A 72,089-nucleotide genomic window follows, 5' to 3' on the forward strand; every position below is an offset into this window, starting at 1 on the left:
TAAATTTAAAATCATAATTAAATGATAAGAAATGAATATAATACGCTACGCGCATTGGTGAAGTTTTCCGTCCATTTTTTTCTTTGATTCATCGATCAAAGAAAAAATATCTACAGTCATTTCTAATTCTAATAAAATATTCAAACATAGAGCAGACTTTGTGTCTTTTAATTTGAGTTCAAAGGATTAAGTCAAACCAATTAGGAATAAAGAATGAAAACAAGCATTCCTTATACGGGTATATAAAACGCTAAACTACAGTAAACTCTATGAGATACACATCGCAACAGGACCAGTGTAACGTAACTGCAAGGTTGACAAATTAACACGACTTCTTTGACTAAACTGTATTATTAATTAACCACCTAACAGAACTTTAACAGAGAAACAACCTGCAAAATGAATAATGATTTAATCATTTTAAAAACCACCTCAGCTAAGGTTTTGATTTGGAAGGAAAATATCTTTTTTAACATACACTGTATGAATTTATGCTTAGAGTGTCTTCACTTCTCTTCAGGTGAACTTCAGCTACTTTCCTCTTTGTATTAATGTCGTATTTCTCCGTGCCACATCGCGACACTGGGGATGTGAAGGTGGATAGAGGACAGTATCTACAACAAGTCACTTTATCCAGGTATTTTGTCAGAAAAGGAAACGAATACAATGTCTGGTCACTCTCTGATGAAGAATCCGGTACCGCTATCCATCGCTTTATCCCTCTCTCGCACTCCGTACCTAAAATTGTTAATTCAAACTGTACCTTTTTACACCTGGTTCTTACAGACCTCACGCCTCTTTTGTTTTTCACCTATTCTATGAAGTTTCATTTATTTAATTTGACATTTCTCTTTTTTTGCGTTTCGATATGCAAAATTGACATTGCGTTATAAGAAAGATTTTTTTTCTGATAAGAGTATTCTGAATTTCGTTTGGTTTTCTTTCATGCATAATCTTATTCCATCTTTAAAGATACGAGGGGCGTTCAATAAATAATGTCAATGGGGCTCAGAAAGAGAGCAAAAGACGCTTTTCAATGATTTAGTCTTCATCATTTTACTTATTAATCTATTTTAATTCAAACACATGTCCGTTACATTTTTTATCCAATTTCCGATTGTTTTGAGAACTCATTTTTGGATATGACCCTTAGTATACTGGAAAATGGCAGATCCAATGATTTCCTGGACTTGTTTTTTTCCTTCTGAAAGGTGTTTTTTTCAAGTTTGGAAATAGAAACAAGTCGAAAGGTCAAAGATCTGGCAAATATTGTTAATGTGAAAAAACATTAACTTTCTGTTTATCCCGAAAACCCCTTTGCTCTTTAGGGCATGCAGGTTTTAACGCTGTCATGAAGAAATTCAATGTAGTGGATTCCTGATTCTGGGTCCTTTCTCTGATAAACCTTTCGATTTCTTTGCAAATAAACTGCTTTCTAGACACCTCCAGATATTAAACTGTCTCCCTGAATACGAATTTGAACAACAGTACCACTAATATTTAAGAAAATTGCATATAAATCTGTCTTTGTGCTCTTGCAAACCTTTGCTCTTGACAGACCTTCGCCGTTTTTATCAAGTACATCTTATGATAAATTTTGTTTTAATGGTTTTAAGCAATAGATTCATGTTCCAATATCTGTTTGAATATAAAACAAACGTGGATTACTACAATTACTGCTATTTTAAAATAATTGTTAAGACTTTTGTACATGCTGTCGTTTTCACTCAATTTTCAAAATACAGGGTGACCTTAGAGTACCAAGCTTAATTACTGTCAAACGTTTCTTAAAAACAGTGTAAACTACTCCCGATATGATGTCTATCAAATTTGCTATGTGTCTTAAAGTCAATCATACAACATCAAATATTATTTGTTGAAATTTGGCATACAGTACATTAGTTGTTATAATTTTTGTTGGCAAGGAGGGTACCCATTTTTGATGCCCATTATATAATTTTTTATCATTGAAATCCACCTGCTCAGTTGTCTATAAAACAGGCATCGGTTGCTGTAAATGTCACATATTTCAGTGAATATTTTTTGGGGATTTTTATCAAGTTTTACAGCAACTTTAATGTAGTTTTTATTTTCACTCTAGTTTAATGATTCTTTACCATTCATTTATAATGCAGTGTCTCGAATAGCCCTTGTTTCCCACGATAAAACTATGTGATGAAAAGTAGTCACATAAACTGTTATAAATTCACTAAATATTCAATAATGACAGAAAGTCAAGCTTTATGTCATATGACTACTATATTGTATGTCATCGAGCTAATGACATTATTTATTGAACATCCCTCGTATTACTAATGTAGGGAGGCATAATAACAGCATCTATTATAAATCATATAGTGATGTATATCTGAAATAACGTTAAAAAAAGCTCTAACTGACCTGGAATCATGTTATCTAAAAGAAACCCAATAAACCCTCCTGTAAAAGAAGCAGTTCCGAACAGGACTTTAATCACCTGATCTAGGTCTTGGGAACCTGAAAGGTAGGCAACAGGAAATTTATTAAATTTATTTACCAATTTTATCGTTAAAAACAGATATACACACCTTTAACCTTTTAGAACTCTCTATATCATTTATATTTCTCAAAATTCTTTTAAAAACCTCCTGTTCTTATGATGTCTTGTAAGTAGTTTGAATATCTTTGAATTCATTTCTCATTCTCAAAATAAAAAAAAACTGTGTACAGTTGAATTCCTGTAGGATATGATTAGGGGGAAAACACGCACCTGTTTTGACTTTGTTGCTGTGTTGGGTTAACCACTGTGGAATCATAAGACCCATCAGGAAGGAAACGCCCAGTATCGCTAAATTTCTTGTTGAGAACATTTCACAAAACTGTAACACTGGGTGAAAGATAAATCAAAATTAGAGTCTTTTCAAAAGACAAATAAAAAAACCAAAAGAATCCTGTTTTAAAAGTATATTCACATGAAAGGTGCATAGACACAGATTTGAAGTATCAAGAATTATATATTGCTATTGCATTTCACACGAAAATAAATTAAAAATCTTATTTCATCTAAAAGTTGTTGAAAATTTTTGGATGGATTTGATTGGCACGTACGTCCTTGCACTTTCACAAATTTTTATTTTATTCTTAATTCTTATGAAAAGTGGCAATCTTGTTGTGTATTAATGAAAAATGAAAAATATTAAAACTATAAAGTAAACTAAAACTTCCAATAAAGGAAAATGTATATTTAGATCAAGCATACTTTTTAAAATACTAGTGTGTTGAAAAGAAGTTGTTTAATTCTTCTGATGTAAATCAGGATATGAAAGCATCCCATAGCTGAAGTATAAATTCAGATTTGCTTCATTCAGCAAATCTGAATTTATACTTCAGCTATGGGATGCTAGGAAATATATTGAGATAACAAACAGTAATCCAGCTCAAAAGGTCATCAAACAATGTATTTAAAAGCAGAGCAAAACATCATAGAAGTGGGGACAGACAATAAAACAACCTTGATTCCAGTTATCTTACCTCAATCAAGAGAAACTTACCAGAAATCCCTACGGAGGCCACCATACCTAACCCCAGTAAGAGGGTTCCCCCGATAATAGGGTCCGGTATAAGGGCTAGTATGGCTCCCACTTTTCCAACAATCCCACACAATAAAAGGATCAGTCCAGCTGTTACAAAAACCGCCCTGCTGGCTATCTTATTGAAAAGAATAAAGAATTTATTAAAATTCATACTGACCCTAGGATTTTTTTTATTGTTTTAAGACACTACATGAAACAGTTCATCAAGAAATTCCCTGCTCTCGGATTGATTCATTGATAATTGATTTATAATTACAGTAGTTTTTTTTATCAGAGAGATCCACAGAGATCACTTGTTTTCATTGTAGTTTTATTGATCGAGAAATAATATTACATCATAAATATTTCAAAAAGACACATTTCTGATTTGAGCAGTATACCTTTGTTATTCCAATAATTCCAATATTACTGCTGTATGACGTAGTGGCGTGCCCCGCCCCCATAATACCGGAAACAATGCTCGACACGCCCTCTATTGAGATGCCTCTGTTGATGGCGTGCACTGGTGGAGGAGCTGCCTCTGACATCCGGGCAGCCGCAAAATAATCCCCCACTGATTCAAAAATGGATGATATTGTGGCAGCCAGCATTCCCATGTACCCAGCAATGCTGAATGTTGGCATTCCAAAGGGAACTACGAAAAAATGAGTAATGATTCAAGAGAGAAAACCAAAAAGACTTAATCTTTTATACTAGCTTTACCTACCAAACACAAAATGTAAATTTGTAGTCTGATGGAGATATCTTGTTCCATTGTTGAATCTTTTATTTATGTTTTCTCTTAAAATCTATTTAGAATATTTTTACGAAAATACCCGTACTTCATAGAAGTACTTCATAGAAGTACTCTTTCAAGTTCAGTGATATTTAAAAAAATAGAGTTCCTCATTAACGGTATCTATATAGTCTTTGTAGACTTCGACCTCTCTAGTTCTCTTTCTATCTAAATAAATTAAGAAAATTACATGGAAGAGGGAAAGTAAACCAAGGAGTCTCGTTTATAATGCCGACTTTGGAATCTGTTCTGGCCTTGAATGCTGGCTCAGTGCTGTTCCTAGAAAACACGTCTGTCTCCGTCAAAATAAAGGAAAATAACCACACCACGGCAATAGTCAGGACCACCGGAAATAGCTGGAAGATCGGAAGTTTGGTCGCGTGACATTTCTCTTTTCTGGAAAAAGCTGGAACCGGAAGTTGGACTTTGTTTATACATGTTGAAAACAGGAACAGCAATGCCAGCGTTCTAAAAAAAGAAAGAATACAATATTGGTGTACGTTGTACCTGTGTTTTGAGTTAAAAATTGCATCAGTAATACTTTTTAATATATTCGATCAGTGCATACTATTAGTTCAAGATATATTACTGTAGTCAGCGGCGACTCACACAAATTGTTATGACGAAAATAGTTCCATCATTAATAAGTAGATACAACATAATTGTTCACGATAAGAATAATGTTGTGTATGTCATACGCAAAAGAAACCAAAATTATTGTTAATTTTTCCTCCAAAGATCACTTTCCCCCCTAAATGCAAATACAAAAAGTTAATATTCCTACGCTCGCTCCATCCTCAGCTTTTTTTAACATGTTTGATAACAGAGAATATCTAGGTCATTCTTCGGTTGATATCTTTTCACTGATGAATTGATTATACTATATCAACAACTGTAGTAAAATCATGTTAATTGTTCGTTACTTATCATAAAGTTTCCTCTAAGAGAAAAAAATAATGATTCTGTGTGTGTAGCATACTAAATGAGGGAATTTTCAATCCCTGAGCAGATTCCTGCACGTATGTAGACAAACTACACATGGGGAGAGAATGTATAAAATGTGTAACAAAACCCGAACTGGCCGGGGGATTTCTAAAACAGACAATCGTTTAGTTTTTATAAATCAGAATTTGTATTCATGTGATCTAATTAGGAAAAAAGTTCTGTCTGCCATCGTAACTTCTCTGTTCGCGGGAGTTCGTTTGACAACTCCATCGCACGTGTGTGGGGCTAACTGGTCTTGCTGACATAGGTATTTGTACTGTTTGTTAGCATGGTTAGGAGACTGGGTGAACGTAATGCTACGGACTCAGAAAATTTACACACAAGTTATGTAACTACACAGTGCAGTTTTATTTTTTATAAACGTCATTAAACACTGTTAAACATATTAAATCTAAAAGTCGAATATCTTTGGATATGGGGTAACCCATATCCATTCTTGTTATTGTTAACAGGGATCCAGGGTTGGTTTTGGGTCATGTTTACGATTCATATTTCATACAGACTTTACAATATCGATCATATTTATTATCTTCTCTCTAACATAAACTTTATGATAATTAACGAACAATTAACATGATTTTACTACAGTTGTTGATATAGTATAATCAATTCATCAGTGAAAAGATATCAACCGAAGAATGACCTAGATATTCTCTGTTATCAAACGTGTTTAAAAAAAGCTGAGGAGGGAGCGAGCGTAGGAATATTAACATTTCTTATTTGCATTTAGGGGGGAAGTGATCTTTGGAGGAAAAATTAACAATAATTTTGGTTTCTTTTGCGTATGACATACACAACATCATTCTTATCGTGAACAATTATGTTGTATCTACTTATTAATGATGGAACTAATTTGTGTGAGTCGCCGCTGACTACAGTAATATATCTTGAACTAATAGTATGCACTGATCGAATATATTAAAAAGAAATATTTGTGATATCTTGGATGAATTGTACATGAGGACTTACAGTAGGGATATCCCCATTGTTTCTCACAGAAACTGGCCACTACACCGGTCAATGAGAGTCCGATGAGGGAGAGATAGTGGGTGCGATCGTCAAAGGTCCGACAAATCTCAAAATCAAACCAATCAGACCTAGACCCCCAACAAAGACCTGCGTCAGCGAGGCTAGGATCAGGTTACCCTGCACCTACAAGTAAAATATCCTAAAATTAATTCTAAAACGGGTTGATGATACAAGGGTAAAAATTTCTGAACGAATAAAATCTAGGGAATAAGCCTTTTGAAACAGATTTCTGGCGATCTGTTTTTGGTAACTGGACTTTGGAAAACTTTTTCCGTTTAAAACAACATTTTACTGGACTAATAATCTAATCGAACCATCGCAAACAAGTCTTGGGAAAGATTATATTGGAACAACTTCATCCTCACAACGTCATGGATCCTGAATCAACGACAACGTATTGACTCGGGACCTCTTACGTTGACGTTGTGTGGATGGAGCAACTGAATTAGAAAATAACAGCTGAATAATTGAAGGCAACACTACTTAGGCAACATTAGGTGGTGCTAAAGGATTGGTAAAGTATAATTACAAAAACATTTCAATAATATTACAGAGAAAGGAAAACCATGTTTTAAAATATTTTCTCCCTGAATACAGCCTATAGGTTTCCACGGGTCATACTGGTAGTTTGTAAACATACAGATTGTAAGCATATATTGTTGTCTAGACAATGTTCATCCGAAGTCAGTTAAGGAATGTTTTTAAGTTTTGTGTGAATTATTGGTGTGTGGATCTCACAGACTTATAGTAGGCATATTTCTAATCTCAGCGAGATGTCGTAGGGACTAAAATATTTGGTCGGACGTCCACAACGACATCTCAGTCCACTTCCACACAACCTAATTAGTGATTTTTTGCTCAGATTTCGACCGCTTGTTTCAATCAATATGGGCTGAAATGAATTATCTGCTCGCTTCAACTTTTTCCTTTGAACATCCCTTTAAGTCTCTATCACAATAAAACTTTCCTTTCTTACCTTTAAAATGTTTAAATCCAACAAAATATAAAGTTGTTTATTTTTCCTCTGTAATGTCCCATTCATTTAAATCTCCGATGTTGAAGAATTCCAAAATAGTCTGCTTTGAATAATTCGTACTATAGTTCATTCCTATAGGAAATAGTAGTAGAACGAATAATTCAGAGCAGACTATTGTGGAACTCTTCAACATCGGAGGTTTAAATGAATGGGACATTAGGCCTACAGAGGAAAAATGAACAACTTTATATTTTGTTGGATTTAAACATTTTAAAGGTAAGAAAGGAAAGTTTTTTATATATTCATTCTTTGATTTTTTTTTTCAAGAATATCAGAGGAAATCCTGACTTACACAAGGACGCAGCTTCTTGTCTTCAGTAAAGAAAAACATACGGCTTTAAAATCAGTAAACCTGATTAATGGTCCTTTTCTCTAATAAATCAAAAACATATTTATAAAGTATTTCCCTCGCAAGCTGGATACAAGCAGCGCCGTCATCACATTTTTGTTTTGATGCAGTTGTGACGTCATCGATCACCGTTAGGACCTGACGAAAATCAATAATTTAATACTATGATGAAAAATGAGAATGCTTTTATAATGATTAATACTCCAGAATGCTTTTTTGTAATTTTTTTTAGTTTTTCTATTTATTTTTAATAGCTGAAATTATTCTTGAAATAGATATATACTAATTAAAGAAATTTTCTCTCTGAATGTTATTACCCAAGTGTGAAGAGTTATCGTTCTTTCTTCAAATATGCATGATACAAAAAATAAAAATATGGCAGTTCTCTACAATTTTTAAAAAGTTTTATTATACAATTAAATACATTAAATACATACAAAGTTAAATTTTTAAAGATATAAATCAGCAATTTTAATTATTCTGAATATCCTTTTTTTCAAAGATATTATTAAAAACTTATTTTTATTCCTCTTATGAAACATTTCATATATATACTTCTCGACACTCCAAACAACTGTAGTAGAGATTGGTCTACACGAGTGTGAAAGAGCAATTATCCTGCCTCTGATAAAAATCGTGAAATTTCATTGGCCGAGAGCAATACTGCATGAAACGATGTTATGCTGTCTACCCACCTCACATTGCTAATGTACCCTCCACGTGACCTACCCACCATATATTAAAAATTTACCAACCGCACATCATCAATATACTGCTTTCACGTAACCCACATGGAGCTTCATAACTTACGTCACAATGTGTCTGTCGACAACGTACATGTACAATGGATGTAGAACGTCTTGCTTGGACGTTCAGTGAAAGCGGTTTATTGATACTATCAATATCTAATCTTTTAGTGAATCATCGGCAGGATAAATTCGTTATGTAGACACTTAGAGGGGTAATACGGAAATATGTGGGGTCCTTGAAAAAATACATATTGGACTCGGCTTACGCCTCGCCCAATATGGATTTTTTTCAAGGACCCACATATTTGGTGTACCCCTCTAAGTGTCTACATAACTAATATTGTACTCATAGTAGAAGAATTTGCGTCTATAGTCCTATGAACGCAGTTGATGACTACATGTTCATAGTGGGAGAGAGAAGTGGATATGCAAATATACAAAAACGACTTTCAAATCAATTTCACTGTTGGCTTAGTAGAAAAACACAGCGAATTTGAATATTATACAATTATAGCCTTTTGATGAGGTCAATCCCTCGATATATAGACCTTAGAGAAAGCATATCGACCGAGCACAAAGTGCGAGGTCGATATGCTTCTCTAAGGTCTATTTATAGAGGGATTGTACCAATCAAAAGGCCACAATTGTTTTATTATTTTTTACCAGTTTTTAAAAAGAAATGTCTTAAAATCCTTCTTTTTAATACTCAGTACCTTCTTATACAAGGCATTGTTATGTCATTGCATTATGACGTCACAGTAATGAAAACCAGCTGCAGTTGTTATGGGTCAGAATTACCCGAAATGCCAGCAAAGATCAATAACACAATTTAAACTTAACAATAATTTATTTACAGTAATATATAATAAGTATATGAAACATAAAGTACAAACTTAGCAAGAATCTAAAAATACATACATCAGAGTGTCCGTTGCTGTACACAATGTCCCAATGAAATTATATCCCAGTTATATCTCAATAGTGCTTATACGACAAAGTATTCACAATTATTGTATATCTATGCATTGAATTGACAGGGTATTTATACAGTATTATAAATCTAGAATATTCTAGAAAATGTTAAAACATGATATTACTGGAACAATCTGGACATACACAAAACTTAAGAATGTTCTAGATAAAATGACCAAACATGTTGACCACTCTGGAATGTTCAAGAAACTTAATGTTACTAATTATATACATAATAAAACAATACACATCTCACAACACCTCCCCCCTTAAAAAAAAGTTTGAATGTCAATGAAAACTTATATTATTAAAATATTATTAAAATAAAAGTTTTGTACATTAATACAAAATCTAGTATGTTTACGATACTCTTGACAAAGCGTCTGCAATAACATTGTCTTTGCCTTTGATATGCTTAATTGTTATGTTGTATTCTTGTAACAACAAACTCCATCTAGTCAGTCTTTGATTCTTGTTTGACAATTTATGCAAAAAGTTCAGGGGGTTGTGATCCGTATATACAAGAATTGGATGCAATGTAACATTCAGATAAACATCAAAATGCTGTAAAGCTAACAACAAAGCAAGGCATTCCTTTTCAATGGTGGAATACTTTAGTTTACATTTTGTAAGTTTCTTTGAAAAATAAGAAACAACTCTGTCTACCTTATCACTATGTTCTTGAAACAAAGCTGCCCCGATTCCAACATCACTAGCGTCAACAGTAAGCTTAAATTGCTTAGAAAAATCTGGAGTTGACAGAACTGGGTTACTCATAAGGACAGATTTGATTTTATGAAAGGATTTTTCACAGTCTTTTGTCCATTCAAATTTAACCCTCTTTTGTAAAAGATTTGTAAGTGGACTAACAACTGAGGAAAAATTTGGACAAAATGTTCTGTAAAACCCAGCCATGCCCAAAAACCTCATTAATTCTTTCTTGTTTGTAGGAATCGGGAACTTTGCAATAGCTTCCACTTTAGCCATTATGGGTATAACATAACCTTGACCTACTTTATGACCTAAATACTCTACATAAGCATGACAAAATTCGCTCTTCTTAAGATTCACAGTTAAGTTTGCTTTAGCTAAAATGTCAAATAAAGCACGCATGATTCGGAGATGTTCGTCCCATGTGTTGCTGTATATGACGACATCATCAATGTAGGCCTCGCATCCCTCAAGGTCTTGAAGAAGGGAGTGAATCATCCTTTGGAATGTTGCCGGTGCGTTTTTCATGCCAAAAGGCATTACTTTATACTGGTAAAGTCCATCTGGTGTAGCAAAAGCAGATATTTCTTTTGCTCTTTCTGTTAACGGTACTTGCCAGTAGCCTTTCAACAGGTCAAATTTACTGACAAATTTCGCGTTTCCAAAGTTGTCAATACAGTCATCGATTCTAGGTATTGGATATGAATCAGTTTTGGTAACAGAATTCACCTTTCTAAAGTCTGTACATAATCGGTACGAACCGTCCTGTTTTGGTACAAGAATACACGGTGAGCTCCAATCACTTTTACTAGGTTCAACAATGTCATTGTCCAACATGTACTGCACTTCCCTTCTTAGGTACTGCAATTTTATTGGATTCAGACGGTATGGATGTTGTTTGATAGGCAGAACGTCACTCACTATGACATCATGACAAGCTGCATTAGTTTTCTTTGGAACATCCGAAAAGATTTGATGATACTCATTCATCAAGTTTTTAACTTGTTCTCTTTGGTGAATGTTCAAATATCCAAGTTTGGCATCAAAGTCAGCCAAAATTTCGGAGTTTTTCAAACGAACACTCTGATTACAATCTTTCTCATTCATTTCTACACTCGTATCACTTTCAATACAATTTTGAATAGTCTTAGCATTGGCTAAAGTGGAAACTGGTTTTACAGAATTTCGGTCACACCTTTCAAAATACTCTTTTAACATGTTAATGTGACAAACCCGTTTCTCTTTACGTCGACCTGGTGTCTTAACTACATAGTTTACATCACTGATCTTGCTTTCAATTTCATAAGGGCCATAAAATCTGGCCTGTAAAGGATGACCAGGAATAGGTAAAAATACAAGAACCTTATCACCTGGTTTAAACACCCTATTTCTGGCATCTTTGTCATACCACATTTTCATTTTCATCTGAGAACTCTTCAAATTTTCTTGTGCTAATTTACAAGCATTGTAAAGTTTTTCTTTGAAATCAGACACATAATCTAAAAGATTAAGATCACTAGTCTCAGTCAGCCACTTTTCTTTCAACAATTTCAAAGGACCTCTAACTGTATGTCCGAACACCAATTCAAAAGGACTAAACCCAAGAGACTCCTGGACTGCCTCTCGTGCAGCAAATAGTACAAGATGAACCCCTTCATCCCAGTCTTTCTCATACTGGTAACAATAGGTCTTCAGCATTGTTTTTAGGGTTTGATGAAAACGTTCTAGCGCTCCCTGGGACTCAGGATGATAAGCAGTTGATCTATATTGCCTTATACCCAACTCATGCATGACTTGCTGGAACAACCCCGACATAAAATTTGAGCCTTGATCCGACTGAATTGCCTTGGGTGCTCCTACAAAACTGAAAAACTTGGTTAGGGCCTTAACTATGCTCTTTGCCTTTATATTCCTAAGAGGTATGGCTTCAGGAAATCGAGTGGATGTACACATAATGGTAAGTAAATACTGGTTTCCTGACCTAGTCCTAGGCAAAGGTCCTACACAATCCACCAATACTCGACTAAACGGTTCTTCAAAAGCTGGAATGGGTTGGAGAGGAGCAGATGGTATCTTCTGATTAGGTTTACCTACCATCTGACAGACATGGCACGACTTGCAAAACTTTGAAACATCCTTTCTTAGCTTAGGCCAATAAAAATGACTCAAAAATCCTATTATAAGTCTTATTGATACCTAAATGACCAGCCATAGGTGTATCGTGAGATAAACTCATGACATCTCGACGATAAGCAGCTGGGACCACTATCTGGTGAACAACACGCCACACTTCATCTGGAGAAGCATCAGGTGGTCGCCATTTTCGCATAAGGATGCCATCTTTCATATAGAAGCATTCTCCAACTTTAGTAGCCTCTTCTGGTGGAAGTGCTCTCTTACTAAGTTGAATTATATCTGGGTCTTTATGTTGTTCAGAGAGTAAACGCTCTCGGCTGAGGATGTCCTTGCCTTGGCTAACTAGTGGATTCAACTCATCATCCTCACCACCAAATTTTGGTAAAAGTTCTTTCTTCTCTTGCTTCTTGATATTGTGTGGTTCCATGCTTGTTTGAGTGCCATCAAGGTCAGATAAGAAAGTGTCATTCAAATCAATATCAACAGAGGAATTCGTCTCGTCAAAGGCTTGAGTATGGTCTGCCTCCATTTCTCGTCTTCTGGCCATCGCTCTAGTAACAGCACAGGCTGGATAAATGTCATCATCTTCATCATTATACATGACATCTGGATTGATCTTCTCACAAACTATAGGATCTGGTACAACTTTTCCACCAGCTAAATCGTTGCCTAGCAACAAAGAAATGCCTGGAACGGGAAGAGTAGGTCGAACACCTACGATAACAGGTCCAGTAACTAAATCTGACTTCAAACTAATTCTATGCAGGGGAACATCAATGACGCCTAGCTCCACACCCTGTAATAAAACTGACCCACCAGTAGAAGTCTGCTCAGACAAAGGAAGCACGCCCTCTAACAATAACGTCTGTGCAGCACCAGTATCTCTCAAAATCTGGACAGGTTTTATTTCGCTAGAGTCACCGAGTGAAACAAATCCCTGAGACATAAAGGGCTTATAATCCTCCATAGAATCAATAGAACTGGACTGTGAACCCTGGACATCAGGAGTGTCAGAACAAATCGAAACTAAGGTTTCTCTATCACCTCTAACTGCCGCACAAGCATGTGGTTGAGTTTTGTCAAAATCATTTTTTCTCTTAAGTTTAAAGCATTCACTGATCAGATGACCCTTTTTCTTACAATAACTACAAGTAGGAAGCGACCCTATTCCAGACGATCCTTCAACACGTCCTGGACCGGACTTAAAACCACCTTGGGATGGAGACTGGGAACTTGTGAAAGACTGAGACCCTGAACCACTCTTTTTATATGTGTCTGAATTGGTAGAATTACTGCTAGTCTGAGATCTTGAAACAAAATTCTTTTTATGAGACAGAGCATAAGTATCAGATATGACTGCTGCCTCTTCAAGAGTTTTCACATTCTTATCTTCTAAATGTGTTTTCAAATCTTGAGGAACACACTCCTTAAACTCTTCTACCAGGATGACTTGGCGCAAATTAGCAAAAGTTTTATCAAGTTTCTTGGATCTAAACCAGTGATCAAATAAATCTTCTTTCTCTCGTGAAAATTCAACAAATGTTTGATTATCAAACTTCCTATACTTTCTGAATTTTTGTCTATATGCTTCAGGTACTAATTCATATGCTTTTAATATTGCTGCTTTGACCTTCTCATAGTCTGAACTTTCAGCTACCCCTAGTGCAGAGTATACCTCAGCTGCTTTGCCAACCAGTACACTTTGTAACATTGTTGACCAAACGTGTTGTGGCCATTTAAGATTTCCTGCGACTTTTTCGAATTGGGGAAAATACTTGTCTACAGATTTTTCTTGAAATTTCGGAACTAACCTAATATTTTTTGCTGCGTCAAATTCAGTTTTGACAACTGACGGTTCTGGTTGGTTTTGTAATTTTAATTTCTCTAATTCAAAGTTCATTGCACGCTCTTCTCTTTCTGCTGCTAATTTGTCTAATTCAAATTTTCGTTCACGCTCTCGTTCTTCTCTTTCTCTTTCTCGCTCTTCTCTTTCTTTTTCTCGATCTTCTCTTTCTAATTTTTCTCTTTCTAATCGCATTTTCTCTAACTCTAATTGAAACTGATATTCTGCCATTTTGTAAGAGCCTAACTCTGATTTAACTGTATATTCTGGAAGATCGTATTTTTCAAAGATGTTTTCTTCTACTAGTTTGTTTGCAACCTTAATTCTAATGTCTTGCTTTCTCTGAGAGGATTTAACATCTAACCCAAAATGCAAACCTAATGCGATCAAGTCATCCTTTTTTAACGTATCAAAAACCTGAACACTTGGTGAACTAAGAAAGTCTGTGACCGAAAACACCATGTTGATTTCTGCTGGCTTATAATTTAATTTAACAAAAAATTAATGAGCAAAATTATGACAATAAACTGCAAAAGTGCAAAAATTCTTGATCCCGGACGAGCCCCCAATTCTGTTATGGGTCAGAATTACCCGAAATGCCAGCAAAGATCAATAACACAATTTAAACTTAACAATAATTTATTTACAGTAATATATAATAAGTATATGAAACATAAAGTACAAACTTAGCAAGAATCTAAGAATACATACATCAGAGTGTCCGTTGCTGTACACAATGTCCCAATGAAAAATATCCCAGTTATATCTCAATAGTGCTTATACGACAAAGTATTCACAATTATTGTATATCTATGCATTGAATTGACAGGGTATTTATACAGTATTATAAATCTAGAATATTCTAGAAAATGTTAAAACATGATATTACTGGAACAATCTGGACATACACAAAACTTAAGAATGTTCTAGATAAAATGACCAAACATGTTGACCACTCTGGAATGTTCAAGAAACTTAATGTTACTAATTATATACATAATAAAACAATACACATCTCACAACACAGTATCTGTTTTTAGAAACATCCAGTCTATAAAGACTATTGTGACGTCAGCACTATTGTTGCTTCACAAAGGAACGTTTCCAAATTTAGAAACATCAGGTTTATAAATTTTTAGAATAGAAACATCGAGTCTGTAACACTTTTTATACTTGATCTTGTGAACCAGTTTGAGCCAATCAGATAGTTGGAACAATACAGAAAAATAATAATTAAAATTATATAGCGATTGTTGTTAGAGGTCTTATGCACCAGCAGGTCAAGTTACAAGACTATTTCCATCATTTTTTAACGACTAAATGGGGCGGTCCTTCGGATGAGGCCGTATAAACCGAGACCATATGTCGCAGCAGGTGTGGCACGATAAAGATCCCTCTCTGCTCAAAGGCCATAAGTGCCGAGCATAGACCTAAACTTGCAGCCCTTAAACGGCAATGGTGACGTCTCCATATCACAGGTGCTTGAGGACAGGACCCCCCCCCCCCCCCCGATATAGACCCCCGGCCCTGTTAGACTTATTTCACATAAATTATATATGGATGACACATTTGTGATATAATCTATCCTATCAATTCAGAAAATTTGCTTAAACTTACATTTTATAAAAATATCGACCCTCCCTATATATTAATTAACAAGGTTGCCAACTTCGTCTGCAAACCGAGAGGCGCTGCCGAGAATTTCGGTTGAATCGTCTCATAAATCTAAACAAATCCCTAAAATCAACAACTCATATTGTAGATTGAATATTCTTTTCATTAACCACCAACTCTCATGAAGGTTAAAGGTACTTGGACACAGATTTGAAATTAATATTTTCTCTATAATATTACGACTTATATATTTTAATAGCATTTCACACAAAACTTAATTCAAAATTTTATTTCATTTAAAAGTTATTAAAACTTTAAATTTTTTGGCGGGTTTGATTGACAGATCCTTGCATTTTCACAAATCTAAACTTTATTCCTAATCTTTAGGAAAAGTGGCAATCCTGATGTGTATTAATGAAAAATATTGACACCATAATCCAGAAAATTCAGAGTAGAAATGTTCTAAAGCTAAACAAACACACAATATATTGTCAGTCCGTGCAGTTGTGGTGAGCAGACTTTGGCGATTTAACGCACCCGATGAATCGTAAATATCCAACAATAACATGTTTACAAAAACCTGTGTACATAACACGAGTGTGATCGATTCGCAAAACTCTGTACACAACGGAATGGCGATACTTGTAAAGTAGTTCTGTTATCTAACATTTCAACTCTGAATAAAATTATTCTTCTTGATGTAAGTTTTAATATTTCTCATTAATACACATCAGGATTGCCTCTTTTCCTAAGGATTAAGAATAAAGTTAAGATTTGTGAAAGTGCACGGATGTGTCAATAAAACCCACCAAAAAATTTAAAGTTTTAATAACTTTTAAATGAAATAAGATTTTTAATTAATTTTTGTGTGAAATGCTGTCAAAATATATAATTCGTGATATTATACAGAAATATACAGAAAATATTAACTTCAAAATTTGTGTCCAAGTACCTTTAAGGCACTTTAACAGTCGTTATTAGTCAGCCCCCGGGCTGACTAGTTACGTTAGGATGAAACTGCAAGTGCGCTTGCGTTAATCGGAATTCTGGGAAAAATGTTTGCACAATTTTCTCCAACCAGAGGGCGTGCTTCTTCACACACACTCACGAGCTCGATCTATTTATAGACTGCATTGTTCTTCGTCGTTCTCGACGAAAATTAATGACATAGACTGTTCAGCTTCTAGGTGGCGGCCGGGATATTTGTCAGTTTTTAAATGATACTATGAAAATATTTCATTGCTTCTAATAGAAGATAAGTACATTTATTCCCTCAATCGCCATTGCAAGCCGAAGATTTAAATTGTATATTCCTTTGGATGCCTGATGCAAGACTCCCTCGATCAATATTCAATACCTTGCATAAGACATGTTCGGGTTATATTTCACACATTCAACAATCCACTTGCCACAAAGGGCCTAAAATAGTGAAAAAAAAGAAGTTGAACGATCTATTTCTTTTCACTCTAATGATGGAAGTTATGAAAACATCAGAAGACCACTGTAAGACAGTATAAATTCTTATAATTTACATGATGATAGACGCGTAAGTTCCGCTTGTGCACGTGAACCGCGCCCACGTGTGAGAAATTGACCACAGTGGAAATGCAATAGCTGAGGGAACTGTGCTGATTTATAGACAGGGTCAACCCCCCCGCCCCCATGAAAGGAGAGAGAGAGAGGGGGAGGATGGATTCCAGTATTTTAATCTATACTTTTGCTATGATGGTAGACATCATCGAAAGATATTTTATGTATACGTACTGCATGTATAAACATATTTTGAATTTCCATTTTAAATTGTTTTCCGTGTCGTTCATTACTTTTTTGGAAGCAATTCTTTTCTTTCATAATAACACTAAAATGGATGCTCAAACTTAGAAATTGAATTAAATATACATGCAGTATGCCCCCCCCCCCACCCTTCCACATCATGCATTGCCTCGAAATGCACAACTAAAAATATGTTATTCAATAATATTTAAAAACAATCTAACACAAAGTCTACCTTCCTTTTATTCATCATAATCTATATCATTTTCATAAAATTTAACATGATCTTAGTTGCCATGGTGGCTTTTGTTCATTTACCGGTATGAGATGAACTTTCTCTGATATCTGCGCCGAAGAGAATTTATTGGAGATCATTGTAATAATCATGATGCAGAATAACTAAGATTTATTCTATGCTTTATGATTTATTATGTACAGCATTATGTTACAAATAAGAAAACGATTAGAAGAATTTAACTTTTCTTACAATGGCATTTATTACATTTAAGGAACACAACATGATGGATAGATCAAATCATAAACCTTTACAAAACAAGAAAGAAACTTTCTGTATTCCAGTGGCTGACGCTCAGCTTTTTTTAAAAAAGCTAACCTTGTGACCAAGTTTTCGAAAGGATGTCAGGCTACAGTCAGCGTTTTTGCTTAGTGAACGGAAGTGACGAGGAGACGACTTTTTACCAAAATACACAGTTCTACAGAAAGTCTGAGACACTGTTTTGAAGTAAACTTTTGAAGAAATTTGGTTGAAATACACTTTAAAAAATGTCTTTCAAATGTATTTGGAGAATAGAGTTCTAAACCGCTGCTGCAAATGAAATGTCTCTAATTATTTTTCAAATACCTGATTTGCATGTGAGAGTTATGCCCTTTTAAAAATGCAATTTATTAAGATATATTCTTTTCCCTAAATATTTGTGTAAATCTACAAAACGTTTGAAAATAAAATTTTTATGAAGAATTCGTACAAAAAAACAAGAATATATCTATTGTTGATATTTTACACGCACATTTGGGTATAAGGGGAACATCGGGAATTAGTCCTCTCCTCATTACTTCCGTTCAATAAGTGCTTTTTACGGAGTTGGTAACCTTGTTGATTTTTATAGAAAGAATGTAGGGTAGATTTAATAGAACGTTTGTTTTTGGTAATTTTTCGATTTGCTGGCATAGATCACAAATATGGCAATGAAAGATTTTTTCTGAGAAAAAAAATCGAAAAAGCCCAGGGGTATATCGAAAAGAGGGGGGGGGGGGGGGGGTTCCTGTCCTGAAGCACCTGTGCTCCATATCAGTGAAATATTCTCGAGAGAGACATTAAACAGTATACAATCAATCAACATTTTTAGGAGATAACTTTTTTTTATTTGACATGTCAATTTTATTTTCTGAAATAAACCCATACATGTTCCTTGTTATATAGGGAAATAAGTATATTCTTAACAAACTGTACTGAAACATGTTTACCATGAAATATAAAAACACAATTTATTCGGGAATTCACATTCAAATCAATTTCACTGCGTTTATTTTTCTTTGTTTATTTTTCTTTCTTTATAAACATATTTATTTTGTAATAAAGAAACCTGTGCTAATGTAGTGGAGCTTCGGACTAGATGATACGGTGACCTTTCGAACTGTGGTCATCAAGCCTACCTTTGATCTTTCATGAGGTATATGGCCAATGTGAAAGTTATAGAGTATTAAAATTCCTGTTAATTTTACAACTTCACCGACCAAAATGTTGTTTTCTTCTACAAAAGATACGCGAGGGTAATAAAATCCTGTTGATGAGCTTTTAACGGACAATATTTCTCGTACCTCTCTTATCCGGACTTCCCAGTTTATGTTTGTTGTGTTGCTTCCAGACAGAGTGTCATCTAAAAATAATATCGACGTGTTTTACTCTGAGTTACATATTATAGAATTAAACTTACACAAATCACGAATGATTGTTCATTCATTTATATATTCAAATATGTCAATTATAAATACATGTAATGTTGTTTTAAAAAAAATATTGATTTATATATAGAACATAAACTTGCGAACAAAATGTCAACATGATGAAAATAGTCAATGGGCAGATTCAGATATACAATCGTCGAAAGATTTTATAATGTTAAAGGAAGTTTTATATACATGTACTTTAAGTAAAATTTCAGCTAAAAATATAAGTGGATACCGTTTTCTGAACATTTAAACTGCTCCAGTGACATCATCACCACTATCGGGGCGACAAACGTGCTGGATCCGCCTTGAATAATTGGTAATCTACAGAAAGACGAAAATCTTATGAAGGACTTGCATGAATGCAAAAGACTATTTTTACAGTTATAAATAAATTTCACTGTCATCACACCTCTAAAGCAACAAAAATTAATTAACGAGGCCCAATCTAATTGGAAATTACGAAAACAGAATGATGAAATTTTTTAATTCTTGGAAATACATTTGCATGTATTATGCTAAGAAAAATTAGCATAAAATTTTGTTACCTTGCCTTAATTGTAGTCAAATGAGGGCACTTTCAAGATATGGACCATTTTTCGTGTTTTTATTCATAATTACATACTAAATCTCCGCAATAAACAAAGGAATTGACAAATAAAAAAAATAAAGGACGAAATGTTTTGTTTTTCACATATATCATGCAATTTGTATCCCTCTTTTAAAATATGAAAAGAAAATCGGATGTAGCCTTTATTGCAGTGAAAAGGGAGCATATAAAAACGCAAAAATAGGACTATGCAACTAGATATTTCATAAGTCGCAATGGGTTTACATAACATTACATCAACAAACGATTGTAATACTGTATTGGTTTTTATAACTTAAATGATTCTTACATTATGAAATAATTTTCTCTCCATACTCAATAAAAAATAGTGAGTGTAAACACTTCAACATGTTCGAGGAAAAAGACTAAAATCTTTTACCTTTGGTTGTGGTGGGGTTTTTTCTAATTCAAAAATTGAAATAAAACAAGATAAAATTAATAAATCTGTACCAAGAAATTGATACCTCAAAATAAATTATGTTCAAAGTTGCTTAATAATTTAAAAAACATTTTCTAAAAACATGTAAATAATAGAAATGCCAGAATGAGCCAGCTTTCAACAAGCACAGTCTATAGAGCTTACAGGTATGCAATATCATCGAAACATTTAAGCTCAATTTGACGTCATTTTAATTTAGACGTTATTCAATTGTGACGGCAGTCAAAGTTACTGTGACGTGCCTGAGTTGACGCTGCGTTTTAAAAAACGTTTGCGCAGATCAAGTAGATCGGGCCTCGTTAGTTTGTTAATTAATTAATATTTTTACATTTATTCGTTTTAAATAGAAATACTAAGTAACTCTGGTTACCTGACTCCAATACAACACTGTAGAATGGTGGCGATTCCACACATAAACATCGTGATGCTGAGGAGCTGGGCTCGAGCCTCGCTCTCGTTCTCAGGACAGAAGATAGTGGTCAGGATGAAGGGGAGGGACAACGAGCCCCCTATTGTCATGAAGGCTTGCTGCGAGAAAAAGTAGAAATGCACAAGTGAAATTCAAAGGATGCTCACTCCGGGCATGCACCTGATTCCATCTCTGATGTTTTCGCAAAAATGACAATTAACCTTTTTTCATTTATTTCAAATGAGGATTAAAAACACGCATGTTCTTCAGTTTTTAAAGCCAAAACGGAAAATTCTAACAGAAACCCATCTTGTTATAAAGACGAACAAACAAAAAACTATTATGGGCAATATGACTTCAGCCTTTCTATCGTTAACTTTCCTTATTTTAGTAGTAATATTCCTATGATTAGTTCACCAAACTTGTTCGAGTGTAAGTACGATTAAATCGACAAAGAGTACTGAAAGATAAGTTAAACTATAGCAGTGAATGGTATTTTGACTGATGTGTTTCATTCCAATCGTTAGACCTTTGCTTCTATTCTAGATTCCCTCTACCAGATCAATTCAATACGTGGGTCTCCTGGAAGTATGACGGATCAACACGGGATGCTAACTCCGCATAAGCTCCCAATTCCACCTCTAGATTCCCGAGGATCCATGTTTTATACTTTCACATCTGTATTAATTGGAGATTTTTCTGAGATCGCTCACTGTTCGTCATGCATCTCCTTTTTATTTTTATTCCATACACATCCGAACATGTTATCACTACTTTATCCATGTTCCATACTTATTATTGGAGTTTTATGAAGAGACTTACTTTTACATTCGACAGTGACTTTTACAGTAATTGGAGTTGACTATGTATAAATTGTAGAAGTCAGTCGTCGGTTGTAAAATAAAAAGAAAGTCTCTTCATAAAACTACATTAATTATATATCTGTCAATATTTCTTTTATGGAAGACAATACAATGTTCTAGATGTCCCATCTCAGTGGGGTTTATTGTTTATTTTACCTGGAGTGTACTTTTTACTTCAATTTAGCTTGGCGAGTATTTTTGTGAACTTTTGTTGACTTTAGTTTATCTAAACATGTGTATTTAGAGTCGCTGGTCCATATAAATTGATCGAGATGTTTCCTTTTGTCAGAAATAATTTATGTTAAATAATACATTTATCTTGACGATATGTATTATTTTGATAATTAAGTTTAGGAATTTTATGCTTTGAATCACAAATAGTGTAAAGCCTCTGTTATAAACGTTACATAAACGTCTTTTTTAGCTTAATGACTGTACAAAAAATGAACGTTAAAGACACAGTTTCATGATAGTAAATTTACGTAGGCTTTTAAAGAGGACACCTATCAATTTTTTTCTTGTATTCAGAGAAATTTGTTTTCAAAACATTCAATAGGTTTGAGAGCGTTCGTTGTTAAATTTCAACAGAAAAAAATATTACAAATTGAAGATAAATCAAAGATTCACAGCATAAATGTACACCTACCTGTAATCCAAATAGAATCATTAGGTGTATTGGTGGCCTTGTATCCACTGGGTATAAAATTGTCCTAGCGCTGTCTACAGGACACTGGTCCCTCCCCGGCCCCTCCCCGTCCTCCTTACCCCCGTGCTTCTCTATCCCCTCATCACTCCTCCCCACAGTTCCCGCTGACTCGATGGCCATCTTCACGACCGACTGATTCAGGGACAGTTTGTCTTTCTCGCTTATCCCTCGTGTTGTATTCTCTCTTCATAATACTAGTTTCCAGTTCAACTTTTACAAACATTCGTAAAAACCCACTCATGTTTTTTATTATTTTTATAACTGGACTAAACATCAAATAAAGGTGAATTTTGTGTTTAGTAGAACTTGATATCATTTTAACTGGGCTAAACGTAAAATAAATTTCGTAGCATCTCATTATTTTGTTTGATTGCATTCAGTATTCAAGATCAAAGTCAAGTTAAACAAAAGGCACAGAGCAAACACGTGAATCGAATCAGACTCTGCGGTGTTTTTTTTTTTTTCGATTTCAAACGTTTATTTTTGATGCTTTTTCAATAAAAATGGAACTCGTAAATTTACTAACTTTAATTTTCATTGGCCATTTAAGTCCCGTGGGGATCCGGGTTAGAATAGGTCCTCAGTACCCCTTGCTTGTCGTAAAAGGCGACTAAATGGGGCGGTCCTTCGGATGAGACCATATAAACCGAGGCCCCGTGTCACAGCAGGCGTGGCACGATAAAGATCCCTCCCTGCTCAAAGGCCTTAAGTGTCGAGCATAGGTCTAAATTTGCAGCCCTTCACCGGCAATGGTGACGTCTCCATATCAGTGAAATATTATGGAGAGGGACGTTAAACAGTATACAATCAATCAATCAATCATTGGCCATTTAAATATTTTGTTAAAAAAATTCTGATTGTACACACAAGTACTTTGAAGTTGACATCAAAACGATTTATGAGTTTCTGATTGATAATATCTATGTTATTTTTGGAGACCTGGTCTCCCAACAATCTTAAATAGTGTTTGCTTTAAATTTACTAAGTTTGAATTTGGCGCCATTAGTTGGCAGGTCATGTGCCTACCGCTCTCAGGGTATATAAACGTCACAACGTTGGCATCAGACATTCAGTATTGGTTTGGCTTCAGAAGCAAAAGGTTGTGTTAGGTACAGGAGTTTATAGGTAAGCCGACAGTTTCCCATAAGAGAACGTGGATCAGGCATCCTTACTCTCGCGGGAACAGTTCGACAAGTCCTCAGTGGACATATAAATATAAATTTCTTTAAGTGTTAAGTGTTGAGTAGCTGAGTACTCATTTGTTGAGCACTCGTCGTTGAGAGCGGTTTACTCATTAGTTGAGCATATTTTAAGAACTGTAATTTTGTATATAGTTTGTATATCTTAATTAGTATTTTTTATAGTGATTTTTAACAGTGATTTGTTTTGTTAGGTAATTAAGGGTAATCATTTTTATTTTATACGAGAGGAACTCGTATCGCCTTATTTGTATATTTTGCAGGCGATTATTTTTGTATATACGTTCGCCGTATTTGTATATTTTGGCAGGCGATTATTTAAGTATTATTTTTGAGTCTCGGTCTCAGTTTAGTAACTGAGGGATCCAGTATCAGAAGAGAACACGTTACATAATTTTTGGTGGCAGCGGTGGGATCCTCGAGACTTGGGTTTTGTTCTCTAAAAATGGATAAGAGTTTAGAAGAAATACAAAACGAAATCACTGCTCTTGAAGGACAAATTGAGCAGATAAGGATTGAGAACTCGTTTATGAGAGAAACTGGTAGGATTGGCCATTCGACCCCTAAGACAACTCATGCAGTGAGTAATCCAGTAGATGAGCCTGATTCTGGACTAGCTTCGGGGCTTCCTTCCGAGTATGCAGATTTCTCGGGAAGTGAGACTAGTGATCAAGAAGAGTACAATGGGACCAAGCCTAAAGTTAGATTCTCAACAGCAAAAGCGGAGCTGAGAGAAGAAGGGAATTTGGAGTCTAGAGTGAGAAACTCAGAAGAAAGGAGAAGAACAAGTAGTTGGGAGGAGTTCCCAAAGCTGGAAGAAAATGAGAGTCACCCATATGTACTGAGAAGAGGAGAAGACGGCATAACGATGAGGCGAAATCGTTCACGTGAGAAGAACAGAGCAAGTGATAAACAAGGACCGAAATCCGACTCAACAGAAAAAGCACCTGTTAGTTCGTTTATAAAACCAGCTACATTCGATGGAAGTGGATCATGGCTAGATTACAAATCTCATTTCGAGGCTTGCTCAGAACTAAACAGATGGACTAACAAACAAAAAGGTCTATACCTTGCGGTTTCGTTAAGAGGTCAAGCACAAGGGATACTAGGTAATTTGAGCACCGATGCTACTCACAATTACTCAATCTTAGTGAAAGCACTGGAGGAAAGATTTCTTCCTGCAAATCAAATGGAATTGTACAGAGTACAATTGAGAGAAAAACGTCAAAAGGCCACAGAAACATTGCCTGAGCTTGGACAAGCGATCCGAAGACTCACTAACTTAGCATATCCTTCAGCTGGTAACGATTTACAAGAAACGTTGGCAAAAGAGCAATTTATCGATGCCCTAGTTGACTCGGATATGAGAATACGTATTAAACAAAGTCGTCCAAAGACATTGAATGAAGCAATCAGTCTTGCCGTTGAACTTGAAGCTTATGTTAAATCTGACCGGCGAAATCAAGAGACAAAGAATTTTGCTCGCCCAGTGGCCAGCAATGAATCAAAAGGATTGGATTTTGAGTCGAGAATGAATTCATTGGAGAAGACTATGGAGTCTATGCTTCGCGAGCTTACTCAACTAAAGAAACACAGAGTTGCTACTCATGAGCAGAGAAAAAGTTATGAGAAGAATTCAACAACCCAGAAGCCCAAAAGTCCTATGTCTCAACGGACTTGTTATAGGTGTGGAAAACGTGGCCATATAAGTCTTTATTGTAAGAAACCAAAACCTAGCCAAGACAATAGAGGAAACAAAGGGACGGACCATTACTCAAAAGATAGACCTAAGGATTCAGAAAAAGGTAACAGCAAATTCTCATCTTTGAGTACAGAAGAAGAGAAATCCGTCCAGAATAAGGTGGGAATTAGTCGTGACAAGAACGAAGCAGGAATGTTCATCAAGGCAGTAGTAAACCAACGTCCAGTTAACTTACTGGTGGATACTGGAGCAACAATTAGCATCCTTGCGTCCTATGTTTATGAAGAGTTGAAATCGTCTCTCGATTTAACAGAACACACAAATGACGTATTGTGTGCAAGCGGGTCAAAACTTAAAGTAGAAGGGAAAACAACTGTCTCGGTTAATTTTGACGGTTATGATGTCTACTCACAACAGATGACAGTAGCTGATCTACAAGTTGATGGTGTCATAGGATTAGACTTCATGAGGACCCATTCCTGTGTAATTGACGTACACCACAGTAAATTGAGAATTGGTGAGAAGTCCTACTCGCTTTTCTTCGAAGGAAAAATTGGTTGTTATCGAATAGCAGTTACTGAACATCTGAACTTACCCCCAAGGACTGAAACAGTCGCAATTGGTCGCGTGTGCATCACCGGCAATGAATGTTTACCTGAAAAGACTCACATAATTGAGCCGTCCGAAAAGTTTAAGGGTGAAGATCAAATGTTGCTTGGACGAACACTTACTCATGGAACTAAAGACGTACCTATACGAGTACTCAATTTATCTGATGATGTAAAGCACATCTATCCTGGAACCATAGTTGGAATGATGACTCCAATAGACAAAGTAATGAGTACTCAGACGATTGTGAGACAACATGAGAAATTACCTTTATTCTTGAAAGATTTGTTTGACAGAACAGTGAAAAACTTGACCAGTGAACAAGCAGTGCAGGTTAAAGAATTTTTGCTCAAACATGCAAGCGTTTTTGCATCTTCAGAAAAAGATCTCGGACGAACAAATGTCGTAAAGCACAAGATCGATACTGGAAATGCAGCTCCCATAAAGCAGCCTTTGAGAAGAGTACCTGTACATTGGCAAGAAGAGGTCGACAGACAGATTAACGACATGCTAGAGAGAAATGTGATTCAGCCAAGTTCTAGTCCCTGGTCTTCGGGAATAGTGTTAGCAAAGAAGAAAGATGGCACAATGAGGTTCTGTGTCGACTATCGACAACTCAATGCTGTGACAGTTAAGGATGCATATCCACTGCCACGCATTGATGAGTCGTTAGACTACTTAGCTGATTCTCTTTGGTTCAGTACCCTAGATTTGAGCTCTGGGTACTGGCAAGTTGAGTTGGACCCTAAGGACAAACCAAAAACAGCCTTTTCAACAAAGAAAGGACTTTATGAATTCCAAGTCATGCCGTTTGGTCTCAGTAACGCACCAGCAACGTTTGAGAGACTAATGGAGACAGTGCTGGCAGGCCTACAGTGGCAGATATGCTTGATTTATTTAGACGACATAATTGTCATCGGTAAATCATTTGAGAACATGCTAGAAAATTTGAGCAAAATATTTGAGAAGTTGGAAGGAGCAGGTTTAAAACTCAAGGCCAAGAAATGTTCGTTATTTGCAAGAGAAGTAGAATATCTTGGACATGTCATCTCAAGCAAAGGTGTATCCACAGATCCATTAAAGGTTAAAGCAATTAAGGATTGGCCTGTACCTACCACAGCAACTGAGGTTAGGTCATTCCTTGGTCTTTGTGGTTACTACCGAAGATTCATTGAGAAGTATGCAGAGAAGGCAAAGCCACTTACTCATCTGACTGAGAAACACAAAAACTTTGTTTGGAATGAAGACTGCCAGGAAGCGTTTGAGAAACTGAAACAGTCTTTGATGAATGCACCCATCTTGATCTATCCAGATTTCTCAAAGCCTTTCATACTCGATACCGATGCGAGTAACAATGCTATCGGAGCGGTTTTATCTCAGAAGAATAAGAATGGAGAGCAAGTTATCGCTTATGCAAGTAGAACTTTGTCTAAACCAGAAAGAAAATACTGTGTCACTCGTAAAGAGTTACTTGCAGTTGTTTACTTTGTGAAGTATTTTAGGCATTATCTGCTTGGAAGAAAGTTTACAATCAGAACCGACCATAGCTCACTGAAATGGCTGATGCGGTTTAAAAATCCAGAAGGCCAGTTAGCTCGATGGATCGATGTCTTATCAGCTTATAATATGGATATTGAACACAGACCTGGAAAACTTCACCAGAATGCAGACGCAATGAGTCGCATACCATGTCACCAGTGTGGATACCGAGAAATTGAAGAAGATAAGGCAGTTGTGATGAAAGCCACAGAAACGGAAGACAAAGAGCAGAATTTGTCAAACTCTGAGCTTCAAAGACTGCAAGATGAAGATCCTGATATTGTTAAGGTTAAACATTGGTTGACTAAAGGTGTTAGACCTAAGCACAAAGAGATAGCGGGTGAGAGTCTATTTGTGAAATCATTACTCACACAGTACGACAGATTAGCCTACAAAGACAATATCCTATTCAGGAAGTGGGAAGACTTTGAGCTGAAAACTACAAAACTCCAAGCTATTATTCCGATGAGTTTGCGACGAACAGTACTCAAGTTTTGTCATGATAATCGTTCTTCAGCACACCTAGGAGTGAGAAAAACCATTAGTAAGATACGTCAGTCTTACTATTGGCCCGGCTTACAACGAGACACAAGGTTATACATAGCTGGGTGTGAGCAATGCTGCAAGAGAAAAGGACCAAACAGAACGAAACGAGCTCCAATGCAGTTAGTTGAAACCGGTCGACCAATGGAGAGAATAGCCACTGATATCTTAGGTGAGCTGCCAGAGACAACGAACGGTAATAGATATATTCTAGTTATATCAGATTACTACACAAAATGGACCGAGAGTTATCCAATGCCCAATATGGAAGCTCGTACCGTTGCAAAGATCATGGTGGAAGAATTCATAGCAAGATTTGGCGTACCATACTCAATCCACTCTGACCAGGGTCGACAATTCGAGAGTTTGTTATTTCAAGAGATGTGTAACTTACTACAGATTGAGAAAACTCACACAACGCCATATCACCCTCAGTCTGATGGCATGGTTGAGCGTTTCAACCGAACGTTGTTAAACATGCTAAGTGCATATGTGAATGAGAGACATACAGACTGGGATGAGCAGCTTCCTTACGTTATGATGGCGTATCGCTCATCAGAACATGAGACGACAGGATATTCCCCGAATTTCCTGATGCTAGGAAGAGAGACAGCAACTCCTCTCGATATCATGTACCAAAAGCCATCTCATATAGATAAAATACCACAGTCAAGATGGGCCTGGGAACTCAAAGATCGTTTAGAAGAAGCACATAAAGTTGTTCGAGAACACACAAATTCTGAAATGCTCAGACAGAAACGGTATCACGATAGAAAACTCAACTGGGAAGATTACAAAAACGGTGACCTTGTTTATGTGTACTTCCCTAGACATAAAAGTGGTCTATCGCCAAAACTAACGAGCTATTGGCATGGCCCATTTAAAGTTATATCCAAATGCTCCGACATAAATTACAAAGTAAATTGCGGACCAAGAGGAATACCTCAAGTAATTCATGTTGATCGTATGAGACCAGTACGATCGCAATTGATTTCAGGCGAAATAGAGAATTTACCTGAAGTTTACTCAGATACAAATGCGCAAAATGAATCAGAAAGTATTGTACAAAATGAGTCAGAGAGTATTGAACAAAATGAGTCAGATAACTCATCTAAAGTTGATCATAGTATACGGCCAAAACGAACAAAGCAATTGCCAACATGGTTAGCTGATTATGACACAAAATGGTACTAAAGCATTTTTAGTCAATGATTTCTTTCTCTTTGTAGAAATCAATCATGGTTAACACCAAAACGACGCCTAGAAAAGAGCCTGAAAATTGTCCTATGTGTACATTTTCATCGACAAGTCAAGAAGCTCTGCTTAATCATGTTTTGGAGTGTGGAAAGAAACAGCAAGAAAAGCAGTTCAAGTGTGATAAGTGTCCATATGTTTCACTGAGAAAAGCCAATCTGAACAGACACAAGAAGTGCAAACACCCAAGTGAGAAAACGGAGCACAATGAGAAGAGTCAAGAAAGTATTGCTAGTCTTCGTAATGAATTAGAGATCTCAAGTGACAGTGATACCGAAGAACAGAATTTAGGAAGCGTTGTTCCTGAAGATAGTGTGGTGTGTGGTGATGAGGAACCTGATGAAACTTCAGCTAAGAAAGATCCAGTTATTGAGAAAGGACAGATGCAGGATTCGCTGATTCTGGGGAGGGTCGTGAGAAAAAGGACCTTGCCAGAAATATTTATCCATGCAAAGAAATCTATGTTCCAAGCTGGAAGTACAAGGGCAACGCTTGTTTCTGACGTGACGAGAGGCTCAATCCCTAAACCTCAAGCTGACGCTATTGTACCTTCTTTTCCTGAATCTTCTCATCCACAGTCTGTGAACAATGAAGATAAGACCCTGAAGAACGTTGCCGTACAGACTGAGCCAACTCAGTACAGCAGAGTTGAAAAGACTGTTACAACAAAAAGTGACGATGGTACCATTAGGGTTAGTCGAGTTGTAGAGGAGGAAGTTGTAATCAAACTGTAATGGGAATAATATTTTTAAAGCTAACTCAGTAAAGTGTATAGATAATACTCATATTTGTTACTGAGGTAATCCGTTTTATTGTACATTTTTCTCATTCGGTTTACTCATTTGTGTAGAGATATTTCCCTTGAATAGTATTGTATATTGTATTGTACATTGATATGTGATGAAAGCTCTTTTTTTGACATAATTGAGCTATTTTGAGATAAATACCATAATTTTTTTTTGAGTTAGATTTGGTATAAAGAGTTAAGTTAAGTGATAGAGATTTTAAGAATTTAGAAATGCGGGACGCATTCCTCTTAGGAGGGGGTAGTGTAATGTAAATAGTGTTTGCTAAATTTGAATTTGGCGCCATTAGTTGGTAGGTCATGTGACTACCGCTCTAAGGGTATATAAACGTCACAACGCTAGCGTCAGTACATTCAGTGTTGGTTTAGCTTCAGAAGCGAAAGGTTGTGTTAGGTTAGGAGTTATAGGTAAGCCGACAGTTTCCCATAAGAGAACGTGGATCAAGCATCCTTACTCTCGCGGGAAAAGCTCGACTAGTCCTCAGTGGACATATATATAAAAAGAATAAGTTTCTTTAGTGTTAAGTGTTGAGTAGCTGAGTACTCATTTGTTGAGCACTCGTGAGAGCTGAAGGTTTTACTCATTAGTTGAGTAGTATTTTGATTACTGTTAATTTGTATAGTTAGTATTTTTTGATAGTGATTTTTAACAGTGATTTGTTTTGTTAGGTAATTAAGGGTAATCATTTTAATTTCATACGAGAGGAACTCGTATCGCCTTATTTGTATATTTTGCTGGCGATTATTTTTGTATATACGTTCGCCGTATTTGTATATTTTGGCAGGCGATTATTTTGTCTCATTATATCGAAACAACATTATTAATTAATAACTTCAGATTCACAAAACATTGACGCCACCACTTGCCGGAGAGATTCGTATATTGATATTATTTTTGAGTCTCAGTCATATAGTACTCGGCACTCAGGGCCATTGAGCAGTGAGGGATCATTTTCGTGCCAGCACCTACTGCGACACGGGACCTCGGTTTTAGTAACTGAATAATTGGTTATATTTGCGATCAAGGGAATACTCGTATAACGACCATAAAAATTACAAAATGCTAAGTATAAACGAGGCTGTCGAAATCTCCGTAAAATCAACTTACCAGTGAGCTGTCTCGCTTTAATAATTGATTTTTTTTTCGGAGCAATATCTTGAGTAGCGAATAAGCTGAGAGACATAAACACCATAGACAACTGAAAGGGGAATATTTCTATTTCTATTTGTTTTCTCTGTGATTAATCTTTGACCTAAAATGCTTGATCTTCTGGATGGAGACTATATTGAAATTAATATGGGAGGTATCGTGTAATTTAAATCTACATCTTTAAAATTTAATTTACAATTTTATTTCACAAAGGATGGAAATATTAGGAGTCACTGTCTAATTTGTTGGGTATGCCATGGACATCAGCGATAGTTGGAAACGTGGAATATGCCAGAGACAACTGCAATGATGGTTGGAAACGTGAGATAATTTATTTAAAAATAAAAGTTTAATTTTTTAATGAAGAAGAGTTTTTAATAACTGTAATTTTACTAAGAGGTGTATTTATATATGCCGAGCTATTCTCAGTGGCTCATTTCTTTGTTTATATCATTTATTCTGTTAATAAAATTTATCTATTCATTATTATCAAAACCGGCATCAAATGTTATACGCAATATTGTAAAGGTCTCAGATATTCACAAAAGTTTGAATCTGAAAACAACCACAGCATAAATTACGAGATGTTGACCATAAACAAGATAGTTGAAAGTCCTGTAATAACAACTTATTTCTCAATGTTTTTCAGTAGCCAGTCTCTGTTTAAAATTTAAATTTATCGTACTCAGAGCGTACTCTTGCGCACCGAATCAATTGAAAAACATTTATTAATGATGTTATTTAATTTGTCCATGATTTTTCCCCCCTTTAATTATTTTCTATTTCATATTGATTGAAAAAACATTACTAAATAATTATAATTGGATCTAATATTGCATGGTTATAGGTTATATTTGTAAGATTTATATTTCTTAGCATACATACATGTAAGTTACATATTAATATTTTTTCTTTCATGTATATTTTAGGCCTTTCCTTCTTAAGTTTGTTCTCTTTTAATATGCTTATTTGGGCACTGAATTAGTATTTACGAATATATTTTATCATATTCTATTGATTTAATGATATGAATTGTTTTATTTTTATAGTTCATTAAATTTTATTTAATTAAGGATTTTTCAGTGCTTCTTGGGACATTTCGGTGGATCAGATGTATTTCTGTTATTCTTCCTTTGCTCCGAAGTCATGTAGGGCCTTTACGCTTATTAGTTACACCAATTAAAATGGCGGGTGAAGTTGAAAATTCACAGATGAATGAAAAAAGTATACCACATACTGTATCTGGGATTAATTTAAGCAGACTAAGAGAAAAAGTAAAATTTTATATTGAAAAGGTATGTGTTATATTATTTATGGCTCATCCATTTCTTGCATGGAGGTGTAGAAATGTAAAATTGAGTTGTGGATTGTTATGTATGGAAAGTTCGAAATTCCTCGTAGTGCGTGTCTTCAGTTTGGAGGATCTCTGTATTATCTCTCCTATTTTTAATAAAGGATATACCTGAAGGTGACCATCACATTTGTATTTACCCTAAAGACGTAATCTCTGTCTCACCAAAGACAGGGATTTCACTTGACTTCTAGGCCGCAGGCACTTGTTTCTGTGTAATAAATTTAACACTTAGTATAATATTAACAAAAGGTTTTTCAAATCCGAATTACATGGAATGCCCCCCCCCCCTTCTCAGAATCACACTCATTTACATTTTTATAGTAAACATACTGGCAAACTGTTTATAAACATTGTCCTCTATGCAGGGATGGGATAATTGAATAAAGTAATTGTAATTGAGTGTAATTAATTACATTTTTCAAAGTAATTGGAAGTAATTTGTATTTGAGCGAGCCTTCAATTACAAGTAATTGAATGTATTTAAATACATTTCAAAAAAGGTCATGTATTTTCAATTACTTTTCAATTACATTTCAATTACTTTTTTTCAAAATGAAAGTTTATATTTAAAAAGGTGTCTTATACTGATATGTAGTTATATACTGGTGGGTTTATACTACTTATTCCCATGTTTTATAAATCTCAGTTCTCCCTATTCCCACTTGCAAATAACAATGATTGTTTAGATAGTTAATTTGTTTTACAGCAATTAGACTAACTACATCCCCTTTTAGAATTACCTGTATTCTATTCATTTTAAGATAGAAAATAATGAATGGAATTGTGATAGATATTATTTATTTTCTTCAAAAATATGGATTTGAGAAAGTAACAAAAAAAAGATCTTGCCATACACCATACTGGTGTAGCATGGGCTTGTGTTTGTACAATAATTAATTGTCTCATAATGTTTAATTTGTTTATACAGTGAAGGTCTAATTTTGACCAGGTGTGAACGGTTCATTCTACCTATTCCCACTTTTTGAAAATCATGTAGAAAATGGTAAGATTTTATGTGGGAATAGGTGGAATTTTGTGTAAACAAAAAATTATCTGTTCTTGAATTTAGGTATTAAGTTGCTTTTTCTTGCAAGATCTTTTTATTATTCCAAAAATCCAAAATAAATCATATTTTCTCATAGATTTATTCATAATTTTCTGTCTTAAAATGTACAAAATACAGATAAATCTAAACATCTATTGTTATTTGCAAGTGGGAATAGGTGGAATTGAGATTTTTAAAAAGTGGGAATAGCTATCATACCCAAGAACAAAAACACTGAATGAAAGTTCGGATTCGATCGCTATAGTATATAAAAAAATCTTTATTTTTTTTTGATAAAAATAAAACTCGAAGTAATTGAAATGTATTTAATTACATTTGTCAAAGTAATTGAAAGTAATTAATTACATTCGAAAAAATCAATGTAATTGTAATTGCAAGTAATTGACAAAATTATCAATGTATTTGAAAGTAATTAATTACATTTCAAAGTAATTGACCCCAAGCCTGCCTCTATGATAGTTTATCTACATAATCAATGTACACTGTAGCATGCTTGTTTATTTTCATTCCTTATACCGTAACAGGTATATTTAGCGAGGTGCAAACTTTGGCATGTTTAAATGGTGCAGTAGAAATTGCTAAAAAGTAAAATTTTAATTACCAAATTTGCACTCACATAATTATCACTCACTACTGAATATAAGATAAATCACTTTGATGGGCTTATAAGCAATATAGTTATACTGTATGTGTGCATAAATTGGTGTATCCAATATTTAGGGCAATCACTGGGTATAGAGTTAATAATGTTATCAGATTCAGGAATTAACACTACACATTTCTTTGCCTTTCATTTATGATTTCTAAGCAGTATTCATGAATCAGCGCATTGGCATGGGTGCTAAAACATGCTAAAGGTGCCTTCTCTTTTAACATGTTTAAGTACACATAACTTTCATCTGGTATTTTTTGTTTTTCTAGCACCAGTATGAGTCTGCATTGTTCTGGGCAGATAAAGTTGTATCACTCTCCAATGGTAAGAATTCATATAGAATCTACTAAACATAGATAATTTGATATCAGTGACCTGTGTGATTAAGGTTAAAATCTTTGATTTATTAAGGGGCAGGATCTGAATGCAGTAAAGATCTTTAAAAGCTTTATAATCTTTGGTTACCTTGTATGCCTATGTTATATCATATAATATTACTTTGAAGTTAAACATTCTCATGTAAATGCTGGTTTTGATCATTTACAGGTAATCCTGATGATGTGTATTGGTACGCCCAGACCCTGTACCTGACTGGACAGTATCACAGAGCCTCCCAGCTCCTGAGGTCAAGAAAACTGGACAAGGTTCTATACACAACAAGCCATTCTATCAGTCTGTCACAAAATTCTCACTTCTAAGTTTTAACTTTTGCACATCCTTTTTCAAATAAAATGTGTTTCAAGAAAAAAATTTCAACAGTCTTCTTGAAAATCACTTAAGATTTGTTTTCATTCTATTCTTATTATAATAGACATTAGTGTTTTATCTCTTTTTGAAATTAAGAGTTATTTAAACAATAAAATGCTTTCTTTGTTTGTTATTACTGGAATGAACGGAAGCAGCTGTTGCAGAAAAAGTACATAACCCGCGTAAGCGGGTTATGTAAATTTTTTCTGCAATAGGTGCGACCGTTCATTCCAGGAATAACAAAAAAAGAAAGACATTTTATTGTTTATATTTATATCTGTTTAAAATATCAATTTAAGTAGGATTAAAAATATTAATTATTGTGTTAATGATGCGAACGTCTTTGTACGTTTCATTGATGGAACGGCCACTGATCAAGAAATCTGTACAGGTGATATGCCTAATGTAGTTCATGCAGTGATGAACGCAATGGGTTTTTTTAAGAAATAAAGAAGAAAATATTCAGTGGATGTAAATATAAAGTAAACAATTTCACTTTCTTCTTTTTGGTTGAAAACTTTTCATTATAATTATGCTGTATTATTTGTTCTTTCAGAACAACTCCGCTTGCCGTTACCTAGCAGCTAAATGCCATGTGAGTATTCAGTAAAATGAGTGAATTCATTTTAAAAACGTACACTTCATGATAATTGGATGAAAAGTGTCCAATGATTGATCTTTTTTTTTTCTCAGTTTGAATGCAAAGAATGGCAGACAGCATTGAACATACTGGATATGGTGGAGAACAACAGTTTCCTCCCTTCCTTCACCAAGCACAATCTGACAGACTCTCTCTATGACCAGAGTCAAAAAGAGGTATGGGGGAAATAAAATACAGAGTCACAAGGAGGTGGGGGGGGGGGTAAAATAGAGATCTTAAGATACAGAGGTCTTAAATCTGAGGCTTATTGCAAGAGAGGAAAAAGTAATCACAATTAAACTGAGGATGAGAATTGTATATCATTAAGACTCGAAAACTTTGCAATATTACCGTAAATCTGGAAATTTTTGCTGTAGATAAATTTTTAGCAAATTTGCGAGGTCATTGCATTCGCAAAAATATTTTTCTTAAAAATGAATCACCAATAAGAAAATGTAAACAAAGAGTGGTCATTCGCAAAATTTTGAAACGTAAAAATTAATCAACAATATTTTGACCCGAATTCGCAAAATAAAATCGACGTTAAAAATTTCCAGATTTACGGTATGTATTGTAGATCACTTTATTTGCACAAGAAATATGGAAAAATGAAACTTGTAATAATGAAGGTCTTGCTAATTGAAGTGAATTACAGTATACATGTTTTCCATTTCTATCATTCTATTTTGTGAAATCAAAAATTCTTTTTTTAAATCTGATAGTACAATTAGGTAAGTGAAAGCAGTGCATCACAGTCTTTTTAAGTTCGGTATCTGTATTATAGGTGGAATATTCATACAATCTTTCTAAGTTTGGTACCTGTGTTATAGGTGGAATATTCATAAAATCTCTCTAAGTTAGGTATCCATGTTATAGGTGGAGCAATCATACATTCTCTCTAAGTTTGGTACTGTGTTATAGGTGGAACAGTTATACAATCTTAATAAGTTAGGTACTGTGTTATAGGTGGAGCATTATACAATCTTTTTATGTTAAGTACTGTGTTATAGGTGGAGCAGTCATACAATCTTTCTAAGTCTGGTACCTGTGTTTTAGGTAGAGCAGTCATACAATCTTTCTAGGTTTGGTACCTGTGTTATATGTGGAGCAGTCATTTAATCTTAATAAGTTTGGTACTGTGTTATAGGTGGAGCAGTCATACAATCTTAATAAGTTTGGTACCTCTGTGTTATAGGTTCTGTCCGTCTGTCCGTCTGTCCGTCCGTCCGTCTGTCTGTCTGTCTGTCTGTAGACGAGATTTTGTCCGGACCATTACTCAGAAACTATTGGAAGGATTTGTCTGAAAATTTGTACACATATTATTCACCATATGAAGTTGTGCACCTGATATTTTCATCTTGATTGGATTATTATTTTGAATTTTACAGGTGTTTTTTCATTTTTATTTTGTGGTTTTGTCTGGACCGTTCCTCAGAAACTATTGCAAGGATTAATCTGAAAATTTGTACACATATTATTCACCATATGAAGGTGTGCACCTGGAATTTTCAACTCTTTTTGTTAATTTTTTTGCATTTTACAGGTTTTATTTTTTATTTTAATTGACTTGTTCATTTTGGGCTCATGTATAAGGTTTGAGATATAGAATCTAGAATATCTGTTCAAAAATACTACAGCTTAAAACTGCTCATAAAAACTTAAAAAAAAAGAAAAATCATCAAGTGTTAAAAACAGTTTTTACATTGCACAGAAGATACTGTAATTTCATTTGTCTCTTGGGAATAATGACTGGACATGCATCCAGTTAAAGATAAATTAATGAGTTTGGTGTTGGAAGTTGTTAAGGCATATCTCTTATCAAGCGTGTGTGTTATCTAATCTCCAGGGAATAAGGCACAAGAATTAAAGATCTCTCTTCTCTTATTCTCTTAATTGTAATTTATTGTCTGTCAAAGCACTTCATTACTGGATGACCAGCTCTTTATTTTCAAAATGCATTTCAAATTGATATATCAAGATTAATTTGATTTTGTATAATGGTTTTTTTTCAACAATCAGTTTGCAGAGTGACATAACACATAATTGCAATATATTTTTTTAATGCAGAAATAAAAAAAATAAAATGAAAAAATAAAACAAGAGATGTTTGTAAAACACTTATGCCCCCCTCTCCCCAAATTGGAATTTTTACAAGTCCAAAGGGCATAACTCTGTCAAAAATGGCACGATCATACACAAAACAGAACTTGACCAAAATATTTATCTGATACATTTGTATACCAAATTTCATTTCAGTATGTGCAACCTCTGCAAAGAAAATGAAAGGAAACTGCAAATAATTTGAAATTTTTACAAAGTCAAAGGGGCATAACTCTGTCAAAAATGGTGGAATCGTACCCAAACCAGAACTTGACCTAGATATCTATGATAAATCTGTATGCTTAATTTCATTTCAGTATGCGCAACGGTTGCAAAGAAAATGAACAGAAACTGCAAATAACAGGAATTTTTCTAAGTCTAAGGAACATAACCCTGTAAAAATGGTGCGATCGTACCCAAAAAGAACTTGACCTAGATATTAATCTGATATATCTGTATATCAAATTTCATTTCAGTATGTGCAACGGTTGCAAAGAAAATGACTGGAAACTAAGTGGACCGACAGACCAACATACCGACAGACAGCAGCAAAGCAATATGCCCTCCCTCCTTCAAAGGAGGGCATAATTAGTTTTCATTATATTATACAATAATAATTTAGTTTTAATCATACACTAAAACATCAATTTATTTTAATTACACTACACCAATTGAAAGATCTTTATCTGAACTATAACCATCAAGAACTCTTAATTAACACAAGCAACTATGAGGCCATTTCTTTTTACCCAACTCCCAAGAGATAAATTAAGATGATCATATCTAGAGATGCTCTCGCTTTAGACTACCAATTAGCTCCTGACAATAAACTCATTAATTTCTCTGATTTGACCTGCAAATTTCTGCTATCAAAATTCTTCTTGACCAGTGCTTGATAATTATGCCCATGGGACAAACTAAATTCCTCTCAAAACATTAACATTTGTTACAGATTGCTGTAAAGTATATGATTATGAAAAAATAAGTTTTTACTTAATTTAACATTTTTTGAATAAGGATACAACTATATTTTTACATTTTTTAGGATTATGAAATTTAAAATTTAAAAGACTTAGTTTTTTTTTTTAATTTACTTAAATGGACCAACAGACAGCAGCAAAGCAATATATGCCCTCCCTTCTTTGAAGGGGGGCATAAAAAGGCTGGTAAATACATGTAAATGTTTTGACAAGCAATAAATTACAATTAAGAGAATTAGAGAAGAGAGATCTTTCCTTCTGTTATCGAATTCTCAGGAGATAAAGATAACACATGATCAGAGATGCCTAACTTCCCACACTAAGCTCATTAATTATCTTTAACTGGATACATGTCCACTCATATCTCCTTAAGGACAAATGCTTAGATTATAATTGGATTTTTTCTAAGTCCAAAGGGCATAACTCTGTAAAAAATGGCACCATCGTACCCAAAACAGAACTTGGCCTAGACATTCATCTGATAAATCTGTATACCAGATTTCATTTCAGTATGTGCAACGGTTGTGAAGAAAATGAACGGAAACTAAGTGGACCGACAGACCGACGGACAGCAGCAAAGCAATATGCCCTCCCTTCTTCGAAGGGGGGCATAAAAAAAAAATGTTACAATGGAATTAAATTGTATTAGTATTGATGTTTCATTTGGTTGCACCTTTGTTTCATTCATTAAGAAACATGATGAGCAATAATATTTCACTGCAAATATTTGTAAGTAAATTGTGAACACCTGTAGATCCATACAGTATTTTTGAATTGGCACCTTCTCTGAAAAACCCAGCGGTGGGTATTTGTCCCTATTGGACAGTTCTAGTTTTTGCATGTGATCTCGAATCTATCAGGTATGCACAGATTGCATCATCGACAGAAATAAAGACGTGTGTTTAAAAAAAAATTAAATCAAAGTTTTTTGAAGAATAATAAAGAAGCAATAATTGAATTATGTTTAATTATTATTTATAGTACAAATCTGAAGCTTCAATATAGATTCTTAATCACATATTTAGATTGATTGATTGATTGTATATTGTTTAACGTCCGTCTCGAGAATTTTTCACTCATATGGAGACGTCATCGTATACCGGTGAAGGGCTTCAAATTTTGACCTTTACTCAGCACTCAGGGCCATTGAGCAGTGAGGGATCTTTATCGTGCCAACGCCTGCCACTGACACGGGCCCTCGGTTTTTAAGGTCTCATCCGAAGGACCCGCAACTTTCACTTCAAAGTGCCGAGCGCATGGCGAAGGAACAGTTGCTACCCATTTTAACGACTAGGTCAGTCGCGGCCGAGATACGAACTTACGACCTCCCGATCACGGAGCCAGCGCTCTACCGACTGAGCTACCGTGAACGGTCACATATTTAGAAGATATTGGATGACACCATAACTATTCATAGAATTGCATGTTGTCTTACGGATTGTTGTTTACTTGCGTTTTTCATTTCCGAGATTTAAGAGTCAAGAAGTATCTCGAACACAGATATTGTCATTTACAAAAAACAATTGCTGATTGGTCGACTGGCTGTACCGAGTCCCAATTAGAACTCGAGAAAAAAAAACAACTTCTATCAGCACTGTATGCCAAGGGATTATGAGGAGAGTAGTGTATCAGAAACCCTTGGCTAGTGAAGAGGTTCTAATTATAGTTATAAATCATTGTAATTTGATCACTAGATAGCTTGCTTACTCTGAGGAAGTGGAATAGAATTTTTTCTCTCTTATTTCAGAGCGGGAGTTGTTAGATACATTACCATTTGCTGTCCAGTGCCCCGTAGAAGAAGTAGAACTAATTCGATATTTATATGAAAATAGAATCAAAAAGGTTAGATTTTCCTTCTTAAGATTGTAATATATTTATTTTAATTTGTATCCTCTTCTTTGGCACACATAAAAGAATGTTTAATAAATTTAAGATAAAGATGAATTATGAATGGAGTATGTCTAATATTTGAACATTTTGAGTGTTATATATTTTTGAGATAATTTTTTTTGCATGGGAACAGTATGACAAGCCAAAAGAGCACAGAGTTCCGGGATCCTTGTCTTGTTTAAAAACCAATAAAGACATTGTTGTTAACGTGGCCGAGAGACATTACTATAACTGTGATTTCAGGGAGTGTCATAAAATTACAACAAAGTAAGTCTAATAGTCAGAAACAAACATCTTGTGATAAAAAAATGTGTAAATAACGGTTGTAGTTTTTGGCATTCTTTGTCATTTACCCTTATATTAAAACAGCTATTGAGAAATGTAAGTCAGTTTCATTAATAAAAAAAAAAAGGTTCTGGAATAAGAGTTTAAAAAGATGTAAAAATAGGTAATTATTTTATAACACTTCTTAATATATAGATATTTAAAGACAACAGGAATACTACAGTGGTGTGTATACTGGTAATTTAGCTTTTGAAATACTTTTTTTCTATACAGAGTAATGAGTGATGACCCTTACAATACTCAGTGTTTACCCATTCATATAGCAGTGTTAGTGGAACTCAAAAAAGCCAAAGGTAAGGTTTACATTAATGTTGACATCAGAATCACTATCCGCAAAACAAAATAGCTGTATGGTTTGGAGATATAATGGTCATGTACTTTTATTTTATTGACAGATTTGTTTTACCTCTCTCACAAGCTTGTGGATTTATACCCTAATGATCCTGTAAGTTTTCGTGAGTCTAATAAGCTTTATATGTGTAATATATTTTATATTTAACACTTGTGAATTTGGAAAGCTTTACTGTAACTAAATGGCTCTGAAAAGTAATAAGATAATGTTTGGATGTAGGTTTCCTGGTTTGCAGTGGGATGTTATTATTTACTGACAGAAAAGAGTGAACCTGCTCGACGATATCTCAGGTATTAACAATAAGATATCTCAGGTAAACACACAGATATCTCAGGTAAACACAGTTATCTAAAGTAAATGCTTGGATAGCTGCAGATCTGTAGCGCTATGGTTTTATATATTTGTCTTTGACCATAACGCTACAGATCCCGTAACGCAAAAAATGTGCAAAGCATCGGTAAATTAACTACCTTTCATTCCCTAATTCTATGCAAATTATTTAATTAATCTGTATATTTTATTCATCTCCCAACCCTTTATAGTTGTCTCTACAAGTGATAAAATCACTTGATTAAAATTATACGTTAGATTGCTGAAAATTCACTTCAGGTGAGTTCATTTCCTGAGAAACATCTAAAAATGGTTGGGAGGTGGATAAAATATACATATTGGCTACAGAATATGTCTAGAATTAGGGACTGAAAGGTAGTTGATTGACCAATGCTAGAAAGTGGAGAAATTCTCCCCATAAGTGCGCATAAAATATTGCGCCGTAAATTGCACCTTTTTTGATTACAGGTTCTGTAGCGTTATGGTCAAAGACAAATATGTAAAACCATAACGCTACAGATTTGCAGCTAATGCTTGGATATCTCATGTAAATGGTAATACATGTATATCACTTGTGAATTCTATATGAGACCATTATCTGTAACCTATTTTACTGTAACAAGCTTATTGGTTGCAAGTAACCACTAGTGTTTTGCAAATACGTGTTAAATTAGCTACATGCAAGTGTAGCTTATATCACATATTCTATATGATTTCTTTTCCCCCTAAAATTTTACCTGTACCATCCATGGACATAAAAAAAAACCCTGATATATGTTCTGCTTACCTTGGTATATGGATTTATTCTAAATTTAATCTTACAGTAAGGCTACAACACTGGATCGCGTGTATGGGCCGGCCTGGCTGGCGTTTGGACACTCCTTTGCAGCTGAGAACGAACACGACCAGGCCATGGTGGCGTATTTCACCGCGTCACAGCTGATGAAGGGATGCCACCTTCCACTCCTGTATATAGGACTAGAGCATGGCTTAACCAACAACTTCAAACTGGCAGAGCGGTTCTTTAGTCAGGCTCTCAGTATCGCCCCAGAGGACCCCTTTGTGTTACATGAGATGGGAGTCATAGCGTTCAAAAGCCAGGAGTAAGAACTCTCTTGTATTATTCTCTGTAATATTTGTGTCACAGGTCATGCTATCAGATTGACTCAGCATTCTAGTCAAAGCATTGAAAAATCCTTACGTAAATGCAATGGAAGTACACCAAGATTGTTTCACTTATTACAATAACATCCATGAGAGTTTTGGCCTGACGTAATAACCTCTTTCGGTTGTTATCATAAAAGGTAATATATTCTCAATGCACTACCTTTGCGTTTACCTGAAGATTTTTTAACGCTTTGACTGGAACACTGTTTTAGGAGAAATTATGTGATTCTTACAAGATTCAGATTCAATTCAATAGCTTGAACCTAGAAAGAAATATATGACATTGTCATAACTATTGCATTAGCGCAATGTGGGGCCTTGTTTGACATTGTCACAACGATTGCCATAATCATTGTTGTGTTCATTAGAGTTTTAGCAGATCTTCCACAACGAATGACCAGAGCTGTATTAATGATATATATATACGAGGGGCTATCAGAAAGTTCATGGACTAGCACCATAAAATTAAAACCGCTTTAGGTACATCAATGAATTTTTTAAATATTTAGTTATCATCATCTTTTTTATCTATGGAATAAACCACAAATCATAAATTTTATTTTTAAATAAATTTGTAAAGTTTTTGTAAGCAATGGTAGGTCCAGGCGGCGCTACCTCGAAAACGACATTTTTTTCCACCTCAGTGTAAGTAGGATAAACTCTTTTAATACGGACATTTGACATCCAAAAATTCTGTTAATTCATGTATGTGTTGGGACACTATTGTTCCATAAAATATGAAATTTTTATCTCAATCTGGAAGTTCTATGAAATTTTATTGTAAATTTTACATGGAGTATCCAAACAAATATTGCCTTGAAAATGACGTCAAAAGGGAGGAGGGGTTTCATTTTCCAACATTCTATAAAGTTTTGCCCCTTGAAAAACTGGTATACACCTAGGAAATTTTAAAACTGGCTACAGAGAATAAAATTGCATCCAGAATACTTGTTTTTTTATTGCCAAAATAGATTCAGAGAGAAAAGGGATTTAAAGTATGTCGATTTATAGTCAAGGTTTGAAAAATCTATCACGTCAAATAATGACGTTGATCATGTGTTTTATAGCTATATTGAACTCCAAAAAACAAAATATGCTGGCACAATCAAGCGAGGATCCCTCCCTAATATAATTATGCACTGAAAGCTGCTGTTCATGACATTGTTAAGTCATAAAAACAAGCGAGGTTGAAGTCATTACTCAGCTCTAGGGAATCTCATCAAAATAATTATTCGAGGTAGAAAAAGGGGACATGGAAAAATGTAATGACGTCGGACATCATGAATCTAAGCGCCGACGGCGCCGGGTGATCATATAATGTCATCTTTATTTTATAATAATTTGGGGAATAATGAACGTATCAAGCTAAAATTTTCAACATTTCTTTATTTTTTGTTGTTTTATGTTTCTTATAAATGTTGTAAGCTCAGACGGCATGGTATTAATTTTATAGCCTCAGTCCACGTACTTTTTGATAACCCCTCGTATATATGGATACTTTGTAGGTGGAGCACAGCAGAGAGATATTTTATGGACGCCCTTAGAATTTTAGAAAATATTGGACAAGAAGTGATTGTGGAAAAATGGGAACCTCTCTTAAATAATCTGGGACACACATACAGAAAATTAAGGTAGATATTCTAATTTTTTGCAACAAAAGTTGAGAGCATTGCATGTCCAAGATTATTGACATAAAGGACCACCACAGAAATATATTCTCCATGTTGTATTGAAGTATAAATATAAATAGAGTATTACTACGATTTCTATAATTTGTAGAACAGTTTTAAAAATTCCCTACTAGATTAAACACACTCTAACTTTAAAAAGTTAATTAACTGAAAGTGTTGGAGAGTTTTGTAATATATGTGTGTAAATTTTAGAAGGTTAATCAGTATTTGAAAAATCTTCAATTTCCAGAAATTATGAAAAATCCTTGGAGTATCACAAACGAGCGGGAATTCTATCGCCCCAAAATCCTTCTACCTACTCTGCCATCGGCTATACGTACGTCCTCAAGGGAGACAACTTAATGGCTGTGGACTATTTCCATAAAGTAAGTCCAGCAGAAATTACTTCATCACTACATGTCGTTATGTATATTCAAATATCATACACATTGAATATTAAACATTTATAGTATCATATCAAAATATATACACTGTGTATGTCAAGTGTCTACTGTACTATTATTTTCGTGGCAGGCACTAGGTATCCGTCGAGATGATCAATTTTCCACAACCATGCTGTCCAGTGTTATAGAAACTTTGATGTCCGAGATGGACCCTTGTGAAGGTATGATTCTATCAGATTGTGTTTCTGTTTTCTTATTGTGTGCATTTTTATTAGCTTTGCAGAATGTCTGTTCTGCACTCTACAATGCACAAAGTGTTCTTAGAATTACAAAAGATTAATATGAGAAAGACATCTTGTATTCTGGCAGTGACTGCCATGATTTCTTACAAAATGAGTTTGCTTCACAGTCAGTTTTTATATAAGAGGATACTCATTTCTTCATCCAGGTGCTTCAGAAGATTTCCCAGCATTCCCTACTCCGGGGAAGTTAGAGTTTTCTCACAGCAGTAGTCAGGAACTCAGTGACCTTGACATCAATCCTGAGGACAACTCAAGCATGGCCATAGAAGAAGTAGACATGGATGACTGAATAGTGTAAAACCCTTAGTGATTGGTTGAAATTTGAAGGCTCATTTCATACAGAGATGATCATGGAAATATGTATACATCCCAGAGTGATGGCATACCTTGCCCACTTATGTATTTTATCCACATGTTGAGTATCCAGTGAATTTTCCAGGAAGTAGCAATGGGTCTTATCAAATCATTTTAAATTAGAAACCTCTGAATATGTTTGAATATCATATCATATCTGTCAGATATCCATATATTGTATCAAGTGATATAAGTAACTTATGGTTACTGGTAATTTAAACTTAATATTCAGAACGTACACAATTACAACATGTATCATGTGCAATTTATGATTAATGTTGTAATTAACATGGGATTGTTCATTGAAATTTTATTATGATGGAAGAATTGATTTGATATTGATTCATTTCAATAATATTCATACTTATAATGTTAATATTGTGTATGATATGAAAGGAAAAAAATGAAATTTCTTTAAGACTGTGTCGGCTGTAGTTTGAGTCTGGAAGAAAACAGTATATATAACAAATTAGGAAGGCATATACAGTTTATAACAACTATGAAGTTTAAAAAAATTTGCAATAATTTTAATACTTTTTAAAAATTATTTCAGTTATAAAATTAGTTAGACACCAGTACTTCTTTTCATTTCATATTTTTATAGCATGTTGGTTATCTGGTATTATTGGTATGTAAGATACACATACACCAGAAGACAAATCTGCCAAAATATTAGGGTTAGTATTATTCAATTTTTAAAGAGTTTCTTGATCTTGACAGATGTGTTACTAAGCAATTCTTACTTAATATCTGACTTCTAGAGTTGTGAAATGAATCCCAGTCAACTATACATGTATTGACATTACATGTCACTCTTTATGTTCAAATATTGTAGAAAATTGATGTGATATTGAATAAACTGAATGGTTATTTAATTTTTCACAGATTTTTCCTTATTTTGTGTTGGCTGATTCTTTTGACAATAAAGTTGATTGTACACAAAGTTCAAATTCACTTAACATCTTCTCTAGCCAAGGATTTCTGATCCGAAATTAGAAACCTTTGGCTAGCGAAGATGCTTAAATGTTTGTTGTATGCTATACTGGTTCCATATATATCACTGTCCACCTTGTAAAAAAGGTTATTTTGCCAATAATGATGCAAGAGTTGCTCCCCATTTTCAAATCCTTGTCCTCAACCTCAAACCAATTCTTAAAAATAAGTCTTATTTTTACAATGTGTTTATTGGAACTTTCCTTCAAAGTTAAACGTTTTCTTGCACAACCTCAGAAAAAATATATTAGTAATATCCCTCACACTTTCTGATGCAGTATAGTCAAATGTTGGTAGAGTAATGATAAAATTTGATTGTTAAAAAAATGAACAAAGTCCTTCTCTTTGTATTGTTTACATTTCTAATAATTTTCCCTCAAGAACAGTTGAGGGACTACAGTTTGATTCAAAGGATGGGGAGGAACATCTGTCTTGGAAAATGTTGATAATAATGTCCTCGAATGGCAAGAATATGAATAATCTATCCTTACCTATCCCTATACAAAAAAACCCACTCCATTTAGAAAAACACCCCATTGCCACAACGAATTTTGGAGTTTGGCAATTACCATATTTCCAGTGAAGAAAATAAAAGTTGTCCCCGATCATCCTCTGAGAAATAAAATGTCCTTCATCAGTGTTCACGGGCATGAAAAAAAAATAATCTGACCCTTAAAAAAAATTCAGCACCTTTCAGAATCAAATAATCGTCTCTTACAAATAATAATAATAATTGCACTATGGTGTAAACTTTCTTAATTTAATGATTATACTTTGGGGTAAACTTTCATTGACTTAATCTTGTATATCGGTTGATCTTGCCTTCGACCTTTCAGTCAATGCTCTGTGGTGCTTTGTGGTCTATTCTGATTCCAAAGTATATCGTGTTTTTCTTTCTTGAATTTTAATGAACAGCCCTGCTTTTGCCATTGCCACTCCAGAGGGCGTGTCAAACTTTATCCAGTTCGTTTTTAGCTCACCTCAACGAAGTTGGGGGAGCTTATGTAATACCCTCGGCGTCGGCGTCGGTGTCGGCGTTGGCGTCCCAGGTTAAGTTTTTTGGAGCAGTTTTCTTTTCAAGTACTTCTTTGTCCTATATTGATTAGACATGCATGGAAGATGCTTCTAATGTGTTTCATTGTACCAGTCAAAGTTTCAGATGCTGCAATTTCAGCAAAGGAATGGCCAGGTTAATGTTTTTGGAGCAGGTTAACATTTTTGGTGCAGTTTTTGGTGCAGGTTTCATTTCCAAGTAACTATAAGCCCTATGTTGACCAAACTTGCATGGTTGATACATCTAAGGATGCATACTACTGGGCTTGCTTCGGATGCTGAATCTGACCTACATTTTCCGGATGAGTGAACAGGTTAAAGTTTTTGGTGCAGGTTTCATTTCCAAGTAACTATAAGCCCTATGTTGACCAAACTTGCATGGATGATACATCTAAGGATGCATACTATCAGGCTTGCTTCGGATGCTGAATCTGACCTACATTTTCCGGTTGAGTGAACAGGTTAAATTTTTTTGTGCAGGTTTCATTTCCAAGTAACTATAAGCCCTATGTTGACCAAACTTGCATGGATGATACATCTAAGGATGCATACTACCGGGCTTGCTTCGGATGCTGAATCTGACCTACATTTTCCGGTTGAGTGAACAGGTTAAAGTTTTTGGTGCAGGTTTCATTTCCAAGTAACTATAAGCCCTATGTTGACCAAACTTGCATGGATGATACATCTAAGGATGCATACTATCAGGCTTGCTTCAGATGCTGAATCTGACCTACATTTTCCGGTTGAGTGAACAGGTTAAATTTTTTTGGGCAGGTTTTATTTACAAGTTACTATAAGCCCTATGTTGACCAAACTTGCATGGATGATACGTATAAGGATGCATACTATCGGGCTTGCTTCGGATGCTGAATCTGACCTACATTTTCCGGTTGAGTGATAAGGTTAAAGTTTTTGGTGCAGGTTTCATTTCCAAGTAACTATAAGCCCTATTTTGAACAAACTTGCATCAATGATACATCTAAGGATGCATACTATCAGGCTTGCTTCGAATGCTGAATCTGATCTACAATGTACATTTTCCGGTTGAGTGAACAGGTTAAAGTTTTTGATGCATAATTCATTTCCAAGTAACTATGACTTCTTAAATGACCAAACTTGCATGGATGATACATCTAAGGATGCATACTACCGGGCTTGCTTCAGATGCTGAATCTGACCTACATTTTCTGGTTGAGTGAACAGGTTAAAGTTTTTGGTGCAGGTTCATTTCCATGTAACTATAAGCCCTATGTTGACCAAACTTGCATGGATGATACATCTAAGGATGCATACTACCAGGCTTGCTTTGGATGCTGAATCTGACCTACATTTTGTGGATGAGTGAAAATGTTAGTTTGTGATGAATGTATCATTTCCAATTAACTATGAGCCCTATAATGAGCAAACTTGCATGGACGATACATCTTAGGATGCACACTAATGGACTTACTTTGGATGCTGAATTCGACATACATTTTTTCAGATAATAGACCAGGTAAAAGTTATGGGTGCAGGTCAATTACCAAAAAACTTGAAGGCTTATATAACATTGTATAAACCAAACCAAACTTGCACAAATGTTGCATCAGGAGATGAAAACTCTCAAATTTGCTTCAGATGCTTAATTTTAATTACATTTTCATGAACAACTAGTTTAAATTTTTTATGTAGGTCTATTTCAATGTATTCGATCAAAATTGCTTAAATATTTTCATTTCTGGAATGTACACTTTTTGTTGGTTAATTGTGTGACTTTGCCTTACTTAAAGACAACATTCGTTGAGGTGAGCTCTGTAATCTCTGATTACCTATGTTTCACGTTTTACGTCTAAATCAGTACGCGTAGACACACGTGGGCTTAGGAACCAGACACCTGTGAAAATTGAAACCTGTAATGACGTCACGTCATTTAATTAGGTTTGTTACTCTTTCCCCGTAATTGCATTTGATACCTGTATTTTAGAAATCTCCGATCTTACCTGTACACACCCTATTTCATATACATTTGTATATTCTAATCAATAATACCCATGGCGACTTAATTACAGTCAGCTGTCAGGTACATACACGACAAGGATTGAATGTGTTGCCATAGAAACGTAGAAATTAAGTATTTTTCTTTTCAAAGAATTACAGGTGTCTGGTTACAGAAAATTAAACTATGAAGTAAAGATCTTTGAACAGTGTACATACTATAAACTTGTCTATTTGAAATATCCAATTCTTAAGTATTTTATTATTAATTAAGTATTTTGGACAGAGTATGACAACACCAAATAATTATAAATATACATGTATAACAATAATATCGTTGATGAATACTTCGAAGCAGCTAAATTCCAAATGAACCAGCACGCTTTTTAGGGCGAGAGTGGCTTGACGTCTGACGTTTTGGCGGGTTTCACTTCGATCTTCTGCCGTTTGGTAGACACGATGAACAGATGAGCCGGACACTTTGGAGGCTCGGGTTTCTTCTCGACTTTTACTTCTGTATCTGAAAATATTATACGCCTTTTTAGGACTATCGAGGTAAATCCCAAATTGATGTTGCATTTACACTCATTCTGAAAATTCAAAATTGGCAACATGAAAGGACCAAGAATTTCAGATGCATTTGCCGTCCATTTTTACCTAGATGATTATTAAAAAGGAAAGTTAAGTCTTTTTTTTTTATTTTTTAATTCAGATATGTTGTTTTAAGATAAACTTCATCTCGGGTGTTTGAATATAACATGGATAAAAAGACTTCCTTTGGGCTATGCATTCTAGGTGCATTACATAATATTTTGCCCTTTGCCCTCTCTTAATTTCGAAAGGTCCTTGGACACAAGAGGGAGAAAGAGAAGTACTTACATGTACTGGCTGGCTGGCTTACTTCGCCGTCCGGTTCCCCACGACAGTCCCACGTGGTGGAGGTTTCATTTTCACTTTCCTCGCGGTAGTTGATCATCTTCTGATGAGGAATGTGGGAGGAACTACAGCCCATCCCAGCCCCGGGATGTCTTCCACAATGTCTCTTTCACAGTGTATACATTAAGCACTTGGTTGTTTTAACTTTGTCAAGAGAAGCGGTGTCAATCTTTTTTAATACGACACAACCAAATTCCTAAAACATGCAGCGTTTGTGTTAGGTTTAGGTCAAATGTCTCTGGACTAAAGGTACATTGCATTCCACTTGTTTTCCACCCAACTGTAGCAATGCAATATCGACAAGCAGCTCTGGATGTCAAGCTTTTGTTGCTCGGGTGATTCCTGACGAGCTGATTCAGAAGTCTGCAAATCCAATTAGCTTACGTACGTACGTCAGATTTAGATTGATCAGTTATTGTGTGTCTTTGTGTTCTAAAACTCGTATTCTTTCACTTGCAGACAGCACCATCGGTATATGGAGACCGTATCGAAGTAAAAGGACTGCAAAGGTGTCACCGGGAGAGAAATATTGACAAATTGCCGTTATCCCTATAGGTGGGATTCGACCCTAAGTACATATATCTGTCATTTACACCAACATCGCTGTGTGAGATACATTCTATTTAAGTTTTTATTTATAATTTGACTTATGAATAGCAATTGCTCTCCTGGCATAATCCATGATGCACACTAAGATCATTATATGTTAGAAGACTCTCAAACTGGAATCATTATATGTTAGAACACTCTCAGACTGGGATCATTATATGTTACAATACTCATAGACTGGGATCATTATATGTTAGAACACTCTCAGACTGGGATCATTATATGTTACAACACACTCAGACTGGGATCATTATATGTTACAACACACTCAGACTGGGATCATTATATGTTATAACACTCTCAGACTGGGATCATTATATGTTATAACACTCTCAAACTGGGATCATTATATGTTATAACACTCTCAGACTGGGATCATTATCTGTTATAACACTCTCAGACTGGGGTAATTATATGTTACAACACTCTCAGACTGGGATCATTTTATGTTAGAACACTCTCAGAATGGGATCACTATATGTTACAACACTCTAAGACTGCGATCATTATATGTTATAACACTCTCAGACTGGGATCATTATATGTTACAACACTCTCAGACTGGGATCATTATATGTTACAACACTCTCAGACTGGGATCATTATATGTTAGAACACTCTCAGACTGGGATCATTATATGTTAGAACACTCTCAGACTGGGATCATTATATGTAAAACACACTCAGACTGGGATCATTATATGTTAGAACACTCTCAGACTGGGATCATTATATGTTAAAACACTCTCAGACTGGGATCATTATATGTTACAACACTCTTAGACTGGGATCATTATATATTACAACACACTCAGACTGGGATCATTATATTTTAGATACACCCTCAGACTGGGATCATTATATGTTACAACACTCTCAGACTGGGATCTTATATGTTAAAACACACTCAGACTGGGATCATTATATGTATAAACACTCTCAGACTGGGATCATTTTATGTTAGAACACTCTAAGACTGCGTTCATTATATGTTACAACACACTCAGACTGGGATCATTATATGTTAAAACACTCTCAGACTGGGATCATTTTATGTTAGAACACTCTAAGACTGCGATCATTATATGTTACAACACTCTCAGACTGGGATCATTATATGTTAAAACACACTCAGACTAGGATCATTATATGTTACAACACACTCAGACTGGGATCATTATATGTTACAACACTCTCAGACTGGGATCATTTTATGTAAGAACACTCTCAGAATGGGATCACTATATGTTACAACACTCTAAGACTGCGATCATTATATGTTATAACACTCTCAGTCTGGGATCATTATATGTTAGAACACTCTCAAACTGGGAACATTATATGTCAGAACACTCTCAGACTTGGATCATTATATGTTAGAACACTCTCAGACTGGGATCATTACATGTTACAACACTCTCAGACTTGGATCATTATATGTAACAACACTCTCAGACTGGGATCATTATATGTTATAGCACTCTCAGACTGGGATCATTTTATGTTAGAACACTCTCAGATTGGGATCATTTTATGTCAGAACACTCTCAGAATGGGATCATTATATGTTAGAACACTCTCAGATTTGGATCATAAAATGTTACAACACACTCAGACTGGGATCATTACATGTTAGAACACTCTTAGAACACTTTCAGATTGGGATCATTATATGTCAGAACACTCTCAGACTGGGATCATTATATGTTAGAACACTCTCAGAATTGGATCACTATATGTTACAACACTCTCAGTCTGGGATCATTATATGTTAGAACACTCTCAGACTGGGATCATTATATGTTACAACACTCACAGACTGGGATCATTATATGTCAGAACACTCTCAGACTGGGATCATTATATGTTAGAACACTCTTAGAACACTCTCAGATTGGGATCATTATATGTCAGAACACTCTCAGACTGAGATCATTATATGTTAGAACACTCTCAGACTGGGATCATTATATGTTACAACACACTCAGACTGGGATCATTATATGTTAGAACACTCTTAGAACACTCTCAGACTGGGATCATTATATGTTAGAACACTCTCAGACTGGGATCATTATATGTTAGAACACTCTCAGACTGGGATCATTATATGTCAGAACACTCTCAGACTGGGATCATTATATGTTACAACACACTCAGACTGGGATCATTATATGTTACAACACTCTCAGACTGGGATCATTATATGTTAGAACACTCTCAGACTGGGATCATTATATGTTACAACACTCTCAGACTGGGATCATTATATGTTACAACACACTCAGACTGGGATCATTATATGTTACAACACTCTCAGACTGGGATCATTATGTTTTAAACTCTCTCTCTTTTTTTCTTTGACTCTGCCTCTTTTTCCTTTAAATTCAATTTAATCCATTCAAAACAACAAATAGAAAATGCATAATCAATATCAAACAAAATACATTTTTAACATCTTCAAAGGTAAAATTTTTTTTTTTACATGAAACTAAATTTAAAAGCATTTAATAGGTAGTCGTATATGTGTTCATGGTAGATACAATTATTTACAATCATTTTAAGCTAGACATACATAACATATTAGTATTAGTCTCCAGTGCAATTTTCTCTCCTCTTCAGCAGTTAGATTTAATAGTGTTTATTACACATCCAACACCTTAAAACGTCAGCTTTTATATGTTAATGCTAAATTATTTATACAAATAATTGGAACTCATCATCATTGTTAGAATGTTCAGAATATGAAGAAATTAGATAAGCTGATAAGGCCACATAGGTAAAAGCACAATTTGTATTACATACAAACACATTTGAGAGAGAGAGAGAGATAGAGAGAGAGAGAGTTTGTTTTACTTTAGTGCTCTTATACACAATACTTACATGTAATAAAGAATATTTTCGGTGAATACTAACAATATTATAATTAGATTAGGTTTGGCTCTTTCTAACTTAAATGTTATATATTCCACCTACAATTTACTTATTTATACATAATAAATTATTTATATTTTAGTTAATTTGACAGCTTTTGACATGATAGATTGTATTCGCTGACAAGGTCAATATATCGAATATAAAACTAGTGAAATGATGACTTCAAATGTGACTCTTGATAATCTTGTTTTCAAAATGTTGGTAGCTTGTATCGTTTAAATTTTGATTAACGTTGAGCTAATCCCTGTTGAGATTCTGCTGGGCTAGATATTTATTTGGACTGACGCCGTCGCAACGGCGTCAGTCCAAATATCTAGCCCAGCAGAATCTCAACAGGAATTACACATTGAGCATGCTCTTACGTATTGAAACAACCTGGAGACATAAACTTCATATGCAGATGATATGGGTACCATATATATATATATAATATATATATTGCTACTTACGTCAAGAGAAGTTTGAGTCATCACGCTTATCATAACGGTTTTTATGCCCTAGATCGAAAGATCCCGGGGGTAAGTTGTTTTTGTCTTGTCTGTCTATCTGTTGTCCACTTTAACCTAGCCTATACAATGTAACTATTGAGTGGATGGAGCTATGGCTTTCATATTTCACAGGTGAATTCCTTGTGACAACACCTTTTTTGGGTACCACCAACTTTGACCTTTTGACCTTGGAGTTTGACTTACTTTTACAAAAGAAAATACCACACCTTAACCTGGCCATAACTTTTGAACAGTTGGAGCTAGGGTTTTCATACTTCACATCTGTATTTTTTGTGACCTTTCAGCTGTTATAAATATTTTTGATCTTGACCTAAGAGTTTGACCCACTTTTTAAAACTTTAACCTTGGTCATAACTTTTGAACAGTTAGAACTAGGGCTTTCATATTTCTTTTTTATTTATACAAAATTTTATTCACAAAAGTGAATGGGATTGGGCAGCAGGCAATTCCTATATTAGCCATCTCCGCTTTCATATTTCACAGGTGTAGGCCAACAACCCTGCCTATAAAAACAGCAAGTTACAGAAGCATCAACGACAAGCCAAAACCAACATAACCTGGTCCAGATTGGGCCTACTTCAAGGGGAACTATGATGCTCTGCAATGAAAGCCAAAAGGAAACTGCAGAGCTGACTCCCTTTCTGACAACCAGGAAAACCATCAGATTTGCCACTAATGGAACATCAGAACAATGTATGAAGCAGGAAGAACAGCACAGGTAGCAAAGGAGATGAAGCACTACAACATCTGTCTCCTAGGACTTAGTGAGATAAGGTGGCTACAGACAGGACAGCTGAGGCTAACCACCAGGGAAACACTGTTGTATTCAGGACACACCAAGGAGGAAGCCCACCACACCAAAGGTGTAGGTCTGATGCTATCCCTAGAGGCTCAGTGTGCTCTCATCGGATGGGAACCTGTCAACTCCCGCATAATAACAGCCAAGTTTAACACCAAGGAAAATAAGATCAGGTTAAACATCATACAATGTTATGCCCCCACAAATGATGCTGATGAGGAAAAGAAAGATGCCTTTTACCAATAACTACAGGCAGTCTTGGATAAAACAGGCAAGAAAGACATGTAAGGACTCATGGGCGACTTCTATGCCAAAATTGGAGGTGACAACACAGGCTACAATGAAGTCATGGGTACACATGGATTGGGCTACATGAATGAGAACAGTGAGAGATTTGCAGACCTATGCTCACTTAACCAGATGGTAATAGGTGGAAGCATCTTCCCTCATAAAAGAATTCAGAAGGCCACATGGAGATCCCCTGACCATGTTACAGAGAACCAGATCGATATCTGCATTAACAAGAAATTTAGAAGAGCATGGAAAGATGTCAGGGTGATGAGAGGAGCAGACATTTCATCAGACCACCATCTGCTGATGATGGCATTAAGGCTGTGCCTCAAGAAGTTCAACAACACGACAAATAGGGGGACAAGGTACAACGTGAATGCCCTCAAAACAAAGGAAGTGAAGACAGCATTCCATCTCAGCTTGTCAAATAGATTCTAGCTGCTACAGGACCAGTTAGAAAACAATGATACCAACATAGAGACCCAATGGCAGTACATCAAGGAAATGTGGCAAGGTCCATGCGAGGAAGTCCTAGGCAGAAGAAAGAATCAGCACAAGGAGTGGATCTCTGGTGATACCATGAGGAAAGTGGAGGAGAGGAAGGAAAAGAAAGCAGTGCTGAATACAAGCAGGACAAGATCAGCAAAGACAGAAGCTCAAGAGGATTACACAGCCACAGATAAAGAAGTTAAGAAAAGCATCAGGGGAGATAAAAGGGATTACATCGACAACCTGGCCAAACAAGCTGAAGAAGCTGCGGGACAAGTAAATTTGAAAGAACTGTATATGATCACAAAGAAGCTCTCCAACAAGTTCCAGCAAACAGACAAGCCAGTGAAGGACAAGAACAGGAAAACTCTCACAACAACAGACGAACAATTGAAGAAAAGGGTAGAACACTTCAGAGAGCTATTAAATAGACCAGCACCAGAAACACCCCCAGACATACAACCAGCCAATATAGACCGATCAATTGCGATAAGCCAACAAAGACGGAGATCAGGAGAGCAATTAATAAACTTAAAAATGGAAAAGCGACAGGGCCTGATGAGATACCAGCAGAAGCCATCAAAGCTGATACAGAGACAACCATTAACATCTTATACAACCTCTTCAACAAGATCTGGGAAGAAGAGAACATCCCGGAAGAGTGGAAAGAATGTATCCTTATTAAGCTGCCTAAGAAAGGTGATCTGAGGGATTGCAGTAATTACAGGGGGTCCTCAACAGAATACTTCTCGAGAGAATGAAAGAAGCAGTGGACCCAAAGCTCTGTGACCAACAGGCTGGTTTTAGAGCCAACAGATCATGTGCTGACCAGATAGCCAGTCTGCGCATCATTATAGAACAATCACTGGAGTGGAAGTCCCCCTCTATGTCAACTTCATCGACTATGAGAAAGCATTCGACAGCGTGGACCGAGAAACATTGTGGAAGATACTGAGGCACTATGGAGTACCAGAGAAGCTAGTCTCCCTGATTCCAAAGACCTACCAAGGCATGATATGCAGGGTTGCCCATGCTGGCCAGATGTCTGATAGTTTCGAGGTCAAGACAGGATTTCGACAAGGATGCTTGCTGTCACCATTTCTTTTTCTCTTGGTCATTGATTGGATCATGAGGACTACGACATCTGGCAGGAACAATGGTATACAGTGGACACTCCTGATGCAACTCGACGATCTTGATTTTGCAGATAACCTGGCTCTCCTTTCACACAACCAAAGCCAGATGCAGGATAAAACAACTCGCCTTGCAACAACATCCGCAGGAACAGGCCTCAAAATCAACTTGAAGAAAACAGAATTGATGAAGATAAACACCACTGTCCAAGCATCAGTCACAGTTGGTGGTGAGCCCATCAAAGAAGTTGAGTCCTTCATCTACCTGGGGAGTGTGGTGGACAGACAGGGTGGCACAGACCGCGACATCAAGTCAAGAATTGGCAAGGCAAGAACTGCATTTACCATGTTAAAGAACATCTGGGCCTCAAAGATCATCCCTATTACCACTAAACTGCGGATCCTCAACTCAAGTGTAAAGTCCATCCTATTGTATGGAGCAGAGACATGGAGGATGACTAAAGCTACCCTGCAGAAGATCCAGACATTTTATAACACCTGTCTCAGGCGCATATTCAACATCCGATGGCCTGAAAGGATCTCCAATGAAGAACTATGGAAAAGAGCAGGACAGGAACCAATGGACATACAAATAAAAAAAGAGGAAGTGGGGCTGGATTGGACACTTTAATTAAGTCACCATCCAATATCACACGCCAGACCCTGACTTGGAACCCACAGGGCAAAAGAAAAAGAGGACGTCCTAGAAACGCCTGGAGGCATGACTCAGAGTCGGAGCTAAAGACACAGGATATGACCTGGCATGATGCAGTTAGAGCAGCTCAGAATCGTGTCCATTGGAGGACTGTTGTTGATGGCCTATGTTCCTCACGGAAGGACAAGCCTAAGAAGTATTTCTTGTAACAAGGCCTCCCTTTGGATACCAAACCAACACTTTTGACCTTGACCTTCGGAGTTTCAGTAGTTTTCAGTAGACCCAAATAAACAAGAGTTATTTCCCATTGGCCGACATCTTGTTGGTCAACCTGGTAATTTTCCCTCTTTGTCCTACCAAATTTAAGAGAGTGTAGCAGAAATATTTGGGGGAAATCTTTATGGAACAAACATTATAGAATAAAGGAGACTGTAACAAATGTATATTTTTAAGAAAAACAAAGCTTCCCAGCCCACAGTTGCCAATATAAAATGTTAAAGTTGGTTGAATAATGAAGGAATATGAGCATGTTGACCCCCAATATGACGGCCAACGGGAAATAACACTTGTTAATTTGGGTCTACTAACAACTATCTATAAGCTGCCATACGGGGCATCAGTGTTTCACAAACACATCTTGTTTTCCATTAAAAGGCAAAACCTCACTCTACCCTAAATAATGAGAAGTAAATGTAATCCTATATAAACCAGGTACAAAGCAAAATCCTTCTAACACTCAACAAGCCTGTTATCTAAGATATATTCTAAAATGATTACAACAAAGCTTGGAAACAAATTGTGAAGTAATTTATTTGTTTTCATACTTTTTTCCTCACAAGCTATTGTCACAGCAAATACATTGAATGCATAAAAATCTCTAGATGGTCCTTATAATAAGTTTTAATTTTAAGTATTGCCAGAACACTTTCATTTTAACACACAGGTAATCAAAGCAGTGATTAATCTCTTAAAGAGAAGCTAAGTACAGTGTATATTGATGATATTTTGATACTTGCTAACATTAATTTGGTCAAATCTCTTTATATTTTCCTGAACCTATGTACAAAGCTCATTTTAGTTGGAAGATATATAAAGTATACAATCTGTACATTAAAAAAAATCTTTAAGCATTCTAATCATGTTGATTTTCATTCATGATTATTACATGTATATAAAATCTAAATTAAATACAATTTGCCTTGATGCAGGTATCATTTTTATGAAAAATCAAAATTCTTTCAAAGAAAAAATGATGTACAAATTAGTTAATATTTTAAATATGTTATATAAAAACAACCACATTTATACAAATGAAGAAAATACTCATTCCAGTTTGCGTAATGTTCAGTTTTTCAATTTTATAAATCATTAGAATGTAACTCTAATGAAAAATATTCCAAATCAATTAAGTCCAGTAAGACATGAATCAGAGGATCAGAAAGTGGCTCCGATAAGAAATCCACCGGCAAAACTTCCCGCTAAGTATACGTTGTTCTTGAAGAATGTCTTTAGCTGGAATGAAACAGAGTAATTACTAATATATTAGACTTTCTTTTGTATAGGCTATTACATTGGCATTTCTAGAAATTACCGTATAAGTAGAAATTTTAGCGAGGATTTAATTTTGGCATTATTAGCGAGGTTACCGAGATCGCTAAAATTGAATATCACTAAAATTAATTGCATTTTATTTGTTATAGCCTCTTTAATGTGCATTTTAAAATTGCTGAAATAAAATCTCACTAAAAATAAATTAACCATTTTTTAAGGACAAATCGCTAAATATGCGTCTCGCTAAAATTTCCACTTATACAGTATTATTTTTCGGACTAGCTGTCCACAGGCACCTGACCTTAATTATTTTTTTTTTATAATAATTAAAAAAGTACTCCCTACCTAATAATTAAGCAGGGGGTGTATTTTTTATTAAAAGAAAAATAAGTAATGTCAGGTGCCTGTGTAGCTGTCATGTGATCCCTTATATATCTATTATTTAGGATAATACTATAGCTAAGAATAATTTGAACAGTGAATGCAAAAAAACAGATAAGTATTGGGGATACATTCTTCAATTACTCATCAATCTTACACTAATATTTGTCAGTTTTTGTGCTTGTACTGCTTTACATGTAGGCTTTACAGAGGGTTGAGAGTAATAATACAAAGGGTAAGTGTAGGAGACTGTAAAATAAAAAGATCAGAGTATCATAATGTACATGTATATTCAAACAAAGGTAAAATGTTTATCATCTGTGCTTACATTTAAAAAAAATCCATATTTTATTTAAGATCTTTTATAACATAGACTATTGCAAGATTATGTGAAATGGAATGCCCCGGTATGCATTATATGGAAAAGTGTCAGGTTGTGACTGCATTATAAGCCTTTTTAAGTGTATTTTACAAGTACTTACACTTCCAGATCTCTGAAATTATATATTAAATGTGTTGATCTATTAATTGTTTAAATTATCTTTTTATGAAAGGGTGCTTGCTTTGATTTACTTGCTGATTAAAAATATATTTTAAATGCTTATAAATCTATGAAATAAGAATTCATTTCTCTGGTTCTATTTTTAGTACTCCCATAATTCCCTGGTGACTTCCTGTGTACTCACATTTTCCACCACTCCCTGGTACTGCTGCCTGGTCTGCCTCTCTATAACCCTCTTAGCTTTGTCAACATCTTTCTCCAGTAAACTCCAGTCTATTTTTACATATCCTTGATGCTGTGCTATCTGACCAAAACATGCACATACAAACCAAGTGAACTTCTTTTTATATGCAAAATTAAATAAATATAAAATATTTCATTGAAATTAATCAATCATTAGTGTGGTAATTTTGGCTGCCTAACTACAGGACATTAGTGTTACCTATTTAGTAAACTGACTCCAGCTACTACAAATCTTAGATACACTGTACCATAAATGTAAATATTTATTTCTGTTTTTAATTTCACAAACATAAGCAACATATGTGTTTACTTTTAATGTGTGTAATATTCTGTCTGATAATAAATTAACATTTAGTCATATTTTTTTTTAAATCAAATGTGCAGTGTGTATTTATATTTACATGTCATTTTTAAATATATACAACAAATACTGTTTAAATAGAGAAAGTAAATTTTTTTTTATACATGTATATAACGCGGTCTTTGCTTTGAGATTGAATATTGTTCGTTATCTCCACATCCTTCTTTAGACTATGATCAACACGTGTGCTTATTTTCTCTGCACTTCAGACATGTCAGAGTTTGTCAATCAGGATTGGATGAAACATTTGCCCCATTATTCATACAAATTAATTTGATGATTATTGTGCGTTTTTGAAAAACATTTAAAAACACTCTTTTTTCTATTATATGAATGTTAAATATCTTTTATCTAAATTGTTCTAACTCCACAGAAATGCTCGGTGACTTAAAACTTTCATATATCAAATAACCGACCGCCTCCTGGCGGCCGGTAAGCTACAGATCTGCAGCTAAATAAAACAAAGGACTTTTATACCCTGTATTTCTTTATATTCATATATTCTATATAAAAATATTAGCTTGCTTGCCTAAAATAGGTGTTCTCAAATGACATATTTGAATTTCAATTATGCAATACCTAGCCTTGCTACCTGAATCTACTTGTAAAGTTTTACCTGTAGAACCAAGATTGATGTTCCTAGTGTGCTGACAGTTTTACCTGTTCCTAGTGTGGTGACAGTTTTACCTGTAGAACTAAGAGTGATGTTTCTAGTGTGATGGCAGTTTTACCTGTACAACTAAGATAGATGTTCCTAGTGTGCTGACAGTTTTACCTGTAGAACTGAGTGATGTTTCTAGTGGGATGACAGTTTTACCTGTAGATCTAATGTTTCTAGTGTGATGACAGTTTTACCTGTAGAATTAAGAGTGATGTTCCTAGTGTGATGACAGTTTTACCTGTAGAACTAAGAGTGATGTTTCTAGTGGGATGACAGTTTTACCTGTAGATCTAATGTTTCTAGTGTGATGGCAGTTTTACCTGTACAACTAAGATAGATGTTCCTAGTGTGCTGACAGTTTTACCTGTAGAACTAAGAGTGATGTTTCTAGTGGGATGACAGTTTTACCTGTAGATCTAATGTTTCTAGTGTGATGACAGTTTTATCTGTAGAACTAAGAGTGATGTTTCTAGTGGGATGACAGTTTTACCTGTACAACTAAGAGTGATGTTTCTAGTGGGATGACAGTTTTACCTGTAGATCTAATGTTTCTAGTGTGATGACATTTTTACCTGTAGAACTAAGAGTGATGTTTCTAGTGGGATGACAGTTTTACCTGTAGATCTAATGTTTCTAGTGTGATGACAGTTTTACCTGTAGAACTAAGAGTGATGTTTCTAGTGGGATGACAGTTTTACCTGTAGATCTAATGTTTCTAATGTGATGGCAGTTTTACCTGTAGAACTAAGAGTGATGTTTCTAGTGGAATGACAGTTTTACCTGTAGATCTGATGTTCCTTGTGTGATGACAGTTTTACCTGTAGAACTAAGATTGATGTTCCTAGTGTGATGACAGTTTTACCTGTAGATCTAATGTTTCTAGTGTGATGACAGTTTTACCTGTAGATCTAATGTTTCTAGTGTGATGACAGTTTTACCTGTACAACTAAGATTGATGTTCCTAGTGTGATGACAGTTTTACCTGTAGATCTAATGTTTCTAGTGTGATGACAGTTTTACCTGTAGAACTAAGATTGATGTTCCTAGTGTGATGACAGTTTTACCTGTAGATCTAATGTTTCTAGTGTGATGACAGTTTTACCTGTAGAACTAAGATTGATGTTCCTAGTGTGATGACAGTTTTACCTGTAGATCTAATGTTTCTAGTGTGATGACAGTTTTACCTGTAGAACTAAGATTGATGTTCCTAGTGTGATGACAGTTTTACCTGTAGATCTAATGTTTCTAGTGTGATGACAGTTTTACCTGTAGATCTAATGTTTCTAGTGTGATGACAGTTTTACCTGTAGAACTAAGATTGATGTTCCTAGTGTGATGACAGTTTTACCTGTAGATCTAATGTTTCTAGTGTGATGACAGTTTTACCTGTAGAACTAAGATTGATGTTCCTAGTGTGATGACAGTTTTACCTGTAGATCTAATGTTTCTAGTGTGATGACAGTTTTACCTGTAGAACTAAGATTGATGTTCCTAGTGTGATGACAGTTTTACCTGTAGATCTAATGTTTCTAATGTGATGACAGTTTTACCTGTAGAGCCAAGAATGATGTTCCTAGTGTGGTGACAGTTTTACCTGTAAAACTAAGATTGAAGTTGCTAGTGTGATGGCAGTTTTACCTGTAGAACTAAGAGTGATGTTCCTAGTGTGATGTCAGTTTTACCTGTAGATCTAATGTTTCTAGTGTGATGACAGTTTTACCTGTAGAACCAAGATTGATGTTCCTAGTGTGGTGACAGTTTTACCTGTAAAACTAAGATTGAAGTTGCTAGTGTGATGGCAGTTTTACCTGTAGAACTAAGAGTGATGTTCCGAGTGTGATGACACTTTTACCTGTAGAACTAAGATTGAAGTTCCTAGTGTGATGGCAGCTAACTTCCCAACTTTCACACACAAATATCCTGCCACCCTGTAAAATTCAATTCAAAATCTTTAATAAAAAAAATAAGTTGACTTGTAGAAAGATTTTATATGTGAATGGATGTATATATTTGTACTATAGAGTAGTTATTTCCATGGGAACATAATTCCACGGAATCGCAACATCAGTTTGATCCGCAGGTAAAAAATTATGTGGATTCTTTAAATGCCAAAAATATATATTGTACCCTACACTAAATATATGGAAAAAATAGTATTATTTTGCTAAAATTTGTCTGCCTTCTGAATATACAATGTTTTAAAAGAACAAAAACATTCAAATGACACGGAACAACAAACATGTAGGTATATGATGTATGCGGTACATTCTGGCCAGCTCAAAAAATTACGAATTATCATGAAATAATTCTTGAGGTTTACATACATCAACTTCAAAATAAATTTTTTTTTGAAAAGGGGAATGAAGTCCATAAATACATACTGTATACGTACATCTACGATTAGCAACACTGAGGTCAAGTCATGTGAGGTGGTTGATCTACGCACACCTGTCTGTTCAAACAGAAGCTTGGGAATTTCAGTGTATTAATCTTTCACGAGTAAAAAAGCGAAGTAATTTTCTTTTTTCTTTCTTTCTTTTTTTTTTTTTTATTATTTTAACACAGCCTGGACTTGTGCTGTCACGTGTAAATGTAATTTTTCAGAGATGAAATGTAAAATTTTGATGACCTGATTCTTTTTAATATGCACGTCTTAAGTTTTTAAAAATTAAACATTTAAAGCAACTAAATATTTTAAACGTGATTTGGAGTTAATTTCTGTGTTAATGTGTCATTTACAATTCAATTAAATATACCAGTATAAACACAAAGGGATCTGTAAAAACTGCAGTAAAAACACAGGTCTTAAATATTGGCGTTTCTATAATTGGATGATTGACACGTCCGCTTGAGGACAATTCCGCGTGGCACGTGCTATAAATCTCTAACTAGGGGCAGATCAATTTTGAGACAAGGGAATTTATGTGAGAAAATTATTTTTCAAAGAATGAAATTATTATTTTGTGAATTCTTCAAACATCTTTGCATGATTTACATTGTGTACATATATCAAGGATAGATATGCATAGAAAATACATGTATATTTAACATGTTGGCCAATACCTACGTATCTAATAATGTATAACCTTTATCATATCCTCATTTATTTAGTGCAATTTCATTCCTAAATACACTTTAAGTACGCTGTGATAAATTTTCTGTGGAAAATCTGTGTCCGCATTCATAGCCTAAATTAATACCACGCGGATAAAAGTATGTCTACAGTAATTTATTTGATCCAGATGGCAGTAAGATAAGAGATATTTCTTTAAAAGTTCAATGGATTGATATTTACGTTTGCAAAACGTTCCCTTTATATAACACTATTGAAAGCAATGTGTATCTATAACTGTATAGATACAGGTTCCTCACGTCATAGACGTTCGATGTAATTTTTCAGTGCCATCAAAAAGGGTGTACTTATAACACGCAATCAATGGATTACATACATATCGTTGAGTTTGCGTTAAAAAGATACCTTAGTTCTTAATTAAATAAAGAAGTTTCAAAATAAAAAAAGTTTATCAAAATCAAAAGAGAAATGATATTCAGAATTTTCTGGTCTCATCTCTTTAATCTATTTATATGCCAGAAGTATTTGTTGAAAACTTTTATGTTTAGCTATTTTACTGGCAATTTACAAGATTTCCTCAACAAAAATAGTATCTTAATCATGATTATAAACTTGAGGAATGGCTGACGTAATTCAGCTAACGACAGTAACGTACATTATAATCTGCATATCTCATAAATATCAACCTACCATCCCGACGCCCCTCCAATAGCAACCTGTTGAGCTGTCGATCTACTGGTAACATCTCTGATTACACCTCGAACCCAGCTATTGCCTCTGGAGCTAACAACTTCTAAAACTTCGAAATTATCCTTATCCTTCTTGTGTGACATTCTTCACTGTAAGAAGTTGATACGAAAGTGAAAGTAGGAGAACCCCCAAAGGCAAGCGGTAAAGCTAGTACGGCCGACTCCCAACTCCCTCGGTTTTCTATTGATTTTTTAAATCTGATATAAATTTCTGGAGATGGCTACAATTCCACAGCATCTCTGTTATGGTGCAAAAACAGTGTATTAAAAAAAAAACGGGCGATTGCAGGCAATTAAAATAGATTTTCAAAAAGTCACAGAACGCCGAGTCCACCTAAAAAAAAAAAATCTAAGATCAGAACGCCACATTTTGCACCAGCTACATGTATACGGTAATTTATACATTAATAAATGTGTTGTCAATTTTACGAAAAATATGATAAATCAAGAACATTTGACTTCGGCACCCTGTTGTACTGGATTCGTTTTTTTTTTTTTAACTCTACAGCCATTGCTTATACGAGTGTGACGAGAGAGAAAAAATGTAGCGGACAAGCCAGGGGTTCCAATCTCCGTTTTAAAAAAATATTTGTAGGTGTTCAACAAATTCATTTGTCTGAACTCATGCTGAAAAAATATTAACCGAAAGAGTCAAATGAAAAAAAAATAGTACAGATTCATTGATCTGCTCAATTCAAGTAATAAGTGCCACCGACAGTATTTTGATACACCTGTATTCTCATATTTATATGAATCTTGTTTAACAAATTTAATGTCTCAGCGATGCGGAGTACATCTACAGTAAACATAATCCGAGATTGTCAGTGGTCTGCAGAACTAGTTTTATCCCCTGTGAGAATCCCAGACAAGTAGAACCAGAAGTCTCTGTCGAGACTGTAGCTCTACTGGTTTGTACTTATAATAAAGAAAGAGAATAGGAGCATTTGGGGCTTAAATTTTACAAAAGCAATAAATAGTATAATGATCCTTGATTAATTCTCCTTTTGTGGCAAGATTGCAATAAGACTACAACAATAGGAGTGGCTTTTAATAAAATTTTGCAGAATTTTCAATTTTAGTTACCATGGCAACATCAATCGTCAAACTCAATAACACAAATCTGATAATTATGTATCTCAGTGTCTACTTGCATGCCAAAATATATTATAATCATTATCAGACGTAAATTGTAGGAGGAGTAGCATTTTGAAAGTATTTCACAAAAATTTCTATTTTTAGTAACCACGGCAACACCGTTCATCAAAGCAAAAAAAAAAAACAAAACAAAAAAAAAAAAACAAACAAACAAACAAAAACAAAAAACAAAAAAAAAAAACAAAAAACAAAAAAAAAACAACAACACAGAATTATGTATCTAAGTGTAGTCTACTTACATGCCATGTTATATTGAAATCAAACTTAAACTGTAGAAAGAGTAGCATTTTGAGTTATTTTCACAGAAATTTCTATTTATAGTAACCACTGCAACACCATTCATCGAAATCAAAAACTGATCTAAAGAATTATGTATCTTAGTGTAGTCTACTTGTGTGCCAAGTTGTATTGAAATCAGACCAAATCTGTAGGAGGAGTAGCATTTTGAAAAATTGTTTACAGACGGACAGACAGACAGACAGACAGACGGACAGCTAGACATACGGACGACGGATGCATTACTATCGCAAAAGCTCTTCTGGTCTCTGACCAGTAGAGCTAAAACGAAATAAGATTTAAATTTCAATATTTTGATCTCGATTTGATTTTTTAAAACAGATTTTAACAAAATAGTTGAATGTCCGGGGGGGGGGGGTTTATTTTGTTAATATCTGCTTAAAAGTAGTGTGGGTTTTTTTCAGATACACAAATAACTTAAAGTAATATACGCTATAACGTGCGCCATTTTAAAATACGACTGGAAATTTATATATTTTGTTTACCAATAAAAGTTACGAAAATGCTGTAAATTACACCATTTAAATAAAATTCGTTATAAAGTTATCAAATTATAATTATTTATTATCCTGCAAGGAGAATAATGTCTATTTTTAAGTAAATCCACCACGTGACGCCGTCGCTACTTTTAGATTGATAAACAAACACGGCGTCAAGAAAACGAGGTAAGCCCTTTGAGATACAACTCACTTTTGACATGGATGGCGTGTTACTATTAATATAACTTATCTTTAAATGTAATCAGTATCAACCATCTATACTCTGTTATGACGCATATTAACCTTTTATTAATAATCGTTGTCAAAATGCAACGTGCCTCGTTGTCTATAATTTCCCGTGGACGTGTCTATATTTAGACCTACTGTTTACGCACTTCCTTTATCAATATTCATGAAAAGACTGAATTCTTGATTGCAAATTGCTTGTATGTTGTGTATATGGTGTCAGGTCAGGTGACGTCAGGCCACTATTCCGGAAATATTGATTTGTACGTTTTTGGTTTTTAGTTTAGTTTTGATTGAGTGAATAAAATGGTCGAAATGGCAACACGTGTGTCATGTTTCAATACCAGAATAAGTTCGTCTAACCTCTCATTCCCCAAACAGACGACATGGTGGAGAATTTAAACCCTGTTTACAACGACCGCCTACTGTCTGACGCAGCGAACGATACATTACAAGTGATTGAACCTGCTAATACCTCGCTTGATGCATTTCCCGCCATATTTGACCAGGACTACGACTACGAGAGCGACGTCGAAGATTATCAGTTTTACCCAGCTTCTGATATGAACCCTCAAGCTGATCAGCTATTTTCTAGTTCTAACGTGCCTGATCCAAGCAGTACGTATCCATTCGAACTTTCTGTAGATCAAACATATTCACCTTCGACTATCTCGAACCACGTGCACGTGCCTTCAACCATATCTACTACCGCACACGCAGTTCCCAACGTAGTTATTCTTCCCAATATGGACAGAATATCACTGCGAAAATTTTGTGGATACTCCCACGAAGACGCAGCGAAGTTTTTGGCTGAATTTGATAGCTATATGACATTGCAGTGTCCAGACATTCATAATGAACTTTCGTCTGCGCGCCGCATTGCGGCTTTCCATATGCACCTCTCCGGACCTGCACAAATATGGTTTTATTCGCTACCATCCACAGACAAAGATTGTTGGGAAAGGTTGCTCGACAAATTTAGGGAACAGTATATCAGTACAGACAATGTGTATGATCCTTCCTTAATGGTGGAATCTGCAGCATTCAACAAACTTACACTTGGTGCATCTCAGTCACTTGAAGATTACCATAGTGTGATCCTTGAAAAAGGTCAACGACTAGGGAAACTGGAAAGAGACATGTTATTTCAGTTCATTGAGGGTCTGCCGCCCTCCCTAGCCTTCTTTGTTCGTGCTGGGATGGCCACTTCCTTGAAGTCGGCCCTTATTTCTGCCAAATCTGGTGAAGCAGCAGGGTACCGTACAAATTTCCCAGGCTCCCCACCTGTTCCCAAGGTGTCAGCAGTAAAACCGGGTTCCACACGTTCCACCGAAATAGATGAACTGAAGGACCAAGTCCAGCAACTCCGGAAGATGATGGAGGACCACCTTCACTTTCAGAAAGGTCCCACTAAAGTACCGCGTCGGGATAATGGCCGATCTAAAACTACCTGCCATCGCTGTAACGGACCCGGCCATATTCAGCGCCACTGCTTATGGACAGGACATCGGACACCACGCCCAGATGTGCAGTGTCAAGTGTGCAACCAGTACGGCCATGACGCGCAAGGGTGCATGAGGTTCGCGCAGCCCCCTCCAGTCGTCCCTACTACAGGCATGTTTCCGCAAACACAACCGTACCATGCCGCGTCAGTCCAGATGCTGACTCAGCCGAACCAGGGAAACTACCAAGTCCCGAGGGACATGTCCCGCGGTCACTCGGGAGGACACTAAATCGCGACCGACGGCGCAGCCCAGAACCAATCAGAATGACAGAGACAGATAGTGCGAGTGATGACACTGATTGTGAAAATTCTATACCTTATAATTCACAATTTATGTATCTGCCTGTCTATTTTGAAAATTTAGAAATAGCTGCATTGTTAGATTCTGGGTGTGCAATTAATGTTATGTCAGAGTCTTTGTACAATAGTTTACCTACTCATTTGAAATCTGATTTTCATGCAAATTCATGTATTAATGTTCAGCTTGCTGATTCTCGACAAGTCTGTGTTGTAGGTACTGCAATTGTTCACTGTTCTTCAGTTCATGGCAAACATGAGCTTTTTGTACATGTTATGCGGGATACTTCTCACCCATTGATTTTTGGTACAGAGTTTATGTGTAAACACAATGTTGTACTAGATTTTTGTTCAAAGCATTATGGTACTAGAACCCTGAAAGTAAAATGTAAGCAGCGTGTAACAATTCAACCGAATTCTGAATGTATTATTCAGGGTACATTGCCAAAGCACACTGTTATTGGGTTACAAGGTGTATGTACAAGTAGCAAATTTATGTTAAAATCTGGTCTTGTGGTTGCTCGATCTGTTATCACTGTACATGATGTTAATCATATTTTGGTTAAAATTCTGAATCCCTCGGACACTTCTGTAACTCTATACAGAGGGAAAGTACTTGCAGATTTTGTTATTCTAGATGGATCTTATAACATTTTACCCATTGATAGTATGAAAAATACTGTAGATGCATGTATGAATGTCAATGTGTGTAACAATGTTCAAATTGTAAAGGGACAATCTAAAGAGTCTGAGAACGCAGAATTTGACACTTTTATATCATATTTTGATTTTGATCAGGAAAATTTGTCAGATGTACAATGTGGTATGTTGAAAAATTGTTTATTTAAGCACAGGGATATTTTCGTTACCAAAGAAAATCCATCATTAGGTTTTACATCTCTTGTTGAACATACTATTCACTTGAAACCAAATGCTGTCTCAAAACATCATAAGCCTTATAGACTGTCCCCCGATAAGAGAGAAGTTCTAAGAACTCAATTGACTGAATTGCTAAACCAAGGTATTATCACCCCAGTAAATGAAAAAGAGGATATACCAATATCCAGCCCTATTGTTCTTGTTTCCAAGAGGAGACAACCCAATTCAGGTAAATCTACAACGCCACAGGAAGCGCACTTATCCTCGTACAGATTTTGTTGTGATTTCCGTTACCTGAACTCACAGACCCAGCCTTTTAGGTACACTATTCCCAATCTCCAGGAACTTATTGAATCGCTTAATGTTACTCACCCTAACTTCATTACATCAATAGATCTAAGTTCAGGATTTTTTCAAATGGGGATAGCTAAGGATTCTACGAAATACACAGCATTTAACACTTGTTTTGGTACGTACAAATTTTTGCGCTTACCAATGGGTTTAAGTACTTCACCAAATAGTTTTCAATTACTGATGGACAAACTTTTGCGAGGCTTAACATACAAGTCTGTGTTGTGTTATCTAGATGACGTTATTGTTTGTTCTAACACGTTTGAAAAGCACTTGTCCGATTTGTGTGAAGTATTTCAACGTTTCAAAGATGCTGGACTTAAACTCAACCCGACTAAGTGTACATTCGCTCGAGATCAATGTGTATTTTTAGGACATCACATTTCCAAAGATGGCATACGCCCACCCTCAGTTCGCTTAGATGTCATACGCTCATACCCAACACCTACATCGCAGAAGCAATTGCGTAGAGCTATGGGGCTGTTCAACTGGTTCCGCAAGTTTATACCCCGGTTTAGTGATAAAGCTTACCCTCTCAACCTCTTGCTTAAGAAGGGCGTACGTTTTGTGTGGACACAAGATCACCAAAGAGCTTTTGACGATATCAAGGCTGCTCTCGTAAATTCGGATGCATTAGCTTTTCCGGACTACGACCGGGAATTCAGATTAGCAGTGGACACCTCTAGCCGAGGATTAGGGTATATGCTCTACCAGATACACCAAGATGGTACTCGCCGTGTTGTTCGTTTCGGTTCTAAAGGACTCAACAAATACCAGCAGAGTTATGGACCTACGAAACTTGAATTGCTTGGTATGGTTTACAGTGTTTTGGACTGTGCTTCATATCTTCGTGGACGCCACTTCGTGGTAGAATGTGACCATCAAGCGTTACAGCCATTGTTCCAGAAACAACTACATGGGGCGATATATGAACGTTGGATTGCCATTCTTCAACAATTTGACCTAGCGATTGAGTACAAACCAGCGACACAAATGCAAGTCCCAGATGCATTATCTCGATGTCATCCTCATTCTGACCTTGGAGTGATGGATTCTAGTCCAGTCGAGGAAGATCCATATTTTCCATACATGACAGATGTACATACCACAGGTGTAAAGCTACCATCAGGAAAACTTTTGAGTGAGGTTCTCAAGGAGACAAACAAGAGTGAACCTGAGGTAAACAGGATATCCCTCCTCACGGAAAATCTGGCTAACCCGAAATTTGATTACGATGCAGATACAGAGGATGTGGACGTCATATTATCC

General features: G+C 35.4%; 4 protein-coding genes and 1 pseudogene across 4 annotated transcripts in view; 3 read left to right on the top strand and 2 right to left on the bottom strand.

Moving 5' to 3' along the window:
* Positions 1–478: 478 nt before the first annotated feature.
* Positions 479–22,679, bottom strand: LOC134248838 (solute carrier family 23 member 2-like; annotated as a pseudogene).
* Positions 22,680–32,544: 9,865 nt separating this feature from the next.
* Positions 32,545–46,593, top strand: LOC134248834 (cell division cycle protein 16 homolog). Its single transcript, XM_062731207.1, has 16 exons — positions 32,545–32,655; positions 34,702–34,756; positions 34,979–35,076; positions 35,736–35,774; positions 35,873–35,998; positions 36,830–36,875; positions 40,647–40,741; positions 40,923–41,056; positions 41,348–41,427; positions 41,530–41,579; positions 41,706–41,776; positions 42,641–42,919; positions 44,489–44,614; positions 44,904–45,039; positions 45,188–45,278; positions 45,506–46,593. Exons 1-16 carry the CDS (start codon positions 32,545–32,547, stop codon positions 45,646–45,648), a joined length of 1,680 nt encoding a protein of 559 aa, XP_062587191.1. The 3' UTR covers positions 45,649–46,593.
* Positions 46,594–56,318: 9,725 nt separating this feature from the next.
* LOC134248835 (uncharacterized) lies at positions 56,319–58,067 on the top strand. Its single transcript, XM_062731208.1, has 2 exons — positions 56,319–56,964; positions 57,136–58,067. Exons 1-2 carry the CDS (start codon positions 56,319–56,321, stop codon positions 58,065–58,067), a joined length of 1,578 nt encoding a protein of 525 aa, XP_062587192.1.
* An 816-nt stretch (positions 58,068–58,883) lies between these two features.
* Positions 58,884–65,734, bottom strand: LOC134248837 (FUN14 domain-containing protein 1-like). Its single transcript, XM_062731210.1, has 4 exons — positions 65,554–65,734; positions 63,643–63,718; positions 60,710–60,829; positions 58,884–59,603 (listed from the first exon to the last, which is right to left on the bottom strand). The coding sequence occupies exons 1-4, from the start codon at positions 65,694–65,696 to the stop codon at positions 59,526–59,528; spliced, it is 417 nt and encodes a 138-aa protein (XP_062587194.1). The 5' UTR covers positions 65,697–65,734; the 3' UTR covers positions 58,884–59,525.
* A 4,525-nt stretch (positions 65,735–70,259) lies between these two features.
* LOC134248836 (uncharacterized) overlaps positions 70,260–72,089 on the top strand; it is a 4,152-nt gene continuing 2,322 nt past the window's right edge. Inside the window, exon 1 of the mRNA XM_062731209.1 lies at positions 70,260–72,089. This exon is cut by the window's right edge and continues 2,322 nt beyond it. Coding sequence (XP_062587193.1) covers positions 70,260–72,089 — 1,830 coding nt within the window.

Source organism: Saccostrea cucullata, unplaced genomic scaffold (genome assembly GCF_032062105.1).
Source record: "Saccostrea cucullata isolate Sc308-1 unplaced genomic scaffold, CSIRO_AGI_Scuc_v1 ctg6491, whole genome shotgun sequence".
In the NCBI taxonomy this organism is placed as follows: domain Eukaryota; kingdom Metazoa; phylum Mollusca; class Bivalvia; order Ostreida; family Ostreidae; genus Saccostrea; species Saccostrea cuccullata.

What these genes read in the sequence shown, in the direction of transcription:
- LOC134248834 (XM_062731207.1), top strand. Translation starts at nt 32,545, where the DNA reads ATGGCGGGTGAAGTTGAAAATTCACAGATGAATGAAAAAAGTATACCA. An exon ending in TGTCATAAAATTACAACAAA is followed by an intron (nt 41,057 to 41,347) that starts GTAAGTCTAATA and finishes TTTTCTATACAG; the next exon opens with AGTAATGAGTGATGACCCTT. An exon ending in GGAACTCAAAAAAGCCAAAG is followed by an intron (nt 41,428 to 41,529) that starts GTAAGGTTTACA and finishes TTTTATTGACAG; the next exon opens with ATTTGTTTTACCTCTCTCAC.
- LOC134248835 (XM_062731208.1), top strand. Translation starts at nt 56,319, where the DNA reads ATGTGGCAAGGTCCATGCGAGGAAGTCCTAGGCAGAAGAAAGAATCAG. An exon ending in GAAGAGAACATCCCGGAAGA is followed by an intron (nt 56,965 to 57,135) that starts GTGGAAAGAATG and finishes TGTGCTGACCAG; the next exon opens with ATAGCCAGTCTGCGCATCAT.
- LOC134248837 (XM_062731210.1), bottom strand. Translation starts at nt 65,696, where the DNA reads ATGTCACACAAGAAGGATAAGGATAATTTCGAAGTTTTAGAAGTTGTT. An exon ending in ATTGGAGGGGCGTCGGGATG is followed by an intron (nt 63,719 to 65,553) that starts GTAGGTTGATAT and finishes TGAATTTTACAG; the next exon opens with GGTGGCAGGATATTTGTGTG. An exon ending in ACCAGGGAGTGGTGGAAAAT is followed by an intron (nt 59,604 to 60,709) that starts GTGAGTACACAG and finishes GTTTCATTCCAG; the next exon opens with CTAAAGACATTCTTCAAGAA.